Here is a 72,089-nt window from a genome sequence, read left to right as displayed (position 1 = left end):
TAAAATTTAAGCACCAAAATATATAGGAATGGTGTATTAAGCTTTTTAAAATTTAGGGTCAATTTTTTCGTTGGGTGACCTGATAATCGATTGCCGTTTCTTGAGACGTCTATACAGTGAACGTCCCATGTGCTGTACTTGATAACGGACGGTAAATATCATCTACACATTATTTTTTTTTTAAAAAGAGGCCTGGTTTTATCCAGACACCGTATAATACTGCTCGTGACACCGGTCTCCATTTCCAGATGAAGACTGATGAGTTTAAATTGTTTGAAAACGTATCACAAATATTGAGTTACTTGCTCGGTCCGTATAGGTAGAGGGTTTTAAGGCATTTTAACAAAACAATAAGCAGTTTTATTCTGAAAAAAATTATCGGGATTGGCCCTTTAACTTTATCTGCAAATACTTTCAATTTCCAAATTATTTCCTTAAAAGTCGTCTGTCTTGGTTGTTTACTTCTTATGAGTATAGGGAAGTTTGTAGATCATTTCGAAGTCCCCCTCCCCCACGAATTTTTTTTTAAAACAAAACCCTTGGAGAATACAAATAAATCGATTTTGATTGTTTTCACTGGTAAAATAAATACTTTCCTAAAAACAAAAACTTAACTGGATTTATTTTGTCACTTGTGTTAAATAAACCACCCCTTACTGAGCTACCAGCAGGCAGTAAATTACCTATATTTTTATATATCTTTATAAGTTATATTCTTAGCTTAACAGACGGCTAACTATTTTTTAAATATTGCCATTGTAATTTTATAATCATAATTTCTATATCCGCAGTGAATTGAAATGGTTAATTCAATCGATGAACTTCCCACCAACTGAGCTTGGGGAACAGGGATTTACGGGAAATTCCCACACTACACACTATCCGCGAAAGATAAATGCTCGTAGCGCCAATTTTGTAAAAATATACTTTATATACAGTATAATATCGCAGACACACCTACCACTAGCCTTCGGTGCCCAGAGAAGGCCGACAATTAAGCAACACAGAAGGAGGCAGACCACCATTAAATTTCTCCATCTCGGTACCCTTCGTCTATTTATAGCAATTGTCTCTTTTCTCCCCCTTTGCATGCCCATTTTGGTCAAGAATGGACGAAGAGGGGTTGAATCAACATTTTCTGACAGGTTTTGGGAAATAATCATGATTTTGAACCGGAAGGATAACGGGGTTATCAGGTTGGCTACGGTGATATGTATGGCAACTAGTTACATGTTTTTAGTATGCTTCTTCAAGTTTGTGTATCTCAAAATTCTGGTGGTCAACCTCATACAAATATTAGTGCAAAGGCATGACCATTTGTTCGCTTAATTTTTGTTCTCCCCTCTTCCTCCTTTATTTTTTCTTGACTTTTTGGTCTAGAATTTGAGAAAAGTATCAAATTTGTAATTCCATAGCAGTTTTTGGTAATACTGTGGATATTACATCGGAGGGATAGGGGGTGTAAATTGTCTTTCTGCAGAGCAATCATTGTGTCGGAAGGGAGATTTTCACCCCTGTCAACATCAAATCGCCGTAGCAAAAAATCTAAACAGCCAACCCCCTACAAAATTATGATGAGAAGATTCCCAAATGTGGTCCCCATTTTGCCTATAAAGATTGGAACAAACGGAATGTAGAGCAAAAAGCTACAGCCTGTGATGTTAGTCATTTAACATTGAATTCAATGGGCCAATAATTGCTAGTCTGAGTCCTGATATACATGGGCTAATTGCTAGTCTGAGTCCTGATATACATGGGCTAATTGCTAGTCTGAGTCCTGATATACGCGAAATATAATTAATAAACAATACAGTAAGACAGTAATCTACATCCGATTTTTTTTTTCTAAACAAGGTTTTATTTCAATTTTCATGAAAAGGGATCAGGGAACAGGCATAGCCTATATTACCCCTCTCCTCCTACAAAGAATATAAACATATAATAAAATAATGGTGAATACCATATAAATTAGATAAGTTATATACACACTATTTATAACAAATGAAAAAAGAGGAAGTGCTGAATTTAAGATTGTTCTATAAGTAAATCAAATATGGAAGCGTCTGGAATAACTAGCCACCACACAAATTTTAAACACATACAATATACGAGTAAGCTAATTCAATACACATGTGTATACATATATATTAACATACAGTCAACAAAAAGGCGGGAGATCATATCATGCATCCGGCTATATACCTCAAATTCAGCACGTGCAGATCGTGCCCTCAAACCAATAAACGTCATAAACGGGACAGTCCAGTTTAGAACCATGGAGACTGCAGACACGTTTACAAAAATATATTCAAAAAATTACAAATCTGACTGATATGACTGCAGGGACAAAGAGACAGATTTTCAAAAGCTGGTCGAAATAATAATATTGCAGAATTTGGTGCTATAAATAAGCGAGCTGTATTGAAGCGGATTACATTTTATTTCTCTTTGACCATCCTAGGTCTACTAGGTGAAGGCCACTGTTAGCTACCCGAACTACAAGTATTTTATCTACACCAAATTTCCCGTCACTTCCAATTCACACACATTTAAACGTACAGAATCTTTAGTTATTCGGACGTACCGTCCGATAGTGACGTTATCACATTCAAATGTTCGAGAAGTCCTGCCGAATATTCCTGCTATAAATTTACAAATGATGGGCGTGGTTGTTGTAGTAGTTGGATCAGACTCATAAACCAATATACTTGTATCAGCCATTCTTCCAGCTGTAAAAACAGTTAAAGGAGAAGACCCGTGAGCGTGTTGATTCGAACCAACTGCGTCACTTCCGGATTTGCTAAAAATTAATTACTCGCTTACAAAAAGTCTTTTACTTGTGTTACCGAGGGGATTATTTATCAATATATATACTCAGCCAAATTAAAAACTTGACACTGATGAATTTCAACAAAAAATTTTTTCTGGTAAGTCAAATAAATTTTAAAGTGTTTCTAACGATAGTAAGTAGTAAGAAGCCTTTAATTTCATAAAATTGTAAAGCCACGTAGATCACGTGACTTTTGAGCATATAAAGATGAAAAACCTGAAAAACACTTGCAAACACAAACTCGTGAGGTCAATCGATGCAAGTTTGCTTAAACTGAACACGCACACGTAATTGAACTGGAAAAACAAATTAAAATTGTTATTTTCATCTTTGTTAGAAAATGCCGCGCCTTTCAAATGTAGAACGTCTACGTGCTATAGGTAGGCTCTATGCTGGTCAGTCTGTGGTCACTGTTGCAAGAGCCTTTAATTGTTCACGCCAGACAATAATTAATCCTAGAATGAGAGTGCTTCAAACTGGAACTATTGCCGACCGCCCAAGGGCGGGAGCGCCACGTGTGACGTCACTCCAGGAAGATCAAGTAATACGATTACGTCATCTTAGAAACAGATTTGTCACTGCAACCTCCACAAGTAGAGAGATGTTTGGTGGAAGGGTAACTGAAAAACTGTTCGAAATCGCTTGCAGGCTGCTGGTCTTCGAGCTCGGAGGCCCTATAATGGACCAATATTGACACCTCTTCATCGCCGTAACCGACTTGTGTGGGCCACAAGACACATAACATTTACTCAAAGACAGTGGAATTCGGTTGTCTTTATTGACGAATCTCGATTCACTTTGAGATTTGCCGATGGCAGGGTCCGAGTGTACCGCAGACGAGGTGAACGTTACGCTCAAGTATGCGTCAGAGAAGTTGAGCGATTTGGTGGCGGCAGCGTCATGGTTTGGGGTTCTTTTTGTGCACTTGGACGTTCTCCTCTTGTTGTTGTCCAAGGGAACTTAAATGCTGTCCAGTACAGAGATCAGATTTTGCAACCTGTTCTTCTTCCATTTATGCAGAGACATGGGCCTGGACTAACGTTTCAACAAGACAATGCTCGACCCCATACAGCAATTGCTACCCAGAATTTTTTACGAAATGCCGGTGTCCAAGTCCTGGATTGGCCGTCGCTTAGCTCCGACCTTAATCCTATTGAACACATCTGGGACGAACTGGGTCGACGTGTTCGTCAGCAAGTGAATCCACCACTGACGTTGCAGGACCTTCAACATGCTCTTGCTGAGCAGTGGCGACATCTTCCTCGGGTAGTGTTTACTAATGTTCTGAGATCCATGAGAAGACGTTGTGTTGCAGTACGAGACGCTAGGGGAGGCCACAACCGTTACTAAACACTTTATTCCGATTGTTCTCCAAGTCTGTGAATTTCATTTTGGGGGGTACTGTGACATCGCGAACGTTATCCATGTCAAGGATTTTCGGCGAGACCTATTCTTGCTTTCTGTTGATGTCAAGGTCGTCTGTGCACAACATAACACTAAAATAGTTGCCTTAAACCAAATATAAAAAATCTAGTCCCAAAAATCCCGAGTGTCAAGTTTTTAATTTGGCTGAGTATATTTAAGATTTAGGGAAAAATTGTTGAAAATCGTTGGATTTTCCCCTTTAATTCATTGATATTGAACGTCATCAATAGAATATAATATCCCCAAAATATCACCCGTTTTCCTTAGGGACGTCTTTTTGGGGCAAAGTATTTAAATTAGAACAATCAGAATAATAACAAAAAGGTGGTGGGACCGTGGGGTGGGGGGGTCATTTGCCTTCCCATAAATCTGGTCTGCCGTCCTCTGTTTGCCTCCCCCGCCCCAATAATTGAAACAAATTTAAAAAATATTTGTCATATGTTTCGGTAATCAATACCTTCTATGGTGATTAAATCACACATTCCCAGTCCTTCATAGACTCGTATGTTGTAGTCGGAGTGATTTCTTACCAAGCCAACTCTGCTGTAAACCTACTATAAACCGTGAATCATGTGAAAAGTGCCATATACGATCCTCAAAGTTTTTTGGTATAGGTTCAACAGTAACCTTTCGATAAAGGTTTTAGGACCCGGGTCTATTATTAGATTTATTTTAAAGATTAACTTACGTTCCCGTAGATCAGAGCGATTCACTATGGTAACACTGGTGATGTTAAAAGTATGTTTAAGATCAACTTGCAACCATGGAGTATAATCATCGTTTCTAGTATGACTGCAGCTAAATTGATTTATATCACCATTTCTATTCCCATCGACAGCCAGTGATGATGGCAACGGCATATAATGTATGTAGGTTGAGCTCTGCACAGTAGGCTTACCCAAGGCAAGGTTCGGTCCATCTGAAATTATCGACAGTCAAAGTTTGAATGACAGAAGATTTTATCAGATAGAATCCTTAAATCTTATAAAAAAATCTATTTAACTATTTATCTGATTGTCATAATGTCGTATGTGGTAAACGACAAGATGTATTTATAGTGGAAACTTTCCTATATACTCGACTTTATTATATTTTTTATATACCTGAAATAATTTAACAGGTTTGGGGGGGGGGGTTAAAAATCAAAAGAAGGCCAATTTTAGGCGTTAAGGGAAGAGAGAGAGAGAGCTAGGGAGAGAAATGGGGTTTACCGTCCACTCGATACAAACTAGGTCATTTCGGGACTAATATACGGTTCAATTATTTTTCAATAATTCGCTTGCTCGTAGGGGTCTTTAGCACCGGCGGGAAACCGGAGGACCCGTAGAAAACCCACGAGGTTGGACAGGCGCCTCTACTCATTGTCGCGTACAACCGGGGAATTGAAATAAAGCCAGTTGACTCAATGATACACATTATGATACAGCGCGCACGCGTTAACCATTCAGCCATCCAAACCCCCTACAACTGAGTAAAATAATAATACATGTATATATCACCATTACTTTTGTCCACCGATCATGCTGTAAAAAAAACTTTTTCGATTGTGAGAAAGCTGTTTTGTTCAGTGTTGCATGGAAAACTAAAACGGATAAACATTGGTACGAAACGAACGAAATCGAAAGTTTCACGAGATCGATATGTGTATAAAACTAGTGATATAATTTGATAACTTACTTGGAAATCGTTCACACCTGTCCGCATTATACGGGTTCTTGTAAGAGGAATCATCAACTGAATAATAAAATGATATTCACTATAACATACATCTATCTATCTATCTATCTATATATATATATATTTGTGACTGTCGTTTGTCTGTCTGTCTGTCTGTCTGTCTGTTCGGGGTTGGCGGCTACACTAGGTCTGCCCCGATTCTGAAATTTGGCGTATAGGGATAGCTCGGACCGGGGAGTAACATAGGCCAGGTGACATTAGCCTACCACTTCCGGTTTCGGAGTTATGACCCCCGAGCGAAGCCGGGTATCCTGCTAGTATAGTAATAAACTATAACACATACTTATGGAAAAACAGCTAGCTACTTATTTTTTTGGGCGACGTTTCGAAGAGTTATCAAGTTAATACAGTAAAACAAAAATTATGAGGCTAATTTATACAGAATACTATAACAACAATTCATGAAACCACACAGGACAACAAGATCAAAGGAGGTGATATTCTTCAAAGACTAATTAATACATCGCCCAAATAAATCAGTAGCTGTTTTTCCATAAATATGCGTTATAGTTTATTGCTCTATCCAGTTAATAAATGCCTCTCAAAGATTATACATATTATAGTAGTTATAATATATTGATTAACGAAAGCTGTTTGAAATCAGCCATATAATCACTGGTCTTAATATAGGCAAAACAAAACCATTTAACTTAAAGAAAATTTCAACATATTTGACACAATCCTTATATGGCATTTAGTAACTTGTGTTTTATATAATATTTGACATGGTGTTTAATGGCACACCAGCACCAACCGGGACATCTGCATCACAAATTACCATATTGTGGCTAAATCTAGTAGTTACACACAACTTACCATATTATATATGGCTAAATCTGGTAGTTACACACAACTTACCATATTATATATGGCTAAATCTGGTAGTTACACACAACGTACCATATTATATATGGCTAAATCTGGCCAAATCTAGTAGTTACACACAACTTGCCATAGAGCTGAAGGAGTCAATGTATTGTATAATCTTTAATCAAAACTAACAGGGTCTCGTTTATTACCAAATGATACGGGGAATAATAAAAACTATTCTGTCGGGTTGGAATTACATATTTATCTCTAACCACTTCGTGTTTGTGCTGCTAAACGTAAGTATTAGATATAGACTGCTTCGATGTTATTACGCGAAAGGCGAAACATTTTTTGCGTAACAACTGAGTAGTGAGAGGTCTATGTATAGGATATTAACCTACGCGAGGTTGATATGATAGAGAACACGCGGACGAAACCCAAGTTTCCTCTATTATATCAATCCGAGGGAGAGTAGGTTTATATCCGACATATACAACGCCATTTCACAGTTAAATTTAAGGGCTTTTTTTTTATTAAAAGGCATAAATAATGGGATAATTGCTCGATTGTTTCCGCCAGATAGCGAATATAACCGAAGTAATCACGTGCAATTACGTGCATGTTTTTGTTTATACGTCGCCATTTTGGAGTATTGAATTGAAAGCAAAAACAAAATGGATAGTAATACGAAGTCAGACGAAACATCAATCCTTTTTAGCCAACATATTGAGATGGAATAGATGTGAATGCAAATATCGATGGGGATCTATCCAAAGCCTGAAGAAAATTTGGATCAAAAGGCATCCTTTTCCGATAATTCTGACAGTGAACCCTCATTGAAGGTTTTCGGTATGTTCAGAGAAGGATTTGACCGACTGTTTTAAGTGGACTGTACCCATAAATACTTTACAAAGGAACTCTTGGGCGATAAATACTTTCAAGTCTAGGAGTGTGTGGAGAAATAATCGAAATGTGGACGGAAAGAAAATTCTGAAAGATATCTTAGTCATGGAGTATGGATAACCGATTTAAATATGCCGATAAGTACGTCGTCTATTCCAGTCCTGAATGCTACAAACTGTACCATAACAATTTTTAATTGTCAAAAGAATAAAAATTTATTTCTGTGTTCTTTGTATTATTTCGATCAACAAGGTCATCAGCGGTTGATATGAGCCGAATATATCGACCTGAGATGACGTCATTAGCGGTTGGTATGAAATATCAACCTGTCATGACGTCATCAGCGGTTGATATGAACCGAATATATCAACCTATGATGACGTCTTGACAGGTTGATATGAGATAGAACTGCTATGAACATCAAAGAAAAAACTACCACCAGTTGTATATATCAGGCATACCAACAAAGGAGATTAAAACATCTTTTTCTTCAAAATGAATTAGTCGTTTAGTTTTCAGGTTAGCGCGCATGCCAGTGCGGGTTTACTACAAACACACGTCACATTGACCCCTCAACTTGTTTGTTTATTCTTCAACATGCAGTCGACAGATCGAGTCTGATGACGAATTGTATAGAAGCTAGCCAAACTGCCGAAATGTTTTCCCGATTTTTTCCACAATGAAACTGAAATTCCGACATCGATTTGCCCATATTATTCTAATATTTCGGACTATCAACGCCCCAAATTCCACGAAAAACCTTTTTTTATTGAATCTAATAAATCGATTCATTGTGTGTTATTGATGTTTTTGTATGTAATTTTGAAATACGCATGGTGGTTAATATCGCAATACCATATGACCTCTGGTGATGTCACAAGCGGTTTATATCCAGAATAACGATGATGGAGATCAAAGAGATAATTAATTACACCGTGGTTTGTATCTAATATATTACTCACCTTTATGACCTGTTATCTCAACTTCACATAAAGTCATAAACTCTGATTTCTCAATAAAAATCTTAACAAATCGTCCCATAACCCCATCTTGACATTTGATTATAGTAGGTCCCATTGGTAGAAGTCCAGGTATGAAGCCACAACAAACCGGATTAGCTGGGTTAGAATCCATCGTGGGGTCAGAATGGTAAAGTTCGATATTCACATCATGTAAACGTTCAGCTAAAATATATATTATACATTGATTAAATTTTGGCAGCCCACTTGAAATAAACGAAATGAAATGGGGTAAAACGTCCTACTATTCTGCTCCTGACTGGTATAATGAAGACTGACATACCCAATATGGCCTACTCTTCTATCGAATTCCAATTGCCAATGGATCTTTTACGTGCACGCCAATGTGTACACGGGACCTCGGTGTTTCGTCCCATCCGAACCACTGACAAGGGATAACCGCGTTGGAAAATCCCGATGAACTTTTTCGGCCAATGCAGTTCTAGTGAGTCAGCGTCTTACCCACTTAACCACTGTGGCTCCCCACTTGTAATAAAATAATTGTTATTTTTTTTTTTTTTTTTTTTTTTTCATTATTCAAAGTCTTGCTGTGGAACGGTTGTATTAATTTCATTATGGCATGCTTGAAAATAAAGATAAGCTTTTGTGTGGTTGAGTTCTAAATAGAATGTTTTACTTACGGTAATTATTCCAATTGAGAGTATTATATATGGTGACATATAATACATGGTAAATATCGGATAAATCCACTGTGAAAACTGGACTGAAATCTCCCATCTCGGTTATAAAACATGTCGAAGTCGAAATGGTGTAGCCATCAACGGCTAAACTACTTTCATGATCTCCTTTCACAGAACTGTGATTCGTCGCCATCTGGTAGGCTAGGTTCTCGCCTGAAAAAGGGCAATTAGAAGGGCCTGCACATTTAGGAGGTCAGTCTGTATGAGTACATATTTACTAATAGTGGTGTCTAGTAAATGATAGCTAGTGGTTTAAGTGTCAAGACTATTTCATTAAGCACAAGGGAACTACGTACAAATATCTAAACAGGTTTAATTCTTCTATTATTAGTCTTGTACACGTCCTTGAGTGAAATGGATCGGGAACTGTCCAAACTGAGTCGGGTGACCAACATAAAAACCAATTAGTACAAATTATGTGGTTTTATAATATTCAAGGAGGGGTTGGGGGGGGGGGGGTGGCTGAATGGTTAGCACGTACGCGCTGTACCATAAAGTCTGTCATTGAGTCAACTGGTGTTGTTTCGATTCCCCGGTTGTACGTATCAAGGAGTAGGTCGCCTGTCCAACCTCGTGGGTTTTCTCCGGGACCTCCGGTTTCCTCCCACTGCTAAAGACCCCTACGCGCAAGCGAATTATTGAAATAAAATTGAACCATATGTTAGTCCCGAAATGACGTAGTTTGTGTTAAATCCAATTTCTCTCTATATATATTATGCAAGACAATTAAAGGAATTAGCACCACAACCCTACAAATTCAATACTGGTAAAATATATGATATACAATAAGAAAATTGAGAAAAAATAAATCCCCCACCCGCATGAAATAAAATAGAGTACTGCCTATTGATGCAGGTTGTAACACCTCCCGAGTTAGGTCGAAATTCCGTTCATAGTACGAGAATTTCGTTCATAGAACATCCATTTCGTTGTAAGAACGCTGACCCTTCTTCTAATGGCAGGACGGGGAACATTTTGAACATGCTCAAAGTTCTTAAGCACCCTGCCAGTCCAAGCCCGTTTTTAAAAACGGGTTGAACTGACTATAAACTTGGTGGTCGGGTTACAAACTTGGTAGACCTTTGTTAGACCTACTTTCAACAAATTGCGGACTTATCGGGAACGGGCTAGAATCAATCTGATTAAAACACAGATCCTATTTCGTTTCGTTTTTTATAGTTCAAAATTTCGTTTTACTTGTCTTTACTACACTAGGATCTGGAAGAGTTGTTATAGTATCGGTGTTTTGGTTGAAGTGAGGGATTAGCCAATTAAACGGTCTGTTACGGCGACTTCTTTTAGTAATTGTTTAGTAATACGTTTTAAGACCCATTAAAAGGCAGCGTCCCATTTTTGGGAAAGAGATCCAAACCATAATGTATGAATTGAATATAGTAACACATTGATCTTGGTGAATTCAGGGCAATTTCTGCTCCGATGAGTTACTTCCCTTTACCTAAACACTAGCTTCCAGAAGTCGGGCCCATGTCGCCAAATATACAAAGAATGGAATGTAAGTAATAACTATTATTGAATTTCAATTAAAAATAACAGTTTACAATAAATCGAATAGGAACCAATATGTATTGCATAATATCTTTTTCAAGTATTAAAGATACATTATGGGAGATTAGATAAAGAGCTGACACTTCTCACTATATTAGTTAAAAACTAAATAATGTAAAGGCAATTTGCTGAAAATGTCAGTCAAACTGATTCACTCTGAATTTAGCGATCGAATTTTCGACCTAGCCTCGATCATCATTACTAAATTCGGTACGATAAAATAAAAACATAGTTTCGATTATCCCTTTCATGAATAAATCATGAATGAAAGTTGAGCAGCAAATCCGATCCTAATCCAGTAAATATCGCAGTTGATTATGGTCTGTATAAGTTAATTAATGTAGGTATTAATTTTACCTGGTATGATATCTTGGCATCCTTCTCCATATTTACCTAAAGGACAGGTACAATTGTCATCTTCACAACGAATGTTCTGTGAAATAAGTAACACAATAATTGATGAACCATGTAATATGTGTACAGAAGTAAATAAGGTGTTTTAGTCTATAAGTAGTAGGACTATCGTGAGGTTAAAGTGGGGTGGGGGTGTAAGTGGGGTGTGGATTGTAAGGTTGAAGTGGGGTGGGGGTGTAAGTGGGATTGGGGATGTAAGGTTGGGGTGGGTGTGTGTGTGTGTGTGTGTAAGTGGGATGTTGGTTGAATGGTTGAAGTGGGGTGGGGTGTAAGTGGGGTGGAAATTGTAAGTGGGGTGTGGGTTGTAAGGTTGAAGTGGGTGGGTGGGGTGTAGGGTTTTAAGTGGGTTGTAAGGTTGAAGTGGGGTGGGGTTGTAAGGTAGAAGTGGGGTGGGGGTTGTAAGGTTGAAGTGGGGTGGGAAGGTTGTAAGTGGGATGGGGGTTGTAAGGTTGAAGTGGGATGGGGGTGGAGGTGGGTGGGGGTGGTAAGGTTGACGTGGGGTGGGGTGTAAGGTTGAAGTGGGTTGGGGTGGGGGTGTAAGTAAATACTGAGCCAAACTCAAACAGATTTCTTCACAATTCATTCAGTTTAATCAATCTGATTAAAACACAGATCCTATTTCGTTTCGTTTTTTATAGTTCAAAATTTCGTTTTACTTGTCTTTACTACACTAGGATCTGGAAGAGTTGTTATATTAGCGGCGTATGGTTGAAATGAGGGATTAGCCAATGAAACGGTCTGTTACGGCGACTTCATGGCGTGTCATCCACGGAACTGTGGATAAACCACTATAAAAGTCAACGCTGACTGACTAATCAATGTATGACGTCATAGGTCAAAAGCCGCACCTACTACCTCTTACAACTTGTCAGATCTTCATGTAGTGCAGGCCATCGAAAGTATAAAAAAACGAAACGAAATATAGATCTATATTTTAATCAGAATGTCATTTTAATATAAACTACTAACTTGTGTGTAACAGGAACAACCAATTGTATCATAAGACATAACACAATCTCTGCCATCTTGGTATAGTTTACAAGAGGCATCTCGAGAACAATACAGATATCGTTTACACTCAGCTCCCTCTGTACAGGCTATAGCACAATCCATTTTGTCTGACGTAGAAATCGATTCCAGAAGTTTGCTTGGGTCCCTGCTTCCAATAACAACACTAGATTTATTATATGAAGCATGGCGATTACCAAAACTTTGAGCTGGAAACGAAAACAGCAAATATTTAGGACAGTGATTTTCAACCAGTGTGCCGCGAGATCTTCCTAAGTGTGCCGCGAAATTTTGAACGGCACACTAGGAAAATATGTAAATCCACGTGTTCTCAATTAAGTAGGCCTATTCACTGGTGTCTACTGATAAGTTCATAGCTGTTCTTTTTTCTTTATATAGTTTAAGTCATTCTATGTGTTTATGACTTGTCTCTGTCTATGGTTATATTCCGTCTGACTTACCATGTTTTTATTTTGCAAAATTCAAATAGTTTTCATATATATATTTAGCCAGGAGTGCCGCTATTTTTTCATGTGTTACAGGGTGTGCCGTTAGCAAAAATATGGTTTAGAACCGCTGAATTAGGACTGTTTAGAATTTAGATGACTGTCATCGTTCATGTGATACCGCTTAAATCAGTATAGCTTCGTCTACACTAGGCTTGAAAAAGCCGGCTTTTTAAAAACCCGGTTTTTTCAAAACCCGGCTTTTTCAAGTGTAGCGTCTACACTGACTGAACGGAAAAAGACGATGAACACCGACCTTCGTTATTTGTGGAACTTCCGGTTTATTTATTACGCCATCGGCTTCAGTCAATTTTGCAGAGATAATAATATAATAATAATGATTACTTTGGTTACATTGGTGCAATTCAGCGCATATAACCCAGTAAATTTTATTGTCTTTGACAGTTCCATCAAACAAAGCTTGAATGTTCCCCCGCCCCCAAATCTCAATTAGCAATAAGCACTCCTCGTTAACCCATTTTAGGTTAGGCATGTTGAAATTAAATAGGCTAGGCTATAGATGGATTTGAGATTTACCGCAATTTCTTAGAACCGGAAGCAATGCCAATGTTATGAATGTACGGAAGCTCGGGACGAATGACATCCGGGTACTTGATAAATCCCGGATTTACCGTCTACACACATAAAATTGCCGGTTTTTTGAAAAAGCCGGCTTTTTGATTTTGAAAAATCCATCAATAATTGCCGGATTTTAAAAAGCCGGCTTTTACGATTGAGAAATTGAAAAAGCCGGCTTTTACGATTGAGAAATTGAAAAAGCCGGCTTTTAGGAAAAAACCGGGATTTAAAAGGCTAGTGTAGACGGTGAATGCTGCTAGTGTAGACGCAGCTTATAAGAATAAAGGTGCGTGTATTTAATAGGAATGGCAGAACAAATTCAAAGTGGGGGCGGAATTCAACATACGATTTCGCGATATTTCACGTTATAAGATATAGTACTATTTAGGTTAAAAGATATTTTATGTTATAAAATATTTTACTATTTATGTTATAAGAGAAGATATTGTACTGTTTATGTTATAGAATATTTTAGGGAATCACGGTGGCTAAGTGGGTAAGACGCTGGTTAGCTAGCCTGGAGGTCGGGTGTTCGATCCCTGCATTGGCCGAGAAAGTTCATCCAGATTTTCCGGCGTGATTCTCCCTTGTCAGTGATGCAGGACGGGGGGGCTGACAAGGAAAGCTGTCTAGTCGTTCGGATGGGACCAAAAACCGAGGTCCCGTGTACACACTGGCGTGCACGTAAAAGATCCCTTGACAGTTGGAATTCGATATAAGAGTAGGCCGTAGTGCCGCTGTCCGGGCAAAATTTCCCCTCATAGCACACTGTATGGCGTATGCCCGTCTTCATTAGCCCAGTTCGGAGCAGAACAGTAGGACGTTAAACCCCATTTAATTTCATTTCGATACGTTCTGCCGTATCCGTGTGCCGTATCACGTATGAGACATACACACACATTAATGACATCACACGCAAAATCGATACGGATACGCGATACGGACTAGGAATTTATGCTTGCCAAAGTCTCTATTGCGTCCATTCTAGATAGTTATTTGATTGCTTTGAAAATTGTATGAAACATGCCAGCGATGAAGTAACTATCTAGAATAGACGCATTTACTTTATTTTACGTATATACAGACATATTTAAACTTACAGATCTCAGACCAAACAAAGTTCTGTAGAACAGATAACATGACGACAATAACCGCCAGGAGCTTGAACCAAAACGTCATCTCTCTTAAAAACTGAATATGCAAATAAAGAAAAACGTAATAGGAATATATTCTTTTTAATAACGGTGGAGGACAACGTGTTTGGATGAAGTTCTTGCATATCTCCATATCACGAGAGGTTTTAGTAGTGTGTAAGTGTTTTTAGCGGTGAAGAGATACCGGAAAACCACCAGAAAAGTCCATTTTTACACTTCTGAAAATGTGTCATTAATTACACCTATTGGTTTTTCCACATTATACAATACAATACAATACAATACAATACAATACAATACACATCATTTCTACACAACAAACAAACTTAAATAGATATAGTAAATTGTGTGTTCCCTGTGCCGTGTTTTACAAAATCTGCATAGTTAAAAGTTAAAAGATGATATCAAGATAGTAATAACTTCAAATAATGTCTTCTTCAAATGCCAACATTTTAATTGACTCACATTCTTATCCATAATATAAATTTAATGTGGTTGTAAGCAATTGGGTAGTAAATATCGATTCGTCAGCAACTCCACAATAACACATATATAATTTATCGAAATAAATCAGGTGCGTGGTGACACATGATTTTACATTAGAAATAAGATCCCAACCGGGCCCTAAAAAACAATACTTATATGTGTGTCGGAAAGGGTCCCTCCCAGTGTCGCCGAGTAATGCTAGGGTTAGGGTTAACCCCTACTTGTTAGAGTTGATTTGTATCATATATGACCGACGGTATATGTTTGATACTGGTTAAGCATTACGGTCATGTTTATAATGTTGAAAACCGCATTGAAACCGAATCGCATGATTTTGGCTATATGCGAGGACATCTTTATCGGTTTTACGACTTCATTAAATTAAGTCAATGTGTACAACTTTATGATCAGGGAGCTTTTTCGTTTACGTAGTCTCAGTTTGTTCTCATTCAGATATCCTTAATAAAATAATGTTTCTCTCTTTAATTAAAGTAGCTAAGTCCGTAACTCAATATCATCCAAAATCTTCAACATTGAAAATACGATTTTTTTGGCAATTTAAATCAGCATTGATGTTGTGGTCTTACCTGGAAAAGATGGGCTTCTGATATGCAATATTTAAGAAAAAATAAATATTTTATCATTGGTACACGAATCGTGTACCATAATGCGTTTCAGCGCCTTTTGTAACAAGGTGCCCAAAGAATGAGGCTAGACATATTCCACAAGTCATGTCAAACGGTTATGCCATATTCTTATTTAGAGAGCATGCGTAATATATACTATCGGTGTTGACTGGAATAACCAGACGCTAGAAACTGTCCTACGGTTGAGACTTCTGGCGTATTTCGCCGAACATAACTAATGACAATTCACAGTAAAACGGAAACGATTGAATCTAAAAGAGTTTATATAAATTCATATTACATCATTATATGTGTTGCGACCCATTTGTGCCAATTCCTAGTCCCAAAATATTAGCGATTCAGCTCATTTAAAGATAGATTATGGAAGACTAGATAAAGAGCTGGCAATTCTCACTATAATAGTGAAAAACTAGAGATAATGTAAAGGGAATATGCTGACAAGTTTAGACAGATTGTTCAACTCTAAGCCGAGAAAACCTTATTTTAAAATCTTTGTAGCCTCATTGTCATTGTTAAGGAGCCCATACACGTTCAATAATTTCGTCAATATTATTGACCCAATATATTGAATCAATAATATTGACGGGAATTGCCCACATACGATTCTATATTTCCATCAATAATTTCATCATTTTTTGGTCATTTTTCAAAATGGATGCCATGTTTACTCTTCCAGGGTTGACAATGGAATGAAAATATTGATGCAATTATAGACAGATTCTCCACACACGATCAATAATGTCATTCAATAAATTGACCGTCCGTCAATATATTGATGAACCATCAATCAAAATCAAAATGGTTTTGATCCGTCAATATATTGACGCAATATTGACAATATTTTACAACAATATAGCCATTGACTCTGTCAAAAGCGCTGTCAAAATAAATAACAACAGTCTCGATTATCCATTTTGGCGTTTAATCATCAACGGATGTTGAACAGCAGATGGGATTCAAATCCAATCAAAATCGGACAGATAAGATGGCAGTGAAAGTTTATTAAGGTCTTTTCATGTCTAATTAATGTCTAATTAATAGTTTATATTACATTTCGGGCCTAAAGAAAATCCGGCAATAGGGTCATTTTATATCACCTGAACCAATGGTGGGCACATGACATCCTCCACAAAATTAGTAAAAATATATGTTAGTATATGACTTTAAACTAACAAATTCGAAATTTTACCTCTCTGGGTCGAAAACTCGATGGGATATGGCCATTTGAAATTAGGGTACTGTTTCAGTAATGTTTTTCAGGTTTTCAGATGCTTTAAACTCACGTTGTAGATTACGCATTTGGCATCACACTCATTGTCCAATGTATACTTTTCGCGCCACCGGGTGGCAAAATGTTGAACAAATTAACTATTCACTTTTTTTCCAGGATTTCCAAAGCCTCTGGCAAAGTCACTATTAAATACACAACGTCCAAAATGTGTGTAGTTAATGTCAGTTTGTCTTTTATCAATTTACAAAATATTCTGAGTTGATGGGATATATACTTTTCCAAATTCAATGCACACTGAAAACATATAAAATATACCCATTTTCACTTTCAATTTTGGTCATGTGGGACAGAGGTTAAAATTCGGAAAAAGTTTGATAATGAAACTTCAATTATCCTACTATAACATACTTTAAATTCATCTTGTGTATTTGTTGACTTATAGTTTTAATTGACACTTGACATCTGAGTGGATATGAAGTTTTAATGGCTATTATGAAAATTGTTGACTTTTCACGTTGATTTTAAAATAACTTCTAAATGCCATTACTCCTCAAACGTGTCTATTTAGGGTAAATATTTGCGTAGATTACGAATAAGCAATCTTTTTGGATGTGCACAATCTGGTTAAAACACAGATCCTATTTCGTTTCGTTTTTATGGTTCAAAATTTCGGTTTACTTGTCTTTACTACACTTGGATCTGGAAGAGTTGTTATTTAACTCTGAATGGTGTCGGGGATAAGCCAATGAAACGGTCTGTTACGGCGAGCTTTAGGCGTGTTTTGCACCGAACTGTGGGTAATCCACTAGTAACATCAATGCTGATTGGTTAATCAAATGTCTGACATCATAGGGTCATAAGTCGGTCTTTTGACCCCTAACGTGACCTATGACCTATAACTTGTCAGATCTTCATGTGGTGTAGGCCATCGAAAGTATCAAAAACGAAACGAAATATAGATCTGTATTTTAATCATATTGGGATGTGAATTGTTTTGTTTGAATTTTATTTTGTCTCCCAAATGAAAAGAAATGGTTATTCCACTTCACAAATTGGAATATTGGGCTTTGACAATCAATTAAAATTACTTCTGAAAGACTCATATTATTCATTTGAGAGCAACTTACAATGTAGAATAAGAATATAGACACATTTGGTTACAGGGAGTGCCGTTTCAATTTATTTTATTTTTTATCAAAAACAGGGGAAAACGTGTTTTGTCTGTTTAGAAAGTTAAAGTACAGTTGTTATACTATCACTGTACACCTGAAAACTACAGGCTGCAATTCTTAACCCATGGTCTGGAATAAAATAAAACCAAGTACGAACAATCCAAACCATAAGACAGAATTCGAAGTCCTAAAAACGTTATAGGCAAAATAGTGTATTCAAGCAAAATAGTGTAATCAGCAAATGGACTGCTCCTCGTGTACAAATTACACGACAAACAGTGGTAACAGGTGTCCGGAAGAGTAAGCTTACCCTGCCTGGCGCCACACCCGCCATAGCTGCATCCAAACTATTAGGCGAAATGTCGGTAAAATAGCGTGATTGGCCAATGAACTATCGGCATGCAAAATGCACGCGATGAACTGTGTTAACGATGTAGTAGATATTATCAGGGAGATAGTAATAGTATACGTGTCAATTAAATATATCTAGAATAATAGCCGAGAGAGACACGTTATATTTACCAATCAAATCAATATGACGGCCATAAAACTTTTTAAAGGTTTTAATAAGTTTAGTGCGCAAGTATCCTTGTAGTTGAAGCTTAGATGACAAATGCCTCGATCTACTTAAAAAATCAGAATAAAAGGAACAAGCTCTCGCGTAACGAATTAGCTGAGACACAAACACTTCATAAGCTGGTGATATTGGAATGTTACTACTAATAAATGGAAAGTTAAAAATCGGAAAGTCAAAGTCATCACGTTTATCGTACAATTTAACACTCAGTTTATGGCAATTGTCAAAATCGAGACGCAGATCCAAGTAGGAAGCGTAATTGTCACTGTTGTCAGTGGTGTTTTTAATTTCGAGCTCATCAGGATATATGAATTCTACATAATCACTAAATTTAGGATTATTTAGTGATAAAACGTCATCGATATATCGATAAGTGAAATTAAAAAGTCTGACTGATCGTTTATTAGTTTTTACGAGCGTCTGTATGTAATCGGCTTCGTACGAATAGAGAAACAGATCAGCAAGCAAAGGTGCACAGTTGGTGCCCATGGGAATGCCAACCACTTGCTGATATATTTCCCCTCCAAATTCAACAAAGATGTTGTCAATTAAAAAATCCAACATCTGAATTATCTTGATGGCCGTGAATTTGTTTTTGGAATCACTGTGATTCTTAACGAAATTTGTGGAATTGTAATTTACAACTAAATATTGATATCTCGCAGTACCTGATTTAGACGAAAAGACACTGTGAATAATGTCTTTCAACCGGGCTTTTAATTTACTATGGGGAATTTTAGTGTACAAAGTAGAAAAGTCAAACGTTTGAATAGATGAGACTGAAGCAAGGGATCTAGATTGCAAACCATCAAGTAATTCTTTGGAATTTTTCAATATCCACATTTGATTTATACCACTACGAGAGTATATTTTGTCACAGTATTTTTGAGAACCCTCTTTAACAGCCGTTAAGTGGTTTTGTGGAACAACGGGATGAACCTGCTATAAAACGTTGCTTGTAGGGATTTTTATGTAGTTTAGGTATCCAATATAACAAGGGCAAATCTGTATAGGTATCTCCACACGGAGTACCAAATGAAGTGAGTACAGATTTGTGATTGGATATAATTTCATCCTTACTAAGAGTTGATCGTTTATATGTAGCACTGTCGATTGGTTTCCCGAAATTAAGTTCTTTGAACAGACAGTCAAAATAATGTCGTTTACATATAAACACTATGTTATTGGACGCCTTGTCAGCCGGAACAATGACATACTTGTCATGCAAGGCATTGAGATTTTCAACAATGTTAACATCATTGAAAATAGACCTAGGCCTAGTGTCAACTGACAAACGTTGCATGTATATTCTTCGTTTAAGTAAACGACTGATAGACTTAGTCCAATCAGAGAGAGTATCCGAGATAACATCTTCCCTCTTGGCCCATGATCTAGCGTAGTCCTCTACGGCATCCATAATAAGTTTGAAATTTTGATCCCATGAAAATGGTTGCGGTTCCCGGTATTTGGGTCCTTTGGACAAAATTTCATGTAGCTTATTATTCTGGACTATGTTCAAATCACCAGTGACCACATGTCCAGCTGGTGGGTAAAGGAAGGACGACGTAGAGCAAGAACAGGGTAGAGGGTCATCATATAATTCTTTTGCATTGATGTTAGATAATGCATTTCTGTAATTAAATATTTTGGATGCAATGGGTTTAGTATAAGTATAAGAAATCCTAGGAACAGTAACAGTTTTGAAGTAAGGAGGGATGTGTGCTGTGACTTGCTTATGGTGTAATATTTGGCTTAACCCGATAGCATCAATGCCTTTATTAGCACATTTCAGTTTTAGAAATGAACTGTTGGGGGTGTGTGACGCATCAGGCTCAGTCGTAATGTCCATACGACGGTGGGCAATGTCAAGAACAATGGATACAACCCTGTATTCAGTGGATGCAGGATCAGTACAATTTGAATCCAAACATTCAGATTTAAGTAATTTCAAAATAGTAAGTGGAATAGAATATAATTTTTACGGATATGGTGTGGCCCTAATGGTTCTTGAATAATTTCCAAAAGGGCGTCCAGTGATATAGTGCTGAGCTTAGGTGGTGTGTAGCGACGATGTCCATGACTGCGTTTTCGACGACGAAACTTTGGGAATAACGTCATGACATTAACATCGCTACACGCAGGGCTTGATAAATTCCCAATACTAGCTACATTGTCATTGCATCCATAAGGGGTGGCAGTACCTAATGTTCGTATCCAATATTCCTCTCGGTCTCTGCGAAAGGGAGTACTCAAAGTAGTACCCTTATTAATGTTGTGACGATGACCATTAATGCGCAAGTGTAAAGGTCCTTTAGTTTCGCCAACATAAATCAGTCCGCAGAGTGTACACTCTATACCGTAGATAACTTTGCATACTTATTCCTTACATCCTAAAGATGTTTCCTATTGTTTTTGGTGCATGCCCAGAGTCACACCCATTTTTTTCTTTTTGTGTCTGTGTTTTTTGCCTACAGACTGCAATTCTTAATGGGTCGTCTTGAATGACTGTTATTATTTTTGGTGCATGACCGACCCCTCAGGGGCACAGCAACACTAGATATTTTTTTTCCGTCTACAGACTGCCAATCTGAACTTCCAAAGGACGTCGACTTGATTTTGGTGCATGTCCGACCCCTGTCACGTTCCAGGATGATCCATCCAGAATTGCGTCCCACAGACGATAAACATAACAAAATGAGTATTGTTGTGTTGTGCCCCTGGGGGTCGGGCATGCACCAAAAATAATAGCGGTCATCCTAAAGGCATAAGAAGGAATAAGAATGAAAAGTTTTCAAGATAATCAAAACACACAGACAGACAAAGAAAAAATAGGCGTGGCTCTTCCTCTGGAGGTTGGTCATGCACAAAAAACAATAATGATTATTCTTAGGGTATAAGGAATTAGTATGCACAACCTTAAGACAATCCATTAAGAATTGTTGCTTGTAGGCGACAAACTGACACATACAAAAACTGAGCGTGGCTCTCTGCCCCTGGGGGTCGGACACGCACCAAAAACAATAGGGACCGTCCTTAGGGTATAAAGAAAAATTAGTATGCAAAGTTTCAAGACGATGCGTTAAGAATTGCAACCTGTAGTTTTGAGGCGCCTCGTGATAGTGAAACTACATAGTTTTAAGGCGCCTCGTGATAGTGAAACTACATAAGGCCACTTGAACTTTCTTAGCAGACAAAACAAGATTTCGCCTGTTTTTTAAGCAAAACTAAATAGAAACGATACTCCCTGGATCCCAAAAGAGTCTTATTCTTATTCTATGTTAAGAGTTGATCTCAAAATGACAAATCTGAGGGGGTTTGTCTTTCAGAAATAAATTTTAATTCGATCGTTAAAGCCCAACATTCCAATTCGTGAAGATGAAAAATGGTATATTTTGTAAGTTTTCATTGTGCATTGAATATCGAGAATGGATATTTGGAAAAGTATATGTCCCATCGACTCTGAATCTTTTGTAAATTGATAACAGGGACTTTGCCAGAGGGTGTGGAAATCCTGAAAAAAAAGTGAATGGCTCATTTGTTCCCCATTTTGCCACTTGGTGGCACGAACTGTGTGAATCGAACATTGCGTGTGATGCTACATTCGTAATCTGCACCAAACATTGGCCCAGATTACAAAGTTAGAGAGCTCTACTCCTATTAGAAATGTGAATTTAAAGCACCCGAAAACCTGAAAAAATTACGGAATTTATAATCCGTTTCAGTACCCTAATTTCAAATGGCCATATCTCGGCGAGTTTTTTCGATCTAGAGAGGTATAATTTTGAATTTGTTAGCATAAGGACACATTCTATATCATATATTTTTTATAATTTTTTTGGAGGGGTCATGTTCCCAGCTTTCCGAAATTTGGTCCACTTGACATGGATTGACCCAATAGGCAGATTTACCTCTTGCTTAATATATGTTTATGTACACAAACGGCTATAGTATGTAAGTATTACTTACCCGTATATTACAAGCAACTTAAAAACAAGTCTTGCCCAATCATGCCCAAACTTTCTTATCGACTCTTGTCAAGTTGTCGAGATAGAACAGGCTATTGCCAGCTTATATGTCGCAATAGAATTCTGATCTTTTAAATCATTTTAAAGTATAGGTGACGCCCATGGAGATAATCAATACACTAACTCAACCAATGATATAACTATGATATGTCACAACTAATAAATATGTTCATACAAAAATAAATCATTTGTTAGCCAGGGAGAGAGGGGGAGGGGCGGGGGTGTTAACGTCCAATTGACACAAACTAGGGCATTTAGAGACTAACACACGGTTCAACTTTATTTCAACAGTTCGCTGGCGCGTAAGGGTCTTTAGGACCCTACCCCTTGTCGCGTACAACCGGGGAAACAAAACCACGCCATTTGACACACATTGACAGCGCGCAAGCACAAATCATTCGGCCATTCAACCCCCGTTAGCTATGGGAAGTGATATCTGTTGTTCTAGAATGTGTCGGCATATCATGTTAACTAAGTTAACTGAACAATAGGTCTAGTAAATAGTTTTGATTACAGTCTGGTAGTTGAAACAGTAAAATGGATCATAAAAAAGGAATATATTGAAAATTCCAGTCACTGCTCTGCACAGAACTGGGTAAACCCCTAGAAACGTCATCGTTGATTGATTAATCAATGTATGACGACATAGGGTCAAAGCCGCTCGTATGACACCTGACGCGACCTCCCAGTACAACTGGCCAGTCACATTATGAATATGTTGAGTTTTCGGGATTCACGGTGGCTCAGTGAGTAAGACATTGGCTCGCTAGCGTGGAGGTCTCGTGTATGATTCGCGGTGGCTAAGTGAGTAAGACATTGGCTCGCTAGCCTGGAGGTCTCGTGTTTTGCCCTTGTAGGTTGCGGGAAAGAAATAATAATAAAATAATAATAATGAAATTTATATTGCGCAACAATTCATCTCACTTGGGGATGCTCTAGGCGCATGAAAGTGTTGACGTGGGTAAATCATTTTCACACTTGATTTGAAGGTTGCAGTAAATTCCATAGAATTGATGCATTATACTGAAAACTTCTGGAACCAAATTTCTTCATCTTATAAACCGGTACATCTAACAATAATTTATTCTCGAATCTCATTGACCTTTTTGAATGGTAGTGTGTCGCCACCCGAGCTGTGAATTTATGAGACCATGTTTTTCTAGACATGTTTTTTGCGTAGATTCCGAATATGCTTGGTGATCAGGCGTTTGAGGTGGCGTTTTCGAGATATGGGGGGGGGGGGGGTCCAATGTCTACTATTGGGGGAAACTGTGATTATTTTAACATAAATGATGATCATGTTATATATTAATAACATAAATTTCTAGAACTGCCCATCTCTAAAGAAGTGTATATGATGCCCCTGGACAACTGTTTTGATTTGTGAGGAGGTAGCAGGTGTGCGTGTATGGAAGTGGGGTTTAAAAGTGACCTGAAAGGTGTTTTCTCCTCAGGCGGTCTAGTTGATGTGAGGAATTAGCTAATGAAATGGTCTGTTACGGCGAGTTCTTGGGGTGGTCTGCATGGAACTGGGTAAACCTCTAGAAACGTCATCGCTGATTGATTAATCAATGTATGACGGCATAGGGTCAAAAGCCGCTCGTATGACCCTGACGCGACCTCCCAGTACAACTGGCCAGATCTTTATGTAGTGTAGGCCATCGAAAGTATAAAAAACCAAATCTGTATTTTAATCAGATTCGTTCAATACCAATTATAAAATTATCTATAATGGCACTTTTCAAGAGATCTGGAAATGTACATAAAAAACACAGTAAATCAGAGACATGTTTAGATATTAGTTTTTTCTAGTCTTCATCAAAAGATTCAAAATCAGAGTTCATAATATGAGCAGGATAAATATCTTCTTGGTTGCTAATCAACAGCTTGCATATATCCTTTGGATATGCTTCAGATACCCATTCACATTGTAAATCTTCATTCCAGCCTTGTATCGCAGGGTCATCTTGTTCGGTCATTGGTTTTGAAGCCTGTCTCCATATTGTTGCAACATAACTTTATGCGTTTAATGTGCAGCAAAAGACTATTAAGACAAGATGTAATAAAGAAAAAAGGTTTGTTATTTTGAACCACAATTAAAATTCCCCCAGAAAATTTTTCTTCTAGTGTCATCTGCTGATGTAAATTGCCTGTCGCCGTACATGGTACAAACAATATTTTTTAAACGAGCAATTACGTCATCAGAAACATCATTTGTCTGTCCCAGCTCTTTAAAAATTGTAAGAAAATTGGAAAAAGAAAGACAGATAGTCATTACCACTGAAAGCATGTAGGCCGAGATATTCTCGACACTTTCAATACTAATCTTGATTGGATAAAAAAATATATCAAGATTAGTATTGAAAATGTCGAGAATATCCTAGACCTGACAACCAACCACGTGGGCACCAAAATAGCTTTCCTACTCCTCGCATTGCGTTCTTGCCCGGGCGAAATAGACATCCAATTCATTCTCCTCGCAAACAGTGATCCAAATATACACATTACTTACATCAGTAGATGACGCTAGAAGAAAGATTTTCTGGGTGAAATATAACAGACCTTTCTTTATTACCAACTTGCCTTAGTGGTCTTTTGCTGCATGGCTAGAATGAAGATTTACTATGCGAATTGGTATCTGAAGCATTCTGATGAAGACTAAGAATAAACTAATATCTGAACATGTCTCTGATGTACTGTGTTTTCTGTGTTTTTTATGTACATCTCCAGATCTCTTGAAAAGTACCATTATAAGTAAATATTTTGAATGACGAAATAGGCACGGAACGAAAAAGCTAACGAGAAACCACTTTTAAGGTCAATTTTGAACCAAATACCCCCCCCCCCCCCCCAACATGCACCCACCTACACAATGGGAATCTTATAAACATATTTAGAGATGTTTCATCAAGTTCTAAGAAAACCATCATTTAAATCGACGTGAACTCATTTCCCGCCGATCACCCCTCCCCCCACCAACACACACACACACTCACACCAACACCCACCCACCCCACCTCGCCACAAATTAAAACAGTTGTCAAGGGGCATCATAAACATTTATTTAGAGATGGGCAGCCCTAGAAATATACGTTTTATTAACATATAACATGATCACCATTTATGTCAACATCATCACATTGTCCCCCAATTGTAGACATTGGACCCCCATATCTCGAAAACGCCCCTCAAACGCCTACTTCCTTTATATGAATTCACAGCTCGAGAGAGTACGGCATTGCAGTGAGAGTTAAAACTGACGTTTGAATCTGAAAACACGCCAAGATTTTTTACAACATTTGATATCGGAATATCTGAATTGCCTTTTTTGAGAGATTTCACATTGCAGGTATTAAGTCTGTGATCAGGTCTAATAAGGAGAAGCTCAGTTTTGTCGTCGTTAAGCTTTAACATGTTGTCGGACATCCAGTTCTTAATACCGTTTAGGCAACTTTACAAATTTCCAAATGTGTAGAGCTGGTTGACCGTGTTGAGGTCAAATTTATCGATCAGCTGTGTGTCATCAGCATGACAATGGTGCAGAATGTTATAACTATCGATGAGGTTTCCAAGGGATTTTGTATACAGTGTAAATACAAGGACAAGGGGTCCGAATACTGAACCTTGAGGTACCCCACAGGATAGTTGCACTTGCTTTGACGAAGAGTTATTAAATCCAACATACTGATATCGACTGGTTAGATATGAGCCGGACCACTGTAGAGAAGATTCAACTATTCCGTAGTGAGTCTTCAGTCGGTCAAGTAGGTTGCTATGGTCGAGTGTGTCGAAAGCAGTCGACAAATCTAAAAGAGCTAGCACATCGATACTTCCTGAATCGCCGGATGATTTTAAAGCGTTGATGACACAAATCAATAAAGCTGTTTCAGAGCTATGTGCGGGGCGATAGGCTTGGCAGCCTTCTCTAGAAACTTTGAGAGGAATGTTAGATTAGATACAGGGCGGTAGTTTATCAACAGCTGTGGGTCAAGCGAGGACTTCTTGATTAAAGGCTTAACGACTGCCGTTTTGAAGCTAATTGGTACCGTTCCTGATTGAATACTTTTATTGACGGTTTTAGTCAGAACTGTTAAAATAGTATCCAAGATACACAACTGGATATGCGTAAGTATGGTATCTAGTGAGCAGGATGTAGGTTTGGACTGAAGAATTATTTATTTTCTTGAGCTGCTCTGGTTAAACAGATTCGAAACCAATAGGTGTTGAAACTATGGGTTGTTCAGTACGGTTAATACATGAAGAACCAAGACCATCACGAATATTGGAAATTTTGTGTATGAAAATAAGAGGTCTTCGTCTGGTCAAGATACGCATGTCCGCAAAGTTTCAGAACACTTCGATAAAAACTGAAGCCTCTACTGCGATGTGACATGAAAGTATGGATGGACAGAAGAAAAGGCTGGGTACACTGTACGTCTACTTTAACACGTGGTCGTATAAAACGTCACTTAAACATACATTATGCAAGAGCATAATCGAGACTATGGTTTTGTTTCGTACCGACTTTAGTAATGATGATCATTTTCAGCAAATTCCCTTTACATTATCTAGTTTTTAACCATTATAGTGAGAACTACCAGCTCCGTATCTAATCTCCCATAATGTATCTTTAATATAACATTTCTACTTAACAACATGCATAAATCTAATACAGACATACAGAGTTTGGGGTTTAAAGCTCAATCATCACAAACCAAGTAATTGTGGCATTAGTGTATATGATGCACTTGGTTCATGCACCACCTTTTGCGTGGAGAAGGGTTTAGGGGGTGGGGGGATGGCCGAATGGTTAGCGTGTGTGTGCTGCATCATCAGATCTGAGATTGAGTCAACTGGCGCAAGCGAATTATTGAAATAAAATTGAGCCATATGTTAGTCCCGAAATGACCTAGTTTGTGTCAAGTAGACGTTAACACCCCCTCTCTCTCTCTCTCTCTCTCACTCTCTCTCGTTTTGCGTGGAGGTCAGCAATGGGAGGAACCCGAGGACCCTACTCCCATTGTAAAGTAAAGCTGTAGGTCGAAACCCCGCCACCCACCCAACCTCCAGGGCAAACCAGATAGCGCTGAAGGAACACAAAAACAGAACAGAGTGTGTCAGTGTCGTCCAGTAATAAATCTATGTCGAAGCAGTGAATCAATTTCTTTATTTAAGTATTAGAAGATACCCCATATCTTGATTGTGATCACTGTTGAAATTGATATAAGAGCATTGTTAATCACAATTTGCATATGTGTATTCTGGCAGCGTTTAAGGCACCCGGGGTTTTCAAATCAGGTTTGTTCAAATTAACACAGGATTTTGTTTTTGTTGGGTTTTTTTTCAATCTGATTAAAATACAGATCTATATTTCGTTTTGTTTTTTTTATATACTTTCGATGACCCACACTACATAAAAATCTGACCAGTTGTCGTAAAAGGTCGCGTCAGATCCTCCGACATTGATTAATCAATCAGCGTTGACGTTTCTAGTGGTTTACCCACAGTTCCGTACATGGCACGCCAAGAAGTCGCCGTAACAGATGGTTTCATTGGCTAATCCCTCACGCTATCTAGAACGCAGGTTACATAACAACTCTTCCAGATCCTAGTGTAGTAGACAAATAAAACGAAATTTGAAATGTAAAAATCGAAACGAAATAGAATCTGTGTTTTAATCAGATTGTTTGAAATGAATCTTTCCTTTATGACAGTTTGAATTCGATATAAGAGTAGGCCGTAGTGCCGCTGTCCGGTCATAATTTCGCTTATAGCACACTGTAAGGCGTATGCCCGTCTTCATTAGCCCAGTTCGGAGCAGAATAGTGGGACGTTAAATAAAATAAAACCAAAAACGAACAACCCAAACCATTAGACAAAATTCGAAGTCCTAAAAAAACGGTATAGGCAAAATAGTGTAATAAGGCAAAATAGTGTAATCAGCATATGGACTGTTCACCGTGTACAAAATACACGACAAACAGTGGTAACAGGTGTCCGGAAGAGTAAGCGTACCCTGCCTGGCGCCACACCCGACATAGCTGCTGCATTCAAACTATTAGGCGAAATCTCGGTAAATCCTATTTCATTTCATTTATCTTCTGTCAGCTTTTGTATCACAAGTAATTATATGTTTCTTATATTAAAGTCGCAATGCAAACTTCAATATTGTGAAAGATGAATCTGTGGCAGGAAATAATGATACAATACTGTTCAGTATCAACCTGATTAAAACACAGATCCTATTTCGTTTCGTTTTTTATAGTTCAAAATTTCATTTTACTTGTCTTTACTACACTAGGATCTTGAAGAGTTATTATATTACCGGCGCTTTGGTTGAAGTGAGGGATTAGCCAATGAAACGGTCTGTTATGGCGACTTCTTGGCATGTCATGCACGGAACTGTGGCTAAACCACTAGAAACGTCAACGGTGATTGATTAATCAATGTCGGACGTCATAGGCTCAAAATAGGATATCTATGCGTACAACCCCTGACACGACCTGCGAGTACAACTTATCAGATCTTCATGTAGTGGAGGCCATCGAAATTATAAAAAATGAAACGAAATATAGATCTGTATTTGAATCAGATTTGTTCATCAGTATTTACAAAGATATGTGTAATAGGCCCATCGCCATTTTGTTGTCCACGTCAAGTTTACCGCGATTGACCCGTTTTAAATCCGATGGACTCCAAGCCAGAACATTATCTGGTATTTTGATGGTGTTTTCTTAATTAAATAATCAATCAAGCATCGTTACTGTATTTATATTATTTTTTTTTTAATCTTAATTTTATAATGACAACTTGGTGTAATGCATCAGTTAAACTAATTACCCTGCTTTCTTAGAGGTTTCAATTTGTACAAGAAATATTACATAAGATTGTTTTTTCGACGGGAGGACTTGGGGAATTTACAAAATCAATACTCGTCAAATGCTTGGATTATCTTTTAACTTATGAGTCGACACAGCTAATAATTCTTTTGTCATTCGATTTGAATAATAAACGAAAGACAGCAATTAAGAAAAGTGGGGTGGACCTAAACTGTTTTACAATGACAAATTTATATATATTTTATCAATTTTTACTTATTGCCCTGCTATGTTTTTTAGAATATAATCGATTGTAATTGAGATGCATTTTAAAGACTAACGCTTTATAGAACTTTGAAATATGAATATCTTAAAATCTTTGATTGCTATATTAGTGTTTGTATGACTCAACTTGTAATAACCCGCCTTGTACTCTTTGTGAAACTTTTGCGATGTTTACACGATACGACCAACCCATACAATGGTCGCATCCGACCAATGGACAGCTTGTTGTATGGATAGGACCAGCTCTATTCTCATCCGACGGACTGGTGCAATGATCAATCAAATTGCGTTATATTAGACAACGTCATACAGTGTATCTGACTTGGCAACCAGAATTCTTGATTAAAAATGTCTTCTTCTGTACTTTGACGTCCTCCAAAATGGATCTAAACCTATCAGAGACTAAATTAGAATATCTAATAACTCTGTATTGGAGTTTGTAGAACAGTCGGCATCAAAACCACACGAAGACGGGGGTCAGAAGTGTCGCCTTACTTCCATTTTATTCAGTTACTAAGACGGAACTATGGAAGCCTATAACTACCATTCATAATTTCTACTTTTCGCCTCTTCAGAACACGAAAGTCGAAAAGTTGAAAAGTAGAAGTTACGACAAAATGTGAGGCGACAAGAGGTATACAAGCCAAAATCAACTCGAAAATAGGAAATTAAGAAATAACACACCGTGATAATAGCGCCCCCCCCCCCCCCCCCCCCCCCCCCGTTTTTTCTTAATTTCTACTTTTTGACTTGCATTTTGACTTGCATTTTGGCTTGTATACCGTCTTGTCAACTTTCGACTTAGTCATATTTTTGTATTTATTGATGTCAGTAAGAAGGCGCCAACACGCTATACAAGCCAAAATGTAACTCGAAAAGTAGAAATTAGGAAATTAACACACTGCACTATTAGCGACCTATGATCTGTCGTACTGTCGACTTTTCTACTTTTCGCCTAGGAAGTTGTTGTAGTCTCTGCCTTCCAGGTCACATTTGAATACGCGCAATTCCCGTTAACAAAAATGTCTGTATGCGCGTATTCAAATGTGACCTGGAAGGCAGAGACTACAACAACTTCCTAGGCGAAAAGTAGAAAAGTCGAAAAGTCGACAGTACGACAGATCATAGGTCGCTTATAGCACAGTTTGTTAATAGTTAAGTTGTTGTAGTCTCTGCCTTCCAGGTCACATTTGAATACGTGCAATTCCCTTTAACAAAAATGTCTGTATGCGCGTATTCAAATGTGACCTGGAAGGCAGAGACTACAACAACTTCCTAGGCGAAAAGTAGAAAAGTCGACAGTACGACAGATCATAGGTCGCTAATAGCGCAGTGTGTTAATTTCCTAATTTCTACTTTTCGAGTTACATTTTGGCTTGTATAGCGTGTTGGCGCTTTCTTACTGACATCAATAAATACAAAAATATGACTAATTCGAAAGTCGATAAGACGGTATACTAGCCAAAATGCAAGTCGAAAAGTAGAAATTAAGAAAAAACGGGGGACGCTATTATCGCGGTGTGTTATTTCTTAATTTCCTATTTTCGAGTTGATTTTGGCTTGTATACCGTCTTGTCGCCTCACATTTTGTCATAACTTCTACTTTTCAACTTTCGTGTTCTGAAGAGGCGAAAAGTAGAAATTATGAATGGTAGTTATAGGCTTCCATACAGAACATATGTTACTCATACAACGAATAGAGCCAGTGTGTTGCGCAAACAGTCGTCCAATATGCTGCATCCGATGGTTGTATGGATTGGTTGTATCGTGTAAATGCCACTTAACTGTACATTGATTTAGAACTTACGGGTTGACTGGTGAATGGTTAGCACGTGCGCGCTGTATCATAAGGTACAGTGTCATTGAGTTAACTTTCGATTCCCCGGGTGTACGTGACAATGAGTGACGTCGCCTGTCCAACCTTGTGGGTTTTTTCCGGGTCCTCCGGTTTCCTCCTACTGCTAAAGACCCCTACGCGCAAGTGATTTATTGAAATAAAATTGAACCATATGTTAGTCGCGAAATGACATAGTTTGTGTCTATTCACTGTGACAATCGTTTTACACATTCTAAATTTTAACATATTTATTTAAAATTCCTTAATTATTATGGAAAAGACATGAAATATTGGATATGGGAGAGAGATATGGGTTTTAACGTCCACACGACACAAACCAGGTCATTTCGGGACTAACATATGGTTCAACCTTATTTCAATTACTCGCTTGTATAATTTCTAACCATTTTCTATACATACTAAACATTAGTTTAGAATTATGCTTACATCACACATGTATAACATTTAATGACAAAATTTGTCATTATCAAAGGGTCCAGGTTCACAAGTCATCGGTAACAACTTACCAGCTTAGACAATATAAATGAAATGAAATGGGGTTTAACATCCTACTGGGCTGAAGAAAACAGGCATACACCATTCATTGTGCCATGAGGGGAATTTTGCCCAGGCAGCGCAACTATGGCCTACTCTTATTTCGAATTCCAACTGCCAAGGGATCTTTTACGTGCATGCCAATGTATACACAAGATCTCGATTTTTTGTCCCATGCGAATGGCTAGACAGCTATCCTTGTCAGGCCCTCCGTCCTGCACCAATGACAAGTCGAAACCATGTCGGAAAATCCTGATGAACTTTCTTGGCCAATGAAGGGATCGAACATGCGACATCCAGGCTAGCGAGCTGGTATCTTACCCACCTAGCCACCATGGCTCCCGCGTATATTAAGTTGGAAGAAATAATGTCACACTATACACAATGTTAGGGAGAACTATAACAAGGGTTAAATTTTACTCAAATTTTATTGTCGTGTCAAAAGACATTTCTAATATACATAATAGGTCTATATATACAAATATCTTTGAATAGAAGCACCATATAGGGTTTTTTTTTTATTTGGTCTTTACAATCCAGTCATATGAGGATTGTATTGTCTTTACTATCCAGTCATATGGGGATTGTATTGTCTTGACTATCTAGTCATAAGGGGATTGCATTGTCTTTACTATCCAGTCATGGGGATTCTATTGTCTTTACCATCCAGTCATATGGCGATTCTATTGTCTTTACCATCCAGTCATATGGTGATTCTATTGTCTTTACCATCCAGGCATATGGCGATTCTATTGTCTTTACTATCCAGTCATATATGGATTGAACTGTACAAGTGAACATGGACAGATTAGTATAATAATTATTATATATGATTATATATTTCAACAAATACAAGATCAGACATACTTGAGATAAAACTTTATAAATATATCATCTCAATAATTGCATAATTATAATATTATTGCATAGAATAAAGTACTATTTGACATAATTATAATATTATTGCATAGAATAAAGTACTATTTGACATAATTATAATATTACTGCATAGAATAAAGTAATAAAGTACTATTTGACATAGTTATAATATTATTGCACAGTATATAATAAAATAGCTTCTTTACAAAAATCTTTTATATCTGATAAAAAGTAAATAAAACCCAACTGGTTTAAAAAATTGAATCTTCTCCTTGAGTCATAAACTAAAGAAATAAATTATGTGTAAATATTAAAATTGGTTTATCAAAAATTTCATCAAAAATTTAAAATATAACATATACAGATCTATTTAACATTAGATTGGAGAAATCATTTCCCCAACCATAATCTCTTGTAATATTCCTTCCTCAACCCCTTGTAATATTCCTTCCTCAACCCTAATCTCTTGTAATATTTAATAGAAGCTCCAGTTTGGGTCAATATGTAAAACAGCTGTTTAAGAACAGGAGAACTGTATCACATATAAAAAAACAGAAATGCTGAAGACAAACTCGCAGACCAACACAGACATTGTCAATGACAGATACAGATTTCCCTATCAATCAAAACAAACTCACAATTCACAAACACAAAACATGAACAACAGGTGGTATTACATTTCTATTTTTTCTCCAAATTAAAATTCATTTTTGTGTTTCATCTTCGATATCTTCCTCTTCTTCTTCTCCAAAAACGTCTGTTTCTAAATCACCGAGAATATGAGCAGACGCAATCTCACCGTGACCTTTACCACGACCTTGAGATCTGGTTTTACGTAGAGCACGTTTACCAGCTGGAACTTTCAACGCATGACCGCCATCTTGTTCTGAACCAGAACTTGATTCTCCCACATGACCACTAGCAGCCTCTTTGACTGAACAGCGGTCAGGAGCCAGGCGCAACTTCCGCAAATTAGGACTGTTTTTACTGGATTTCAACTCGGCAAGACTTCCGCGCATAAAACTAGGTTTAGGTGGAATGGCTGGTTTAATTTTTGGCAATGGTTTTGCCGAGATGGAGGAGCTGTGTGACGGTGAGTTAGTTTTTGAAGAAGCGGTTTTGAGAGGTGGTTTGTCTGATTCTTTTCTTTTAATACCAGGTGCAGACGGAGTATTTTTTGTGAGACTGCCAGTATTTGACGACTGTCCTGAAGATGAGTCTGTTCTAGCATGAGCCTTGTCGCTCTCAGATGATTGCGGAGAAACGTTGTCGGACGATGATGAACGTTTCGTATTTTTCGCTTCCAGTAAAGCCGTCTTGATGCAGCCTTTAAGCTGTATTATAGGTCGTTGTTTTGAATGAGTTTGTTGTTTGTTGCCACGGTTATCGTGTGTAGAGTCGGGACTTGATGAACTAGACTCTGGTAAAGATTCTTGTAATTTAAGCAAGTTTTCCAATCCAGTTATGCCCCCTGCTAACCACGTTGTATCTTGTTGATTGTTGGACTCACCTGCTGGAAAATACAAACACATAAACATATATCTACAAGAATAAGAGAGAGAAATGGGGTTTAATGTCCACTCGACACAAACTAGGTCATTTCGAGACTAACATATGGTTCAATTTTATTTCAATAATTCGCTTGCGCGTAGCGGTCTTTAGCAGTGGGAGGAAACTGGAGGACCTGGAGAAAACCCACAAGGTTGGACAGGCAACCCTGATCCTTGTCATGTACAACCGAGGAATCGAAATCACGCCAGTTGACTCAATGACAGACCTTATGATACAGCGTGCTAACCATTCACCCACCCAACCCCCTACACGAATAAGACATGAGAGAGTTTAACATCTACTTTGACAGGTTCGGTAGATCTCTGCGTAAAGTTTGATTTCTTGAGGATCTATATAGATACTGTAAGGATCAGGGGGGAAAATAGAACATCTCGATGTTTTGTTCTAATTTTATAATTCACTGTTTAGTTGATTCAGTCATAATAAATTCATAGTTTAAACCATCAGTTGAATTTGGTCATAATAAATTCATAGTTTAAACTCTCAATAATCATTTTATTTATTTAAATTTAACAAAAATAAATATTCGCCATATATGCCTGACTGTTCGATTGATGTTCTACAATGAACATGAAGTTCCACGAAATCAATACAATTTGAACTGACTTTTAGCCCCGAATTGATCCTGCACGAGGGCGTTAGCCCAAGTATTGTTTTAATATATTACATTATGTCTTGCTTGGGACTATTAAACAACTTAAAACATAGACACTATATTTCAATGAAATATGTCACATGACTCCAATATTTCAACTAGTATAAATAATGCCCGTACATTATTTGAAATAATGGTACGCCAATATCTCACAGTACTTATTGTGTCTTTATTTATAATTTTGTAAATAATTTGACTTACTAGATAGGGTGTTTGATTGTTCTGTATTATGACCAGAGTTATCTGTTGTTGTCAATAACAACGGCCCGTCTGTTAAATCGTTTGATTCCTGACGTTGAAGTTGTAACTGTCGAAATATTTCCAGCTCGAGATGAGATCGAAGTTGTTTTTCTTTCTCTTGTGATAGAACATCAGCACCAACGCTGTCTAATTTTAGTAATTGAGCCAGGTAAGGTTCGTTGGCACAGAGTTTGTCCTCTATACGTTGTACTCGATGTTCTAAACGATCTCCTTCAACTAACATATGATCATGCTGCAAAAAAAATATTACCAATTAAATATCTCAGAGAGAGAGAGAGAGAAATGGGGTTTAACGCCCACTTGCGCGTAGGGGTCTTTCGCAGTGGGAGGAAACCAGAGGGCCTGGAGAAAACCCATTAGGTTGGACAAACGACCCTTGTCCATTGAGAGATAGGGCTTGATGCAAACTAGGTCATTTCGTGACTAATATATGGTTCAGTTATATTACAATAATTTATAACTTGCGCATTTGGGCCTTTAGCAGTGGGAGGAAACTGGAGAAAACCTAGTGTTCGACAGGTGATCCTCCCATGCAAAGCACTTTTCTTTCCTTATTGTAAATTACGGCAGATTGGTTGCAGTAATTATGCTGGTACGCACCTTTGTGACATTAGGTTATTTTTTGATAATACTGGGTTATATATTGACAGGACCAGGAGAAAACCCACGATGTTGGACAGGCAACAGGAATACAACATTTTTTCTTCTGATTAATTTTTATAACCACAAAGAGTCGAACATGTTGCAAGCAGTTGTTAGTAACATTGAAAGGTGTTGACCATCTGATACCAATATTAAAGAGGGTATCTACTGCAGGTTAAAGGCATCTATAGGTTGAGATGTTCGTAAGTTATCTCCTCAATCTTCCACCTCATGAATATTAAACAAAACCGGACAGGAAAAAGGAAGAATGAAAGAACTGCTATTAACCCTTTTGATTCCGACCCCCTGAACGATATTAGCCTCCCAGGTAAAAATGGAGCAAAATTTTTTCATATAATACATTTATTGTGAACCCTTACGACCCGAAAGGCCGAAAAACCAGCTAGAATACCGAGGCTAGAATACCTAGCAGGCGGTATACTGGCCGCCACGGTACTCCATCCAAGGGGCATCTGCGGTGGATCTTTCAGCCCCAAAGGGTTAATTAACGAACTATATTCGAGTATCATGAAATTAGGAGAAGACTGAATTACCTCAGAGCCACCGGTAGATATCCCATCATCCCCGACGATATGTTGGGTTGCATCAGAATCAGTGAAATATGTTCTGGGTTTATCGGGTAAAGCGCTGGAACCAGACAGGGCATTCATCCTAAATAACAACTCATCTACCTGGTACTCTATCTCAGCCATTATAAACTCCTGAAAATATATATTATAATTATATTATCCATTAAATTATACAATATAATCCATAAAATTATACAATATTATCCATTAAATATACAATATTATTATATAATCCATTAAAATATACAATATTATTGTATAATCCATCAAATATACAATATAATTATATTATGCATTAGATGTACAATATAATTATATTATCCGTTTGATATACAATATATTTATATATTGTCCATTAGATCCATTAGATATACAATATAATAATGTTATCCATTAAATCATACAATATAATAATATCATCAATTAAAATTGTGGTCATTTGTTTATTTGGATTTTCTATTTAAAATCTTCTGGTTGGGGTTGAACACCACTTTTAAAATCTCTTGGTTGGAATCAAACGTCACTTTTAAAATCCCCTAGTCAGAGTCAAATACAACTTTGAGAATCCCCTTGTTGGGGTCGAATGCCACTTTTAATATCGCTGGCTGAGGTCGAACGCCACTTCAAAAATCGCCTGGTTGGGGTCGAACGCCACGTTAAAATCCTATGGTAAAAAAAAGGTTCAGGAAAATTGAACTCTGCGATCTGAAAAATTATTGGTATTCAATTTTTCAAAAATATTTCATCTGGGCTAGGGATTGGGCTGGGAATTGAAGGGGGTGGGGGTCTATAAAAACTGGGATTCTCAAACTGAATACCCTTTGTTTTAGTTTTAATATTCCATTTATAAAAACTTAATCAAATAAAGTGGTAGTTTATAGTAATAACAGAACAGATGAATAAGAGTCAATGTTATATCAAGGGCTCATTTATTGATCACTACTAGGGTGACCTACCATAAATAAATATCTCCATATATCTCGACAATTTCGCCACAATATTTATATATATGCCAAGCCTCAAATCAGTTTCACACAATTATAGTCACTAAATAAACGATCATGTTGTACTTAATAAGCTATGACCATTAATCATCTATAAATAATAGACTGAAAACTGGTTCCATGTGTCGTCCATAACATCCAGACACTTTTGAGTAAAAGATAGGTTACATGCCCTTGTTTTGAAATTAGTCTCGCTTAACCAGTCTATCGACCATTCTAGGGCTGATTGACAGGTCGGGATAATCAAGACTACTTTTTTATGAAACATAACAGAAAGCTAGAACAAGAAATTGAATTTACAAATGAGCACGTTAGCTAGCTCAACAATTGTTTTAAGAAGCTTGTAAAAGTAAAATGAAACTACTGCTAGTATCATGCTCCTGTCTAACCCGAGTGTTTCAGAGATATTATTTGTACTAAACCAAAAGATGCCGCTCTTAACGGTACAGTTAATGATAAAGCGATTTAAAAAATGAAACGAACGTAATTTCTAAATCTGCTGTAATAACCAAGAAGCTTAATTTTACTGCTATTCAAAATCGTCAACAATAAATTTTTTACGGCTGTAATAGTTGATAGATTTGTAGAGAATTGCACGTGCCATGGCTATTTATAGTATCATACTGTCAGAAAGTTGGCCTCGACACGGCGAATGTGCACGCTTCAGTGGTAGTCTCGAACTATCAGCGGTTGACTGTATTTCTGTAGGTGCATGGGTCACCCTATCACTACCTTGTGAAGATACCGCAAGTATTAGAGATAAATTTCTTCTGTGGAGAGTGTTTTAAGTAGAATAATCTTGGAAACAAACGTTTGTTATTAACACTAACATTCGTTTAATTTCAAATCTTTGTTTAAAAATTTGTAAAAAGCATTTAAAATCACCCAAAATGATTTAATTTGACAAAATTGAATGGCCAGCTTTAAACTGGATGCAAGTACAAATTAGATGATTTTTGGTGATTTTAAACGATTTTTACGAATTTTTAAACAAAGATTTGATATTGAATGAATGTGAAAGATATTAGTGCTAGATACACAAGATTAAATGATACCTAGGTTACAGTGTAATACGATAAAACTCACAGCAGGCAAAATATTTTCTGGTTCTTGTTTCTGGTGTGTTTTTCGAATCCCCATGTTGATGAGAAACTTGTCCCACAGAAAACACAGACAATCTGCTACACCCATCTGTAACACTTCCATTGTTTTCTCCGATTTTACTCGGCGACTTAACACAGCTAAAACCTGAAATCACATGGATGCATTTAATGTAAAATCACGTGGATGTAGTATTTAAAATCAAGATTTAATATTTAATAAAAGAAAAAGAGAGAGAGAAATGTGGTTTAACATCCACTCGACGCAAACTAGGTCATTTCGGGACTAACATATGGTTCAATTTTATTTCCATAATTCGTTTGTGCGTAGCGTTCTTTAGTAGAGGAAGGAAACCGGAAGACCAGGAGAAAACCTGCAAGGTTAGACAGGTGACCCTACTCCTTGTGACGTACAACCGGGGAATCAAAACCATGCCAGTTAACTTAATGACAGACCTTATGATACAGTGCGCATGTGCTAACCATTCGGCCATCCATCCCTTGAAAGGACATAGAAAGGCCACCAAAAAGTGCAGCAGACAGCTATAACTAACTGAAGAATAACAGAAGATGAGAAGAGATTTATTCTGCAATCTTTAAAGTTTACTTACGTAGGCGGAGAGAAGTCCTGTCGCAAATACTAGATATGTAAACATAAATAAATTAGTCCATTCTGATTGGTTTATATCTGATTCTGGATATACGCCAGTCAACGCCATCACCATGGTGAATATACCAGACCACACACCCATTAAACCTTCACATGCTGTACCAAATAACGCAACACCAGCACTACTATACGCCATTACCATAACACCAAACAATAGCTGTAAAATAAACAACCAGTCATCCGGGATTGTACAAATTTCTATACAAGAGCAAATGAATTCCTGAGTGAATTAATCCAAATATCTCTAAATAAAAACCAACTTGTATCTGCTTTCAGCAGCTAAAAGAGGCATCAATTTGAATATGGTGTAATCTTATAAATACCTCAACCCGTTGAAACAAACATGCAGCGAAGTTCTAATCAAACAGACGGGATGGTAAGAGGTGATACCATCCTATCTCTGTTCTACCATCTCTCAATGTTTGTATCAACAGGTGATATAACTACCATCTCTCAGGTGATATAACTACCATCTCTCAGGTGATATAACTACCATCTCTCAATTATTGAAGCACATTACACTCTATCAGATTTTACGATATATAAAAAATATTTTCCACTTACTGTGAATAAAAGTAATTCTCTCTGTGATCGTTGATAAAAACTAACAGCTTTTAAACACCATGAATTATGATTCAACAATCGAACTGAGTCAACACACAGTAGAAATAAGACAAAACCAATTAAAGCTTGGAGGTACTAGAATAACAAATATATGAAGATATGACATGAAAATTCATTTTGGTTAATAATTTATTAATGTGACATCTCATAGTTATACAACAGTCTATCATGTGACATCTCATAGTTATACAACAGTCTATCATGTGACATCTCATAGTTATACTAGTCTATCATGGACATCTGATGATTACACTACAGTCCATCATGTGACATCTCATAGTTATACTACAGTCTATCATGTGACATCTCATGGTTATACTACAGTCTATCATGTGACATCCCATAGTTATACTAGTCTATCACGTGACATCCCATGGTTATACAACAGTCTATCATGTGACATCTCATAGTTATACTAGTCTATCATGGACATCTGATGATTACACTACAGTCCATCATGTGACATCTCATAGTTATACTACAGTCTATCATGTGACATCTCGTGGTTATACTACAGTCTATCATGTGACATCCCATAGTTATACTACAGTCTATCATGTCACATCCCATGGTTATACTACAGTCTATCATGTGACATCTCATGGTTATACTACAGTCTATCATGTCACATCCCATGGTTATACTACAGTCTATCATGTGACATCCCATAATTATACTACAGTCTATTATGTGACATCCCATGGTTATACTACAGTCTATCATGTGACATCCCATAGTTATACTAGTCTATCATGGACATCTGATGATTACACTACGGTCCATCATGTGACATCTCATGGTTACACTACAGTCTATCCTATGCATTTACTACCCGATTCCACCCAAGCTTGTGTCATATACAAAAACTACCCAATTCCACCCAAGCATGTGTCATATATATGACTTAATCCATTCCACCCAACTATGTGTTATATACATGTCTTACCCCATTCCACCCAACTATGTGTTATATACATGACTTATCCCATTCCACCCCACCCAACCATGTGTGATATACATGTCACATGACTTACCTGATTCCACCCAACCCTATGTCATATACACAACTTACCTCATTCCAGCAGCAAATAAATGATATGTTGATAAATTGTTGATAGTATGTACTACGGAAATATTCCACCACCTCTGATACCAGTATATATCTATATATATAACATCCTATATATACCATAGATACTATACACATCAATAACTGGAAACACAAAAATAAACAGACTTGAACGTCCAGACAACCTATAACTAAATCAATTCCTGACTAAGATACAAAATATTTTTATTTAAAGATACATCAAACAGGAAGTAAAGAAATGATGGAACGCTGTGATCGGTTAGCCGAAATGTTGATGTTTGTCGAAATGGGTCATTAATGGTAAAATTGTAAATGAAATGAAATGAAATGGGGTTTAACGTCCTACTGTTCTGCTCCTATACACCCGACCTCCAGCCTAGCGATCCAGCGTCTTAGCCACGTGATCCCCCTGGTAATATAGTAGGAGTTGACAAGAGTTCATTATATTGCTTGCACATAGTTATCTGTTATTTTAACAAGATATAGATTGTATTAATATCTGTTGATTTCACAGTGATTTGTTTCTGTCTGAAACCATGGTGTCCAAGAGAGGAAGATAACACTTTTCAATCTTTTATTGGTCTTCTATGATTATGTGATTGTCACCCTCTCCCACCCTCACCATGTTATCTCGTGTGTATTAAATAAAGGATTTTAATCACCTCAATCATATTCCAAAAACTGGTAAAATATTTCTTCTTTTCCTTCACCATGGCAACCAGTTGACATTTGACCTTGTGTAGTGAAATGACAATAAATAATAACTGAAACACAGAAAAAAAAAATCAAAATATTAATTTATAGCAACAAAGACTTATATTATAAACAGACAGACTTACATTACAGTGTACATCAAAGTCAGTATAACTTTTTTTGATCTAAGACTAGATTAGACTAGACTCATTAACTGAAGCCCCTGGGTTAGATTTTTATTCTGTATTATCTAGAGAGAAATGGGGTTCAACATACTCTCAACACAAGCTAGGAGATTTCAGGACTAACATGGTTCAATTTCATTTCAAGAATTAATTCATTGTCTGTAGGGGTGTTTAGCTGTGGGAGGAAACAATAGGGCCGAAAGAAGTCCCACTCCTGGTCACATACATGTGTGGGCTTGAAACCACGCCACTAAGATAAGATAAGCCACTTGACTCAATGACAGAAATGAAATGAATGAAATGGGGTTTAACGTCCGACTGTTCTGCTCCTATACTGGGCTAATGAAAACGGGCATACGCCATACAGTGTGCTATGAGGGAAATTTTGCCCGGGCAGCGGCTTTATCGCCTACTCTTATATCGAATTCCAACTGCCAAGGGATCTTTTTATGTGCATGCCAATGTGTACACGGGACCTCGGTTTTTCGTACCATCCGAACGACTAGACAGCTGTCCTTGTCAGGCCCTTCATCCTGCATCACTGACAAGGGGAAACCACGTCGGAAAATCTGGATGAACTTTCTCGGCCAATGCAGGGATCGAACACCCGACCTCCAGATTAGCGAGCCAGCGTCTTTACCACCTAGCCACCGTGGCTCCCTCATTGACAGACCTTATAATCTAAAATGCATGTGTAAGTCCATTAGACCCCCCCCCCCCCAACCCCACAAATATACATGTTGTTAGTACGGACAAACATCCTATCACTTTTATAGTATGATAAATATAAATTACCTCGAAGGCAAGAATAAATTTATCCATGGTGGACACGTAACGGAAGAGATATGTTGACGATATAAAGGGTCGAGTAAAAACTCCGCCAGATTCTGGTAACTCAACCAATAAACTCACACACCTATCAAACAAATCAAATAAATGTTAAATCAAATCATATTAACATTAAATCAAATCGTATTAACGCTAAATCAAATCGTATCAACGCTAAATCAAATCGTATTAATACTGATTATATCAAACTAACAGTAAAACATGATAAAGAAATCGGAGCCGTGGTGGCTAAGTGGGCAAGACACTGACTCGCTAGCCTGGAGGTCGTTTGTTTGATTCCTGCATTGGCCAAGAAAGTTTGAGATTTTCCAACGCGGTTTCCCCTTGTCAGCGGTGCAGAACAGAGGGCCGGACAAAGACAGCTGTCTAGTTGTTCAGATGAGATGAAAAACTGAGGACCTGTGTACACATTGGCATGTACCTCAAAGATCCCTTGGCAGTTGGAATTCGATATAAGAGTAGACCGTAGTGGCGCTGCCCGGGAAAAATTTCCTCATAGCACACTGTATGACGTATGCCCGTCTTCATTAGCCCAGTAGGAACAGAACAGTAGGACGTTAAACCCCATTTTATTTCATTTTGAGAAAGAAATGCCAAAAATAAATCAACTGAAATGCTCATCCAAGATCTTAATATGGCATGTAATAAACATTGAGAGTATATATCAAACGAAACGATGTACTGGATTCTATTCAATTTGTAGAAATGAGGCTATTCATAAAGGCTCACAACAAAGAAAGCAAGATTTCTGCTTAAACTAAATTTTATATTTTTAATCTGGATGATGAAAAATTACATACGTGAATAAATTATCAGGAATATAATAAATGGTGAATTCTATAACCACAGCTCGAGTCTGGCGATCAATCCATTTCAATATTTCTAACTCTTTTATCTGTTCAGAGGCTATATTCCTGTCAACAAAAACATAAAACATTAATCAAAAAATCTACATAATAATTCAATTGCCCGTAGTTATAGTGAGTCAAAAAGTTATTTGGATTATTTCTTATATCAGATTTTTTAAAGGCTTATAGAAGACAATGCCATATGAGCCGTGAAGCAATGTATGCTCTTATTGAAACATCCAATGTCACTTCTTATTGGTCTGGGAAGATCATTTATAGAACTGAGCTGAACAATCCCCCTTTTTATCATTTTAAAATGACTTATTGTCCTACCTTGAATCATTCAGTTCTGTAACGAATCCAGAGTTGTCATAGAAACCATATTTTCCCCATAATGAGGCACCACCTTGTGCCGGTTGCCAGGTCCAGATGTCATTTGGTCCGAAGGTTTTTGACGATTTATGTTGCTGCGTGTAGGAATAACGACATTCATAAACTCCAGGCATGATGCGTAACGGAATCGCAAACTCACTCAAACACGGCTCCTGTCGAACACGTAACTGCCGTAAGTTAGCTGAACCAATCAGATAACTGTTCCGTAACCCATAACTACCCTCAGGTTTGGTTGTCGATGTCTTGATGTCGTAAAGATTATCCAGTAGAGAAGATTGACACCAGGAATAGAATTCTGGGATTGTTTTAATAGAATGAAATGATTGATTACCATTCCTGGAAGAAAAAAAATTGAAAATATTAAATATTTGGCTTGCAAGCAAAGATTTTAGCTGTGGAATGAATGAAATGAAATGAAATAGGGTTTAACGTCCTACTGTTCTGCTCCAACTGGGCTATAAAGGTGGGGCATACGCCATGCAGTGTGCTATGAGGGAAATTTTCGCCAAGACAGCTGCACTACGGCCTACTGGCCAGAGTTCATTTACATGCACGGTAACATGTACATGGGATAAGATGCTGTCAGGCCCTTCGTCACGCACCACTGACAAGGTGGAAACATTCTGAGGAATGTTCTTGACAGGGCTTGAAACCGAGATCCTGTTAGCGAGCCCGTGCCGTAGTCACCATGCTGATCACCTGTGAATATATACAAGATACAAGTCAACTTACTGTAAGAATATTTTATGTAGAGCTGTATTCAGATTATAAATAGCTGACGAGTCTTTACCATATGCCATGAAACCCACACAAAAAACCAGTAACAGCTGTACCATACAATTTCTAAATAAAGAACACGCCAGTTTCTCTTTAATACGTTTCTTCCGTGCTTCTATCAACGTTTTTTCTTGTGGTGGGCGGGCAAATCGTAAATATCGTGATCTCTGTCTTGCTGCTACACCCTAAAAAAGATGAAATAAGATATAATAAGAGAGAGAAATGGGGTTTAACGTCCACTTGACACAAATTAGGTCATTTCGGGACTAACATATGGTTCAATTTTATTTCAAAAATCTGCTTGCTCGTAGGGGTCTTTAGCCGTGGGAGGCGATCAGAGGATGCGGAGAAAACCCACGAGGGATGGACAGGCATCAATACTCTTTGTCACATGCAACCGTGATCGAAACCACGCCAGTTGACTCATTGACAGACCTTATGATACAACATACCCGCGTTAACCATTCGGCTATCCAACCCCCCAAGATATAATAATCAACAACAAAATAACATTGACCCTGAAAACTTACAATGGATTTTATTTAGTAACTTATTTCACCAAGTCGCTTCGTTTAATTTTGTTAATAACTTCTTACAAAAGAGAGAGAGAAATGGGGTTTAACGTCCACTCGACACAAACTAGGTCATTTCGGGACTAACATATGGTTTAATTTTATTTCAATAATTCGCTTGCGCGTAGGGTCTTTAGCAGTGGGAGGAAACCTGAGGACCCGGAGAAAACCCACGAGGTTGGACAGGCGACCCTAATCCTTGTCACGTACAACCGGGGATTCGAAACTACGCCAGTCGACTCAATGACAGACTTTATGATACAGCGCGCGCACGCTAACCATTCAGCCATCCAACCCCCCCTTCTTACAAAAAGCCTGTTCCCTAATCCCATTCACATATCCTGTACAAAATATTTTTCATAAGCAAACCCCCAAAAAACTTACCCTTTCAAATTCTTCACTTGGTGATTCGTTCTTTTTCTCCTCCATCTTCTTCTTGCCATCATACCTCACTCCATAGTAACCATCGTCATGGTGATTCAAGATGGATGGATCGTTTCTGTATGTAATGGCTGTATATATAACTATAATGAGGATCATCAAGGGTTGAGTTATAAATACACAGATCATGAAACTAAAATATAAGGACTGTAACCACATGATACTCTTGCTGTAACCAAACCTGAAAATACATACATCAAATTAATGGCACGTCATCACCAACCGGGCTCATGAAATGGGGTTTAACATCCTACTTTTCACCTAGAAATTAAATTAATGGCACAAGCTCACCAACCGGGCTCATGCATAGCAAGCAAATTAAATGAAATGGGGTTTAACATACTACTTTTCAATAAGAAATTAAATTAATGGCACAACCTCACCAACCGGGCTCATGAATAGCTATCAAATTAAATGAAATGGGGTTTAATGTCCTACTTTTGAACTAGAAATTAAATTAATGGCACAACCTCACCAACCGGGCTATGAATAGCAATCAAATTAAATGAAATGAAATTAAATGTTTAACGTCCTACTTTTCTACTAGAAATTAAATTAGGTTTAAATGCTGGAACGACTAGAGGCTGTTCCTTGCCAGGCCCGTCCTGCACCACTGAATCAAAGCTGGAAAATCCTAGGGAATTATCTCGTCTATCATTAGAACGAAACCCTGAATCTTCCGATAAGTGAGTTCCCCCATTACTTGACAATAAATACATGTATCAGGGAGTTCCCCCTATCTATAAATACATGTATCAGGGAGTTCCCCCATTTCGCATCTATAAATAGAATAGACCTTACCTGAAACCATACAAGATGGTGACAACAGTACAAGTTGTTATAATCATGATACATAGACTCCATGCTACATATCGACACCAGAACGGTAAAAATAATCGCCATCCTCGACCATTATCAACATATTCTACAAATATACACCATTAAATTCTATAAATATACACACCATTATATTCTACACACCATTATATTCTACCCAACATATACACCATTATATTCTATTAACTACACACCATATAATATACGCACCACATAAACTACACACCATATAAAATACACACCCTTATATTCTACCCTACATATACACCATTATATTCTACCCAACATATACACCATATAAAAGAGAGAGAGAGAGATAGAGACAGAGACAGAAAGAGGGTTTAACATCCATTCGACACAAACTAGGTCATTTCGGGACTGACATATGTTTCTTTTTCATTTCAATAATTCACCTGCGTGTATGGGTCTTTAACCGTGGCAGGAAACCGGAGGACCTGGAGAAAACCCACAAGGTTGGACAGGCAACCCTACTCCTTGACAAGTACAAGCCGGGAATTGTAACCACGCCAGTTGACTCAAATGACAGATCTTATGATAATCATGCCAGTAATTCAAGAGTTTATGTTAAGCTCAGTTATGACCTGTACATAATTATTATAATGCCATCTACCTGTGTTTGACTGTCGACTACTGGAACTGGTTTCAGACACAAGTTTTATTCTGGTGCGCTCAGCAGTGGCCTGTGATTGGCTGGTAGCATCCACAAATCCACTTGAGGCCTGATCTGTCTCGTAGCCCCGTCGAACATTCTGTAAGACTGGAACGTGAAGTACTGGAAGATCGTGATTGGTTGACAGGTTTCTACCATTAACGGTGTTGGAGGTCGGTAGATAGCGAGGACCGTACAGGGGACCCTGGGAAAAATTCCACGAATTTGGTGGAAGATGTCGCGGACTGGGAGGTGATGATTGCGGACTAGAGCTCAACAAGGTGGAACCAAGGATGTTAGGTGGATTATGGGTAGTTATACCGCTAGTTTGATGACTGATGGGAGAATCTAATGGGCTGATTGGACCGTTGATTGTTGTCGAGGTTAATTCCGTTGTCGGAGAATTTGGATCTCTCTCCGATTCCCCCGTCTGTGATCTTAGCTGTGGGTTGGGCCGCGATTTCACGCTGTCTGCATTAGAACGTAACGATTGCTGCCGCTTCAACCACTGTTTCTGGGCCCAATCTTGTATACCCTGCCAGTTTAAAATAGACTGATCCAAGATGGAGTAGGTCATAACAGGTTGGACAGATTCTTCGTCAGTTTCTGAAATTTGTTCACCATATTGTTTGCCACTTGGATAAACTTTATCTGGTTCTGGACCTGGATAACTTATCTGAAATAAATAATACCAATTATTGAAATAAGTTTTATAGTTCAAAATTTTGTTTTACTTGTCTTTACTACTCTAGGATCTGGAAGAGTTGTTATATAACATGTGTTCTAGTTCATATGAGGAATTAGCCAATGAAACAGTCCGTTGCGGTGAGTTCTTGGATTAATCAATGTCTGATGTCAGAGTATCAAAAGCCACTCATATGATCCCTGACACGATGTCCCAGTACAATTGGTCAGATCTTCATGTAGTGTTAGCCATCGAAAGTATAAAAAAAACGAAACGAAATATAGATCTGTATTTTAATCAGATTGTTCATAATAGATAAGTTCTGTAAAATCACGTTTTTAATCATTATCAGAATTAAAATCTATTCTTTGGCCAGTTTGTTAACATTCTATTATACTTTTTTTAAACAACTGAAATAAATTATTCTCATACCTTGCTGCGTCTGAATAGGAAGGCTATAAATAGATTGAGTGGTAGAATGATACAACAGCAGACGACACCCACGGTAATATTACGCAACGACAGATCTAACAAACGGAACTCTCCACGATACTGAAACAAAAATAATAATACATAAGAATTAAAATACTTTAAAGCACAAAGACCATTTTTATGTAAGACAACATCAGCGATTGTATTCCATATAAATCGTGCGTTTTTACAATGCATGTCTCCTATAAAATGTTGAAAATACCAAAAGAGTATTTCATGGTGCTAGTAATGATAATATATTTGAATAAATATAGTTATCAATAAAATTGAGTCCCATAACAGAAACAGGAAGAGCACAAATATAATTCTCCCGTCAAAAGGCAACACCTAGTAACTCACGTTTTTCTTATTTTGAGAAAGCAAAGGAAAACGTAATGAATGAATATTAAACCCCAGCTTATCCATTGATTTGACTATTGAGTTACTAGGTTTTTCTGTGGCATACCAGGCAAATGAAGGAAGTTGCTAGGTTGTGTCATGGGTGTAACTGCTTACAAAATCAAAAGATTGGAACATCTAGTACAACAACAGGAAGCACATACCCTAGTAACTACAAATTTGGTCCTAACTCAATTTTGATAAAAAAAAAAAAGTGAGTTACTAGGTTTTGACTTTTGACAGGAGAATTACTCTGTACAAATAACATAGACAGGAAGAGAGAAATGGGTGTTAGGCAGTTTATTCTTCCGTTTAGTGGACAATGTCTTTAATGTGGATTAAGAAAGCAAGAAGAGATGTAATTGGTTAATTCCGTTAGTGGTTTAAGAAAGCAAGAAGCGATATAAGTAGTAAAGTAGGGCACTTGGAGGGGTATTTCCGGTAGGGTTATCTTCCCCTGTTTTGTTTACCTTAGCAACGTCAGAAGAGTTATCCCCCTTTTATTATGGGCGTGGTTGTTGACCCTAGTTACGATAGAATCACGTGACAACGACGTAATATGAACACCATGTCCGTTTAAATTTGAATTGTTGGGTGTGTTTGTGTTTGTAATGTTGTCCGCCTTTTTTTTAAAAAGAGTGGGGTTAACGGTTAATTGTAGTGATGATGGAAACCCGTGGCAACTAGGTAATATGAAGTTGTGAGTTTAAATTTGAATTGTGGATATGGGGGGGGGGGGGGTCACCGTAATGAGCGTGCGAAGTTCACCTCGAACCCGCGCACCGTCCGCCCAGTCCAGCCCGCGCATGTCCCGCCCACCTGCATACGCCCAGCCCACACCCTTTTATACGGTTAAGCTACCCCACCCACCTCCAACCAACAGACTCCTCCATCCAGCACCCAGACATTCCACCCTACCCTCCCTACAGTACTCATACATCCTAGAATTGATACATGCCTGCATGGCCTGCAATAGTCACACAGCCTCCGTCCAAAACCCGTTTTCTTTGCTTCTTTGAGATAAAAAAGAAAATTGTTTTTATGCGATTTATTTATTCTTTGATCAATAGGAATATAGCTTGGATTGAAGAAGGTACAATAATCACCCCATGTTTTTTTTTATTATTTTGTCAATAATTACCATTAGCCTGTTAAAAAGACTCGCTTTTTTTCCCTGTTGATCAAAGAAGTATGATTCTAAAAACATTAACAAAACACTTGTTTTAATAGTTCCAATCTATTTTAATTCTATAAGTCTCTAGCTCCTCTATTATATGGTTATATATATAGCAGCTATCTGTGGTAAACTGCATCCGGATTTGAACATATTTGATATATGCCATGAGGCTAGAAAGAAAAAAAAATATAAAAAATTAAATTTATCGTTATTTCCTCCTATAACATATACACGACCAATGTTACTCCTAACTAAAAAACAGAGTACATTCCACAACCTGCAATGTGTCGCTTGTAAGTGTCCAAATTTGTAACGGATGTGAGTACTGTTTCAAACGGAAATAAATAATTTATTAAAGTAACATAAATACGACCCACTCATTTCCCCAAACCTTTAGCGTGATTGATGCCATATGTGTTTTGTAAGCTTCCAACTTGAGGAGACACGTGCGTACTTTTCAATGGAAATAACGTTTTATTAAAGTATTATAAATGCATCACCACCCATTAACCAAACCAAGATAGATAGATACCATATGTGGTCACTGTGAGCTTCTGACATGTAAAGAGACGCTCGTATTTTTTCATCGGTCACAAATAATTTAATAAGTTACCAGATACCGCCCCCCCCCCCCCACACACACACACCACACTTCCACACCGCTGATGTGATATATTGATACATTAGTGACCTTTATCTGACGGTAGTATGTTTCAAATGTAAACAAATGAAATGAAATGGTGTTAATGGTACACCGGTTCCCCTACAATGCTTCTAATAAAGCGACCCGGCGACATACGGTACTATAGGGTAATTTCGCCTTGGTTGGCCTCTCTAAGACTTACACTTGTATAGACTTTCAAAACGTACACACATGATCCAGTTCAGCAGAAATAAAAAAAAGTTGATTGATTTAGTATAAATTAAGTGTAATGACTCCCCCCCCACCCTTCACCCTACTTTTTAAAAACATCCCAAGCATCTCCACAGCGTAATATGATGTTTAGTTGTGAAAAAATCACTGTTCTATATAAAAAAAAGAACATACCTATTCGAGACAGATGGGTCGGCGTTTAGAGTCGCAAAATAGAAGTGAATTAGCTCTAGGTTCTCTCAAAATGTTGGTAATAGCTATTACTTTTTGGGTTTTTATCATTATGTAAACCAAAACAAAAATCGAAACAACTCACCTTTTCTTTTCTTCGTCTCTAGTTGGGGGTGGTAACTGCATTTCAGGCCCAAACCCCTTTAATAATCTATCCACCTCGTCACGGATTACAAGAATTTTGTGTGCCGTCTCTGCACTTAAGGCCGTTGGCGCGCACAGCATCAAAGATGCCGTGGCGTATAGATATTCCCGAACCTTTTCAATATTCCTAAGAAAAAAAACGAATGACAAAAATATAATAAGATAATAACCGATGTGTTTAAAAAAAAAAGTTTTTTTAAAGTTTGAAAACTTCCTAGTTAAATAAAAAAAACTTACATTTTTTACTTGTTGTTTTCTTTAGCGTTCCTTTCTGTCCTTCCTTTCTTTCCTTGAGTGCTGAGGTAGAAGAGTCGGTTGTCGCCATTCTTATACCGGTTAGCGGTGGGGGGGGGGTGACCGTTTAATAATCGACAGATGGTTGGGTTGGGGTTGGGTTTCTTTTTGCTGACTCTGTTTTATTTCCAAACTTAAAGAGAATTGTCTGCGATGGGCTGCCAATATAATAACTATTATTTTTTTTGTTTTTGTTTTTTTAAAAAAAGAGAAGAAAATGAGTAGTAAATTGTATTACAAATGCACTGTTAAATTCTATTAACAGATTATACATTTAAAAAACAGAAAGAGAAAGACGCGTATGTGTGGGTGTGTGTGTGTGTGTGTGTGTGTGTTTGGGGTGGGGGGGGTAATTATCATGTACAGAGAATCGAAATCATGCCACTTGACTCAATGACGGACCTTGTGATTAAACGTCCAAATATTTCAACTGGTAGACACCATACACCAATCTCTTTAAAACAAATACGGGAGGTAAAATCACATCTGTTAAATAACCTTGTATTTAAAACATATATCCAGATGTAATCACATGATTTTATATTCAATACTACGGGTTTCTATATATGTGTTGGAACGTTCGCTGATCTCAACTTTATATATATACCTAAAACAATACAAAATGAACTGCGAAACGCCTAGTGTTAATTGATTTAATGATTCATAACAATAGTCGCACCCCGTGGTCCCTGTCACACATACACAAACAAAGGTCAGATTCAAACACCCATTGTTGTATATGATATCAGAGACACGTTGTGTAAGTGTGTAAAACACGTACTCACTAGCCCGAAGGTCGCGTGTTCGAGATCCATGCATTGACCGAGAAAGTTCATCGTGTTTTTCTGACCCCCCCCCACTCCCTCAGCTGTCTAATCGTTCGGATGGATATGAAATGCAGTGAAATGAAATGAAATGGGGTTTAACGTCCTACTGTTCTGCTCCTATTCTGGGGTAATGAAGACGGGGATACGCCGTACAGTGTGGTATAAGGGAAATTTTCCCCAGGCAGCGGCCCTATCCCCTACACTTATATCGAATTCCAACTGCCAAGGGATCTTTTACGTGCCTGTCAATGTATACATGGGACCTGTTTTTCGTATCATCCGAAGGACTAGACAGTAGCCTTGCCAGGCCCTCCGTCCAGCAACACTGACAAGGGTGGGGGGGGAATCGGGATGAACTTTGTCGGCCAGTACATGGATCGAACACACGACTTCAAGAATCGTTCGGATGGATATGAAATGCAGTGAAACGAAATGAAATGGGGTTTAACGTCCTACTGTTCTGCTCCTATTCTGGGGTAATGAAGACGGGCATACGCCATACAGTGTGGTATAAGGGGAATTTTCCCCAGGCAGCGGCCCTATCCCCTACACTTATATCAAATTCCAACTGCCAAGGGATCTTTTACGTGCCTGTTAATGTATACATGGGACCTCAGTTTTTCGTATCATCCGAGGGACTAGATAGTAGCCTTGCCAGGCCCTCCGTCCAGCAACACTGACAAGGGCGGGGGGGGCTGGAAAATCGAGATGAACTTTGTCGGCCAGTACATGGATCCAACGCACGACCTCAAGTCTAGTAACCCAGCATCTTACGCACTTAACCCCGTGATGCCCCCCCCCCCCCATACACACACACTTCGGTGCCGTGGCGTAATGTGTTGGGTGGAGTAATGAGGAAAAAACATCAGCTGAATAGTTGTATATAATATATTGACCTTACGAGAGATATAGGGAGAGAGAGAGAGAGAGAGAGAGAGAGAGAGAGAGAGTGTTTAACGGCCTACACGGTGACTTCGACTATTGAAGATATGATAGGTGGCCTACCGTGTGTTGTAGTGCAATTGTACCCCGTCATCCACTCTACACGATACTGATCTATTGAAATCCAACTGTCAATGAGGGTCTTCTTTTATGCACCCGCCCATGTGTAAACGTAACCTATGACTTTTATAACCCTCATTCGACTATCTGGGTGATACCCCTTGACAACCGTGAATATGTATTAAAAACTCCCGTGCCGTATATAAATATGGCACTAACTCGGGACCAACTATATGTTCACTTAAAAATGCAAATGAACCTAGAAACGCCTGGTACCGATTGGATATTTGAATCATACCAACTGCCAGTCCCCAGTTTCCCGCCACGTGTAATGAGGTCGTGTTCCATACACGGTTAAGAGAATAGATGTATCAATGAAATAAAACGTAATACCACCACTCCCCAACCCCCACACCCCTCTTCAACTAACGAACAGCTTAATGAATCAGGCTTTTCGAAACCCAATGTTTGACGCACAAAAAATATAAGACATATTTTAAAATACGTCACAAAACGGTGACCACGTCATCTGACCCAGACGTCTAATATGTAAATCGGCTGGGGAATACACAACACCCATTGGTTATTTATCGGGTGGGGAGGGGGGTATATAGCAAGACTTTTAACCGGCGCTTATCATTTTACCAACAGAAGGATAACCTTTATAACAGTATTGGTTATTTTAAACAGGTATGTTCGGATAACCTTTATAACAGTATTGGTTATTTTAAACAGGTATGTTCATTTTCTTTTTTACAAAGATTTTTTGCGTAGCTGTTACATTATGTTTTTTTTTACACCTTACCAATAAATACGTTTTGTTTTGTTTTTTAAAATAAATTTGTAATGCTGTGTCGATAGGCTAATTGTTTTTTTATGGTTTTGTTTTTTAAATTCATTTGTAAGGTCAAGCATATATACTAATTGTTTATGTTTGTTTGTAACAGAATGTCTGAATTTGAAGAATATAGCCAGATACAATGGGATCAGATTCTAGAAATACGAAAAACAGGTCCCATGTATACATTGACAGGCACGTAAAAGATCCCTTGGCAGTTGGAATTCGATATAAGTGTAGGGGATAGGGCCGCTGCCTGGGGAAAATTTCCCTTATACCACACTGTACGGCGTATCCCCGTCTTCATTACCCCAGAATAGGAGCAGAACAGTAGGACGTTAAACCCCATTTCATTTCATTTCACTGCATTTCATATCCATCCGAACGATTAGACAGCTGAGGGAGTGGGGGGGGGTCAGAAAAACACGATGAACTTTCTCGGTCAATGCATGGATCTCGAACACGCGACCTTCGGGCTAGTGAGTACGTGTTTTACACACTTACACAACGTGTCTCTGATATCATATACAACAATGGGTGTTTGAATCTGACCTTTGTTTGTGTATGTGTGACAGGGACCACGGGGTGCGACTATTGTTATGAATCATTAAATCAATTAACACTAGGCGTTTCGCAGTTCATTTTGTATTGTTTTAGGTATATATATAAAGTTGAGGTCAGCGAACGTTCCAACACACATATAGAAACCCGTAGTATTGAATATAAAATCATGTGATTACATCTGGATATATGTTTTAAATACAAGGTTATTTAACAGATGTGATTTTACCTCCCGCTTTTGTTTTAAAGAGATTGGTGTATGGTGTCTACCAGTTGAAATATTTGGACGTTTAATCACAAGGTCCGTCATTGAGTCAAGTGGCATGATTTCGATTCTCTGTACATGATAATTACCCCCCCCACCCCAAACACACGCACACACACACACACCCACACATACGCGTCTTTCTCTTTCTGTTTTTTAAATGTATAATCTGTTAATAGAATTTAACAGTGCATTTGTAATACAATTTACTACTCATTTTCTTCTCTTTTTTTAAAAAAACAAAAACAAAAAAAATAATAGTTATTATATTGGCAGCCCATCGCAGACAATTCTCTTTAAGTTTGGAAATAAAACAGAGTCAGCAAAAAGAAACCCAACCCCAACCCAACCATCTGTCGATTATTAAACGGTCACCCCCCCCCCCACCGCTAACCGGTATAAGAATGGCGACAACCGACTCTTCTACCTCAGCACTCAAGGAAAGAAAGGAAGGACAGAAAGGAACGCTAAAGAAAACAACAAGTAAAAAATGTAAGTTTTTTTTATTTAACTAGGAAGTTTTCAAACTTTAAAAAAACTTTTTTTTTTAAACACATCGGTTATTATCTTATTATATTTTTGTCATTCGTTTTTTTTCTTAGGAATATTGAAAAGGTTCGGGAATATCTATACGCCACGGCATCTTTGATGCTGTGCGCGCCAACGGCCTTAAGTGCAGAGACGGCACACAAAATTCTTGTAATCCGTGAAGAGGCGGATAGATTATTAAAGGGGTTTGGGCCTGAAATGCAGTTACCACCCCCAACTAGAGACGAAGAAAAGGAAAGGTGAGTTGTTTCGATTTTTGTTTTGGTTTACATAATGATAAAAACACAAAAAATAATAGCTATTACCAACATTTTTAGAGAACCTAGAGCTAATTCACTTCTATTTTGCGACCCTAAACGCCGACCCATCTGTCTCGAATAGGTATGTTCTTTTTTTTATATAGAACAGTGATTTTTTCACAACTAAACATCATATTACGCTGTGGAGATGCTTGGGATGTTTTTAAAAAGTAGGGTGAAGGGTGGGGGGGGGAGTCATTACACTTAATTTATACTAAATCAATCAACTTTTTTTTATTTCTGCTGAACTGGATCATGTGTGTACGTTTTGAAAGTCTATACAAGTGTAAGTCTTAGAGAGGCCAACCAAGGCGAAATTACCCTATAGTACCGTATGTCGCCGGGTCGCTTTATTAGAAGCATTGTAGGGGAACCGGTGTACCATTAACACCATTTCATTTCATTTGTTTACATTTGAAACATACTACCGTCAGATAAAGGTCACTAATGTATCAATATATCACATCAGCGGTGTGGAAGTGTGGTGTGTGTGTGTGTGGGGGGGGGCGGTATCTGGTAACTTATTAAATTATTTATGACCGATGAAAAAATACGAGCGTCTCTTTACATGTCAGAAGCTCACAGTGACCACATATGGTATCTATCTATCTTGGTTTGGTTAATGGGGGGTGATGCATTTATAATACTTTAATAAAACGTTATTTCCATTGAAAAGTACGCACGTGTCTCCTCAAGTTGGAAGCTTACAAAACACATATGGCATCAATCACGCTAAAGGTTTGGGGAAATGAGTGGGTCGTATTTATGTTACTTTAATAAATTATTTATTTCCGTTTGAAACAGTACTCACATCCGTTACAAATTTGGACACTTACAAGCGACACATTGCAGGTTGTGGAATGTACTCTGTTTTTTAGTTAGGAGTAACATTGGTCGTGTATATGTTATAGGAGGAAATAACGATAAATTTAATTTTTTATATTTTTTTTTCTTTCTAGCCTCATGGCATATATCAAATATGTTCAAATCCGGATGCAGTTTATCACAGATAGCTGCTATATATATAACCATATAATAGAGGAGTTAGAGACTTATAGAATTAAAATAGATTGGAACTATTAAAACAAGTGTTTTGTTAATGTTTTTAGAATCATACTTCTTTGATCAACAGGGAAAAAAAGCGAGTCTTTTTAACAGGCTAATGGTAATTATTGACAAAATAAAAAAAAAAAACATGGGGTGATTATTGTACCTTCTTCAATCCAAGCTATATTCCTATTGATCAAAGAATAAATAAATCGCATAAAAACAATTTTCTTTTTTATCTCAAAGAAGCAAAGAAAACGGGAAACGGGTTTTGGACGGAGGCTGTGTGACTATTGCAGGCCATGCAGGCATGTATCAATTCTAGGATGTATGAGTACTGTAGGGAGGGTAGGGTGGAATGTCTGGGTGCTGGATGGAGGAGTCTGTTGGTTGGAGGTGGGTGGGGTAGCTTAACCGTATAAAAGGGTGTGGGCTGGGCGTATGCAGGTGGGCGGGACATGGGCGGCACGCGGGCGGGACTGGGCGGGCGGGCGGACGGTGCGCGGGTTCGAGGTGAACTTCGCACGCTCATTACGGTGACCCCCCCCCCCCCCCATATCCACAATTCAAATTTAAACTCACAACTTCATATTACCTAGTTGCCACGGGTTTCCATCATCACTACAATTAACCGTTAACCCCACTCTTTTTAAAAAAAGGCGGACAACATTACAAACACAAACACACCCAACAATTCAAATTTAAACGGACATGGTGTTCATATTACGTCGTTGTCACGTGATTCTATCGTAACTAGGGTCAACAACCACGCCCATAATAAAAGGGGGATAACTCTTCTGACGTTGCTAAGGTAAACAAAACAGGGGAAGATAACCCTACCGGAAATACCCCTCCAAGTGCCCTACTTTACTACTGATATAATTGGTTAATTCTGTATGTGGTTTAAGAAATTAAAAATTCCTCACCTCAAATTTCGTTTGATACCACACAGCGTTGAGACACATGTAAGATATGAGGACCGTCAAACAACAGGTCAACCTCTCAATACGAGTAAATCTACTATATGATGGACAGGTATACGGTGATAACCACAGGTGATAATCAGCTATATATTGACTACCTTTAGCCCAAAATACCTGTAATAACAATCAAATATTGACAATCTGTAACAATCATATACAATGGATATTTTCACACATACACACAATTGTGGGGGGATTTTCTTTGTCAGGGTGGAGGGGTGTGGGGGGATGCACACGTTTTATCATAAGGTCTGCCATTAAGTCCACTGGCTTGGTTTCGATTCCCCAATTGTACGTGACAAGGAGTGGGGTTGCCTGCCCAACCTTGTAGGTTTTCTCCAGGTCCTCCGGTTTGCTCCCACTGCTGAAGACCCCTACATGCAATTGAACTATTGAAATAAAATTGAACCATATCTTAGTCCCGAAATGACCTAGTTTGTGTCGAGTGGACGTTAAACCCCATTTCTCTTTCTCTCTCTGATTTTCTTGACTCTAAATGATCAAATTTAGATAGATATCTGCTATAAATTGCATATTTGGCATCCTTCTTTCATGTTGTTAAACCAATATTTCAAATACTGGTACGATCCAGGTGCCAATTGTACACATTATTTATACTTGATGAAGGAAATAGTGCCTGTATTTTAAGTTGTTTAATTGTCTCGCTCTCTACAATTAAACTTTAATATAATATTTTAATTTTGCATCCCACAGTCAAACAACCTACCTTAGAGAATCCCAACTCAGAATCGAGCACCATAATCTCACGTTCTACCTTCCCATCATCCTCTTCCACAGCGAACCATTTCTCACAGAGGAAGTAGTACATTTTACCTGAGTAAAGAATAGTGTGAAATATGTAACGGATATCTTCTTCCCAAGTTGAATAATCCCGTTAATTCTGTGTCCTGCTTATCCTTGTTGAAATGCAAGGTCAAGTTTATAAATTTGGTATCCGTGGATTGTATATGACAAGGAATGGCCTAGCTGCGGAACAATGCTGTAGGTTGATTACCATGGTTACTAGTAAAGCTAACTGTGTGTCAGCATATTACTGAATTAGAGAATTACAAAACACTAGTCATGTAGTGCTAGTCGTATTACATGAACATTAAACCCTAATTATTTCCTTCTTTTCTTCAGAGGAGCAACAGTGGCTCAGTGAGTATGGTGCTGGCCTACTAACCACGATTCCAGTGTTGACCATGAAAAAGGAAAAATCTTCAAATGAACAATTGAGGTCCACCCCTTTACTCATAGGCATGCATGTAATAGAATCCACGACAGATGAAATTCAATGAAGAAATGAAATGAAATGGGGTTTAACGTTCTACTGTTCTGCTCCTATACTGGGCTAATGAAGACAGGCATATGCTATACAGTGTGCCATGAAAGAAATTTTACCCGGACAGTGGCACTACAGCCTACTCTTAAATCAAATGCCATGATTACACATTGTCCCTTGCCATGCCCTCTATCCTGTACCACTAACAAGGGGGAAACCAAGCCGGGGAAAACCAAGCCGGGAAAAACCAAGCCAGGGAAAACCAAGCCGGGGAAAACCAAGCCGGAGAATCCTGATAAACTTTCTCGGCCAATGCAGGGATCAAAAACGGGAACTCCAGGTTAGCAAGCTAACGTCTCACTAAGCCACCGTGGCTCCAAATTAAAAAAAAAAAAAGTAAGGAATAACAACGTTGCTCTTGGGGCAAAATGTCACTCATCCCTTCATCAACCTGGTTGATGCAGAAGAAAATTTAAATTATACACACCTGTAATTAAATCTTTGATAATAACACGACTAAGATACCAGCCAGGTGAAACACCTTCATTATTATGCCATAGTTGAACCTTCCACAAGCGACCCAAACTTTCTGGTAACCTGAAATTCAGTCAATTTTTATAATTTCATAAAATTAGATCACTAATATGTGGATTAGAATTATATTTCAGATATTTAGATATTTTTGTGGGTTTTTTTTAGCTTTATATTTAAAGTTAGATTATTACACTAAACTTACGTCATGATAAAAATATCGCGTGAGTTCTGTTCAAACATCGTTCTACCATCATCACTGATAAGTTCTCGTGTTTCGGACATTCCTTCCTCTCCATGTAGAATCAAACTAATCTATAATAGATCAAACAGAACAATGTGAAAATAGAGAATCATAAGGAAAATCTACAGACAAACAACATCTATATGTTGTCTATAAAAAAATCTACAGAAGAACAACATCTACAAACTGTCTAAATGAAAACGTAACAACTACTTCTCCAACAGAACAATTATACCAATTCTCATGTTTAGGATAGTGTATGAATATATAGAAGTAGGGATCCTAGAAGTGTAGAAGTGTAGACCAACCACATCTCCAATCAGCTAGAAGCGTGGACCAACCACATCTCCAATCAGAGTTAACTATTTCTGTTGTGCTAGGTCATTTTAACAATTTGCAAGCATGCAGTGGAAGGATAATTTGCACGTTTGCAGGTATCTTTCACAGTGGAGAGATAATTCAGAGACCTGACTTATTGTCACTAAAGAGGAAATGATTTTTAAATTTTACCTTAGATGTTGTTCCAGCTCCATGACGATATCCTGTCTCTACGGTGATTTCATAATTATGTTTATCTGATGGTCGATTGTCTTTAAGATAAACGAGTCCCGATTTTCTGGCGTCATGTAAATCTGCCCTATAGCAGACGACCATTAGACCAGCGTACAAACACAGAATAACACAAACCATTATAACAACAACAGGGTTCTCATTTAAACTGAAAAAAAACCCAAACAAATTTGTCAGTTATCCTTCACAGGTACACAAAGAAAGGGAAGTAACAGATGGGAGATTGGCTCGATTTTGAATGAAAGAATATAAATAACTACCCAAAGAATTCCTCAACATCCACGAAATCAAGATCATTTGGAATCAGGTCAAATGGTCCACCAAAAGCTGTTAGATGATTACACCTAAAAAGATAAAAAAAAATTAAAAGAATTTGACAATTTATAAGATAGAAACACAGGTTAGTAATATCTACGGAAATGTCGTACATCATAAAATTGGGGGACTAACATTGCACCAGGTGGAAATTACTGAGGTTGGGAAGGAAACCATACTTCTAGTCATGTCCAGGCCTGTGATTGAACCCATGACTTGCAGAGATAACAGTCCTTAGTATCTGTGTTAATAAAATACTGCATAATGATAATTAAACTGGGAAAGCATTGCCTCGTCATTCGGATGGGAAACATAAAAAAGACCGGAGGATATCCACTCGAGAAAACAAACCCTTTGACAATTGGAGAGAGAAATGGGATTAAATGTTCACTCGACACAAACTAGGCCATTTTGAGATTATTTGGGTAAAATAATTCGCTTGTGTATAGGGGTCTTTAGCAGTAGGAGGAAACCGAAGGATCCAGAGAAAGCCAACGAGGTTGGACAGGCGACCCTACTACTTGTCAGATACATGTGGAGAATTGAAACCACGGCAGTTGACTCAATGACAGACTTTATGATTTAATGCGCACGCTTTAAACCATTCGGCCACCCAACGTTAATCTCAATGATTATTACAACCTACTTACCTACAATGGCTTACATCAAAACTAGACTGTTTAGTAATCGAGCAACCTTCGGAACTCCATTTCTCAGTTTCATTATTCCAGAACAAGCATCCACCCCACCACAACAACAAAGAATACGACCTCTCCATTAGTTCACCAGGTCTCCGCCTCCCACTATTATACCCAGAATCCACCACACCAAGATAATACTTCCCAGTCTCTGAAAATAATCAAATATATATGCAATGATGGGTGTGGTGCATGAGGTAGGGTATACATATTCTTTCTAAAACACTGTTTGTTTGCTCGCTTTATCTTTGAAATAACTTAATATTCAATTTGTATTTAGTGCATTATTTAATGATGAAACTCACAATTTATGATTAATCTGTTTGAAAAGATTTTACCTTTCGGTTTTAAAAATACTCCTTCTCAGTTTCAACAAACAATGGATACATGGATTAATGTGAGTGTGTCTCTGCTAGTTATGAAAGGGTTACTGTGAGTTTGTCTATGCCAGTTATGAAAGGGTTACTGTGAGTTTGTCTATGCTAGTTTGTCTATGTGAGTACATCTATGCTAGTTGTGAAAGGGTTACTATGAGTATGGCTATGCTAGTTATAACAGGGTTACTGTGAGTACATCTATGCTAGTTATGAAAGAGTTACTGTGAGTATGTCTATGCTAGTTATGAAAGGATTAATGAATATTTTATACTTACCACTGAGAGAACCAGAAGGAAGAAATATCTTAACATGATTGTTAGTCTGATCAAAAACTTCTTTATATGTGTAGTTCTGTGGTGTCGGTGGACGGTGCTGACTGAAAAAACAAAAATAAAATAAAACATATTTTGGGGAACATCCTCTTTAAATCATTTAATATTAAAGCCTCAACACACCAGATTGCCAATAATCCTTGTCCTTACAAGTGTTAATTATATAATAATACACCCTCAAGTAGATTAGATTCCATATTGGCGTAAGGTGACCAAAACTTCTGATAAAAATGATTAATTTTCATTATTATGTGCTTTAGGGTAAGACTTTTCTTGACTGATCTTAAGATCTGTATTAGCCATGAATTATGAAATACTGTGCCTTTAAAATCACGCAAGTTATAGTTTAATATAGATTGACTTATTTTAAGAAATCCCTGCAAGATTTAAAACTACAAGAAGCTCAAATCATAGTTCCTCGTTGGAATGCTAGATATTAGATTTGTTTCAAATGATTCAACCCAGTACATTTTCCTGTTGATCTAGCAACCTGCAGAATATAGTCTCTAACAACCAGACAAATATAGTCTCTAACAGCCAGGCGATGTTTGTAAGTTCAGCTGATACACCTGAAACTTTGCTCACCTTCTGTTTATCAGGTTTGAGCCAAAATTTCAGGCACTTCAGACAAACGACTCTCTAAACCAAGGGAGACTACCCTCAAAAACATTGTAAACCAAGGGAGACTACCCTCTAAAACATTGCGAACCAAGGCAACCTACCTGATTAAACATTGTAAACCAATGGAGACTGCCCTCTAAAACATTGTAAACCAAGGCAGATTACCTGATAAAACTTTATAAACCAAACTACTCTAAAACATGGTAAACCAAGGGGCACTATTCTGTAAAACATTGTAAACCAAGGGAGACTACTCCATAAAACATTGTAAACCAAGGGAGATTACTCTGTAAAACATTGTAAACCACAAGGGACTACCCTGTAAAACATTGTGAATCAAGGGAGACAACAACAAACTAATTTCCAACAACACTCAACGCTAGTGGCAACATATTTTCTCAAAAGTGAGTGCTATCTTACGATCTTGAGCAGCACAGTCATTATACAATGTAAAACATTGTGAACGGAGATACCATCAATATAATACAACCTGATACCGTGGTTACTGTTGTAACTCATGGAGACTACAAACCTGATACCTTGGAAACTCATACATGTAGAGACTCTGGTACTTCAAACAACCTACAATTCTGGCAACTCAGACTAAACTTTCTAATTCATATCACAGTTTCCAATCCAACTGCATAATCTATGAACCCAAACAACCAAGATATATTTTCTTTCTCAAATTTCTTTCCCAAACTTATCTCTTTATGGGATACATTAAAAAAAAACCTTATATGGTTTACTTATATCAGTAAGCTTTCTGGTGAGGATTTACTTATATCAGTTAGCTTTCTGTACTTATATCAGTTAGCTTTCTGCGGAAACATAATTTAATAATCATAGATATACTTACCCAATCAATACAACAATAGGAAAAGGACGACCATATTTCACAGGATTGAGGTCAAGGGTTATATGTAATGACAATTCCATGTTTTCATTGGTTACATTAAACTGATGAATATTCATCATATCCCTTTTAAGGGTATGAGTAGTAGCTGAGCTTTCATTCTGAAAGAGAAATTAAACTTGCATAATCATTGATACAAACGAAATCAATGACCAATAATCATTGATAAAAACGGAATCAATAATCAATAATTATTGATACAAACAGAATCAATAACCAATAATTATAGATACAAACAAACAGAGTCATTAATTTTATCCACTACAAATTATTGGCTATTGATATATTTTTTGGGGTATCAATATCTATTGATTATTGATTCTGTTTCTATCAATTATTACTGAATCAATAACCAACAATTTGCAATGGATAAAATTTCATTCATCTATTACATTGAAATTGGCAAAAAAAAAAAAAAAAATTTTTAATCATGGCCACTACCAGGACAATATTCTATGTCGTAATTTGTGCACAAACCCTGCTTCACTAGGACCCCTGCTCTCAATCTAGTTAGATTACCCATGGCCCTAAAGTACCCTGCTCCCAATCTACTTTAATTACCCATAGCCCTAAAGTACCATGCTCCCAACTTACTTTAATTATCCATGACCCTAAAGTGCCCTGCTTCTAATCAATGTTAATTATCCATGGCCCTAAAGTGCCCTGTTTCCAATCAACTATAATTACCCATGACCCTAAAGTATCATGCTCCCTATATACTTTAATTACCCATGACCCTAAAGTAACATGCTCCCAATCAACTTTAATTACCCATGACCCTAAAGTATGTAAATATAAACTCACTTTTTCATTTGAGCTACTTCTGGGTATCCATATCTCCACACGATTTTCATCTTCTAAATTTTCTATACTGGGTTGTCTCCCCTCACAGCTATAAATATCTAATGATACAACTTGTGACTGAACCTAAAATAAATTTTACATATCATTTAATTCAATCCTTCTTTTCTACTGTAACCAAGGGTGTTTGTAAGAGTGTTTGTAACCAAGGGTGTTTGTAACTAAGGGAGTTTGTAACCAAGGGATTTTAAAAACCAAGTTAATAAATGTGGGGATCATCCATGATAGATTAGATGACTTCACTATATCGCATTTCAAAGACATGGCATCATTTTAATGAAAAATACTAATTATTTCCCCTTGATTGATTACTCATAATTCATAACACCTTTATGTCTTTCGTTCGAACACTTTTAGACCTTGAATCAAAGAAGACTGAATTTTGAATTAACATTTTCCGTCAAGTGTTCAGTAATATCCATAATTAGTAAACAGACACAAAATAAGGGAATCACAAACGAAAACGACATCACCACAGTCTATTAATTTGTTTGACCTGGCTGTAGAAAATAATTCTGAATTATTGGACTCCATGTGGTCAATGTACAGACAGTCTTGTAGCTCCTTTAAAGGCAGTGTACTGATGGATATAAAAGACTTGATAATCAGGATTAATAAGAAAGATTATTAAGTAACACAAACCTTTTTAGACTCCATGTTGTTGTAAACATAAGGGCTGTGTTTGAATGAGGTCATGTGAGCTTGATAACACTGCTGATTGGTCGACTGGTCGGATATCGCTTTAATATGTGGTGGAAGGAGAAACGCTGCCTGGTCAAGTTTCACCACCTGACGCTGACCCGTGTTAAAATGTGTCGCCATGACAGAGACATATTCGGCCATTCTGTGAATTGGTTGTTCTCCAATACAGTGATGCTGTAATTCAAGCTGAAATAGAACAAATATTTTTTCATTAAAATATCATACGGCAAGAACAAACACAAACTTTGGCAACGAAAAATCATTACAATGAAAAATCCCTAATGTCCGACAAGGACAGGTTTACAAGAAATTTCCATTTTATGTTTGTAAACAATACACTATAAACATTTTACTCTAGGGCATGCTTGAAATTTAACTTAGTTGTTTATCTAAAACTAGTATTAAATTGCTCAATTCCGCTTTGTCTAACCAGAAAATGCTCATCACTGAACTCATCAAGGCATACACCCAATGATCAACTACATCAGATTTCAATAATCTAGCTGAGGAGAGTTATTGTCCCAAAAGTATTATACATCTAGTCTTTTTGGGCTTATTCCACTAATAACTGTAATGGTTGTTTTAAATGATGAAGAGAGAGAGAGAGAGAGAGAGAGAGAGAGAGAGAGAGAGAGAGAGAGAATGGGGCTTAAGGTCCATACGACACAAACCAGGTCATTTCGGGACTAACATATGATTCAATTTTATTTCAATAATTCGCTTGCACGTAGGAGGTCTTTACCGGTGGGAGGAAACCGGAGGACCCAGAGAAAACCTATGAGGTTGGACAGGCGACCCTACTTCTTGCCAAGTACAACCGGGGAATCGAAACTACACCAGTTGGCTCAATGACAAACCTTTTGATACAGCGTGTACGTGCTAACCATTGGGCCATTCCCACCCACCCCCCCAAATGGTGAGGAACCATGGAACATGGAAACCCTGGCAAGATCTGCATCATAGGATGTGACACCAGATGCTCCACCCTGTTATCTTACCTTCAATAAACTGTCCACAAATGCTAGAGCTTTATCTGTAACGGGTTTCAGACCCTTTTTACTGGTACTGTACGGCAGAAGATGTAGAACGGCTTGCATGATGTTCGACGCCGCATGAACTGCCAAAGTCAATAGATCAGGGACATGTAATCCCACGTTTTGATTGGCATACAAAGCCTCAGTTTCTCTCTTCAGGGAACCCAGTACGTTAAACACCTTCAGTAGAGATTTCAGGTTTAACTGAAAAAAAAAAAGAAATAAAAAAAAATATAACATACCGGTACTTGAGAAATATTGTATATCAGCAAATATTATCAGATGACTTCCCAAATACCCCATATGGCATGACGTCATTGTCTTTATTATGTCGTTGTCGCTTATAAAATTACCCAATATGGCATGACCCCACAGTTTAATATTTCGACAATACAATACTGTATTATAGAGACAAACAGATTGTTAGTTTCATTTCAGAGTAATGCAAAAAAAAGTAATTTTGCCTAGGCAGGAAGGGAGAGCTTAACGTACACTAGACACAAACTAGATCTTTCATTTGAATAGTTCGCTAGCAGTGGGAGGAAATGGACGGGGGACCCAGAGAAAACCCTTACAATTGAATCCAGGACCTGCTGGTCAGTTCCCTGCCGTAACTCCATCTAACACGATTGAAACTTATTGTGACTCCATCTAACATGACTGAAACCCATTGTAAGTCCATCTAACATGACTGAAACCCATTGTAAGTCCATCTAACATGACTGAAACCCATTGTAAGTCCATCTAACATGACTGAAACCCATTGTAAGTCCATCTAACATGACTGAAACCCATTGTAAGTCCATCTAACATGACTGAAACCCATTGTTAAGTCCATCCAACACGACTGAAACCCATTGTAACTCCATCTAACACGATTGAAATTGTTTGAGGAAAATTAAGGCAGCAATTTCACATTGAATGTAAAATGAAAAGACGTGTTTGTTGAAATCAATGAATGTGTAATCAGAGAGAGGGTAACCAGTACCAAAATTATTACTTGTTACAAACCCAACCTTTTAAACATTCTTTTCTTGATAAAACCAAGATTGGATAAATAAATACTTCATTAAACGAAAACTTTCAGATCATTCGTGCTTGTAGCACAGGAAAAAATCCAATAAAAGATGAAGAGAAAATGCAAGTAATCGTTTCTCTTTCTCTGATCTCGTATAAAGTCAATGAGTTCATTTGAACCGCAAGATAACTAAATATTCACAGAATTCCTCTCTCGTCTCGACATTACCATGATATAAATAAAATAATTGCATCATGAAAAAGAAAAAAAAAAAACAGAGAAGATGCCAAAGGCTAAAAACATTGTTACAGTTTTTTTTTCAAGTGCTCTCTAGAATCTCGACTTACAAAAACAACCCAGCTATTATTAGCTGGTCAGCAAAATAATTCTCTCGATTTGATAAATTGTTTTTGTCGTCAGAAAAACGGACATTTGTCTGACATCTTTGCAGGAAATGTTCGTTTAATAATTCAAAGAAAAATTATAACTCCTGGAAAGAATATAAATAATCTTAGAAATGAAATGAAATGAAAATGAGGGGTTTAACGTCCTACTGTTCTGCTCCTACTGGGCTAATGAAGACAGACATATGCCATACAGTGTGCTATGAGGGACATTTTGCCTGGGCAGCGTCACTATGGCCTAATCTTATATCGAATTCTGACTGCCATGTAAATGGAATTAAATGCTTCTTTAAGACTTTACATGCGAATTTTACACAAAAATACAGGAATATTTATACGAAAATACAGTAATTTTTATAAAAAAAAATACAGTAATTTTTATAAAAGAAAATACAGTAATAAAAGAAAATACAGTAATTTTTATAAAAGAAAATACAGTAAGTTTTATAAAAGAAAATACAAGAAAATACAGTAAGTTTTATAAAAGAAAATACAGTAAGTTTTATAAAAGAAAATACAGTAATTTTTATAAAAGAAAATACAGTAATTTTTATAGAGAGAGAGAGAAATAGGGTTTGATATCCACTCGACACAAACTAGGTCATTTCGGGACTAACCAATGGTTCTATTTTATTTCATAAATTTGCTTGCGCGTAAGGGTCTTTACCAGTGTGAGGAAACCAGAGGACCCGGAGAAAATCCACGAGGTTGTAAAGGCGACCTTACTCCTTGTCACGTACAACCGGTGAATCAAAACCACACCAGTTGACTCAATGGCAGACCTTATGATACAGCGTGCACATGCTAACCATTCAGCCATCCTCCCCCCACCCCCAGTAATTTTTATAGGAAAATACAGTAATTTTGAATCAAGGCAAATTCTGGCCAGACAGCGGCAGTAGTGATCTGTGTTTTATAAACTCAATAGCGACCCGAATTACAACCCTTTGATATCTACCCTGGGTAGTTCATGAGTTGATTATATACGCTGGGTAATTCATGAGTTGATTATATCCAAAAATAATTAGCTTTTAATGTTCTGACTGAACCACGACTATGACATGTTATAAGTCATACTTAATTCTCTCTGTCAACAAAAGACGGCACTTCACGACAGGGCAAAAATTGATTTATGAATAACTTCTTTGATCAGGCCATATTTAGAATTGATTCTTATTAAGTCAAAGCCAGGCTTTTTGTGCGTGGAGGTTTTGTCGTAACACTAGTTGGATGTGTTAAGTGTTTTATCCGTCTGTCTGTCGATCAATTCTGATCAATACGAACAAACACAGTCCTTTTGAAGTTTCCACAGAATCAGGAGTATTTATATCTGACCCACAATTCTAAGGAGGCTTTAAAACCACACAAGTGCAAAGACTTACGTTAAGGTGCACAGAAATTTTTCTAAGACTTATTCCTACTGAAGTGTCTAACCATCAGTTAGAATAACCATACATGTGTTTTCTCCAACTTTTATTTTCACATACGGGCATACAGATACATTTATTTGGTATATTCAACAAGAGCTTTATTTTATTAATTCGCAAGAGCATGCTGTACTTTAGTTTATTTCTATAAACTATATTCTTTATTTCTATAAATTATATTCCTTATTTCTATAAACTATATTCCTTATTTCTATGAATTATATTCCTTATTTCTATAAACTATATTCCTTATTTCTATAAATTATATTCCTTATTTCTATAAACTATATTCCTTATTTCTATAAATTATCTTCCTTATTTCTATAAACTATATTCCTTATTTCTATAAATTATCTTCCTTATTTCCATAAACTATCTTCCTTATTTCTATAAATTATCTTCCTTATTTCTATAAACTATTTTCCTTATTTCTATAAATTATCTTCCTTATTTCTATAAACTATCTTTCTTATTTCTATAAATTATATTCCTTATTTCTATAACTTATCTTCCTTATTTCTATAAACTATCTTCCTTATTTCTATAAATTATCTTCCTTATTTCTATAAACTATCTTCCTTATTTCTATAAATTATCTTCCTTATTTCTATAAATTATCTTCCTTATTTCTATAAATTATATTCCTTAATTCTATAAACTATATTCCTTATTTCTATAAATTATATTCCTTATTTCTATAAACTATATTCCTTATTTCTATAATTTATATTCCTTATTTCTATAAACTATATTCCTTATTTCTATAAACTATATTCCTTATTTCTATTAACTATATTCCTTATTTCTATAAATTATATTCCTTATTTCTATTAACTATATTCCTTATTTCTATAAATTATATTCCTTATTTCTATAAACTATATTCCTTATTTCTATAAATTATATTCCTTATTTCTATAAACTATATTCCTTATTTCTATAAATTACATTCCCTATTTCTATAAACTATATTCCTCATCTTCTTTATTTCTATAAATTACACTCCTTATTTCTATAAACTATATTCCTTATTTCTATAAATTATATTCCTTACTTCTATAAACTACATTCCTTATTTCTATAAACTATATTCCTTATTCAGATTTTCACCTGGGGAACAGGCAAAGTCTAAATAAAACCCAATTTAAAATATAATATGGCTAGATTGCTAACACTTTAATATTTGTATCATTTATAATCTGTGGTGATCAGATTTTGACACCATCCTAAAATCAAACTGTATTAACTTTTCATTTTTCACAAAATCTGATCAAGAAGTAATTTTTGCTCCAGTGGATGACAACTGATCATATATAAATTTCATGTTTAACAAATTGTTAGAAAAATCTCTAAGAAATAACATCAAAGTTGGTTCAATCCAAATCCATCACACATCCACCCATTGAAAACAGGTTAAAATAATTCATCACCATTCTGAAGTTTAATCCAGTGCGATTCAATACTTGTGCGATCTTTCTTTCAAATATAAAATGTGTGTCGAGATAAGAGCAAGTAACTTTATTCACACAAGCTGATTGGCTATAAATCTCCGTGATTGGAGCTCGTTCGGTAAGAAGGGGATGAAATATGTCAGAAAGATGAGGTCACGTCTATAGAAATAAGCCTTAAATTCATGAGAAGATTTGCTTTCGATCATAGAGAAAGAATAAAATCGAATTAAAAAGAACCTCATTATTTTAAATTTGGCTCACATTCTCCAAAGTGTGTCACTGGTCAGTGTCCCCTTATTCAATTTGAGAATTACTTAAAGGGGCATTATCGAAGATTAGATAAAGAGCTGACAGTTCTAGCTAACAAATAGATAATGTAAAGGGAATATGCTGAAAATTTCAGTCAAATAACTTCACTCTGAGCCGAGAAATCCTCATATTAATAAAACTGCAGCCTCGATTGTCATTGTTACGATAATAAACAAAGTCTTGATTATCCATTTCGTCGCTCTTCTGGCAAACTGACGAATCTGATATATTTAAGTATTGAGAATTATGCGTTTGAAATTTGCGTTCTGTTGTTATATCCTTAGACATCAAATAATAACATTCATTTGTGATTTAATATTTGATACAGATACATAAATGTTAGTATTTGATGGCTACAGAGAAAACAACAGAACGCAAATTTCAAACACATAATTCTCAATACTTAAATATATCAGATTCATCAGTTCGCCAGAAATGCAACGATTTTTACAGTTAATCATTAACAATCTTGTTATGTTAATAAAATGTCTAATTAATAATTTATGTAACATTTCTGGCCTAACATTTTTGGTATTATAGCTAATTGTATAAGTTAGAAAATTTTTCTAGGTACCTGCCATCCCTGGGCCCTGTTTCTAGAAATTTTAACTAAAGATAAAATCCAATTTTAGTAGATACTTCAATTTTGATTGGCTAAGCACTAAAATCAATCTAATATTATCCAATCAAATTACTCAAGTTTGGATTTTT

General features: G+C 37.2%; 1 protein-coding gene and 1 long non-coding RNA gene across 2 annotated transcripts; both read right to left on the bottom strand.

Moving 5' to 3' along the window:
- Positions 1 to 5,041: 5,041 nt before the first annotated feature.
- LOC126807993 (uncharacterized) lies at positions 5,042 to 8,769 on the bottom strand. The gene is made up of 3 exons (XR_007674244.2): positions 8,668 to 8,769; positions 5,933 to 5,989; positions 5,042 to 5,174 (listed from the first exon to the last, which is right to left on the bottom strand). It is a non-coding gene; the product is annotated as an uncharacterized LOC126807993 (long non-coding RNA).
- Positions 8,770 to 32,694: 23,925 nt separating this feature from the next.
- Positions 32,695 to 51,577, bottom strand: LOC130014253 (polycystin-2-like). Its single transcript, XM_056103170.1, has 17 exons — positions 51,560 to 51,577; positions 48,755 to 48,874; positions 47,599 to 48,313; positions 46,932 to 47,055; positions 46,074 to 46,311; positions 45,073 to 45,302; positions 44,281 to 44,676; positions 43,900 to 44,013; positions 43,046 to 43,166; positions 42,035 to 42,136; positions 41,355 to 41,495; positions 40,223 to 40,357; positions 39,600 to 39,815; positions 38,975 to 39,136; positions 36,849 to 37,016; positions 35,593 to 35,884; positions 32,695 to 34,677 (listed from the first exon to the last, which is right to left on the bottom strand). The coding sequence occupies exons 3-17, from the start codon at positions 48,212 to 48,214 to the stop codon at positions 33,869 to 33,871; spliced, it is 3,864 nt and encodes a 1,287-aa protein (XP_055959145.1). The 5' UTR covers positions 48,215 to 48,313; positions 48,755 to 48,874; positions 51,560 to 51,577; the 3' UTR covers positions 32,695 to 33,868.
- Between the last annotated feature and the right edge of the window lie 20,512 nt (positions 51,578 to 72,089).

This window comes from Patella vulgata, chromosome 9 (genome assembly GCF_932274485.2).
Source record: "Patella vulgata chromosome 9, xgPatVulg1.2, whole genome shotgun sequence".
Taxonomy (NCBI): Eukaryota; Metazoa; Mollusca; class Gastropoda; family Patellidae; genus Patella; species Patella vulgata.
This window is presented reverse-complemented; position numbering and strand designations above follow the sequence as displayed.

What these genes read in the sequence shown, in the direction of transcription:
- LOC130014253 (XM_056103170.1), bottom strand. Translation starts at nt 48,214, where the DNA reads ATGACCTACTCCATCTTGGATCAGTCTATTTTAAACTGGCAGGGTATA. An exon ending in CAAGTGAAGAATTTGAAAGG is followed by an intron (nt 45,303 to 46,073) that starts GTAAGTTTTTTG and finishes CATCTTTTTTAG; the next exon opens with GGTGTAGCAGCAAGACAGAG. An exon ending in TATCTACCGGTGGCTCTGAG is followed by an intron (nt 35,885 to 36,848) that starts GTAATTCAGTCT and finishes TTTTTTTTGCAG; the next exon opens with CATGATCATATGTTAGTTGA.